The sequence below is a fragment of the Tripterygium wilfordii genome, chromosome 19 (assembly GCF_013401445.1).
Source record: "Tripterygium wilfordii isolate XIE 37 chromosome 19, ASM1340144v1, whole genome shotgun sequence".
NCBI classification, from domain to species: Eukaryota; Viridiplantae; Streptophyta; class Magnoliopsida; order Celastrales; family Celastraceae; genus Tripterygium; species Tripterygium wilfordii.
Genome location: NC_052250.1, coordinates 5,520,878 through 5,592,966, shown reverse-complemented (window position 1 = coordinate 5,592,966; position 72,089 = coordinate 5,520,878). Strand labels below are relative to the sequence as shown.

At 39.0% G+C, this 72,089-nt stretch overlaps 1 protein-coding gene and 1 pseudogene across 1 annotated transcript; one reads left to right on the top strand and one right to left on the bottom strand.

The window, feature by feature from the left end:
- Positions 1 to 18,493: 18,493 nt before the first annotated feature.
- LOC119986268 lies at positions 18,494 to 19,262 on the bottom strand. The gene is made up of 2 exons (XM_038830843.1): positions 18,683 to 19,262; positions 18,494 to 18,593 (listed from the first exon to the last, which is right to left on the bottom strand). Exons 1-2 carry the CDS (start codon positions 19,157 to 19,159, stop codon positions 18,582 to 18,584), a joined length of 489 nt encoding a protein of 162 aa, XP_038686771.1. The 5' UTR covers positions 19,160 to 19,262; the 3' UTR covers positions 18,494 to 18,581.
- Positions 19,263 to 32,623: 13,361 nt separating this feature from the next.
- Positions 32,624 to 37,687, top strand: LOC119985516 (annotated as a pseudogene).
- Positions 37,688 to 72,089: the final 34,402 nt, after the last annotated feature.

The window sequence follows — 72,089 nt, the reverse complement described above, 5'->3', positions numbered from 1 at the left end:
TGTTGCTTCATGATCCTCAAAGATGGAACCACTAACTCTATAGGTAGACTGCATCATGCCCATAAATGAGAGCAAAAGGGCTAGTTGCAGTGTTTCTTCTCTTGGATATACGGTAGGCCCATAATGTCTCTGGTAGTATCTTGTGCCATACTCTGGGATTATCCTCAATAATTTTTTACAAGATAGAGATGATCACCTTATTTGAAGTCTCTGCCTGCCCATTGTCCTGAGCATAATATGGAGTAGATGTGAGCAATTTGACTCCATAATCTTCTAGAAATGCTTTGACCTCCCCTCCGGTGAACATTGTCCCTTGGTCAGTTGTGATGGTTTTCAGAATGCCAAATCTGAAAATAAAGTGTTCTTTGATGAAATCTACCACTTCTGCCTGCTCGACCTTTTTCAGGGGTATTGCCTCTACCCATTTTGTCAAATAGTCAGTAGCCACCAGGATAAAATGATGACCCTTAGATGAGGTAGGAAAGATTTTTCCAATGATATCAAGTGCCCACCCTCTGAATGGCCATAGTTTAATGATAGGTTGTATGTCCGCCGCTGGTGCTTTTTGAATGTTGCCAAATTTCTAGCATTGTTGACGGCCTTTTGCATACTTAATGCAATGTTTTAAGATGGTCGGCCAATAATAGCCGTGTCTCCTGATCAACCATCTCATCTTTGGACAGGCTTGATGTGCGCCACAGAAACCTTTATGTACCTGTTGCATTATTTTCATACTTTCAATAAAACTACGGCAGCGAAATAACAAACCATCAACTCCTTTGCTGAAGAGTTCACCCTCAATCATTACATAGTTCTGTGCCAACACTTTGACCTTTCTGGATGCTGGATCATTGGGATATGTTAGATGGTTAATGACATCTCTCCTCCAATCTTCCATCTGATCGTCAAGAGCTAGGCATTCAACTGTCATGCCTCTTTCTCTGATAGATGGATGAGTTTGTCTTTCCACCGTGATGATTTGTTGCATGAAACTTTCTGAAGTATTAAACCAGAAGCTAGTTGGGCCAATCCATTGGCGTCATGATTTTGTTCTCGTGGAATGTACTTCAACTCCACCTCCTGGAAGTCATCAAGCAATTGCAAGGCTTTACTGTAGTATGGAGCCAATGTAAAACTAGCACATTTGTATTCTCCAGCCAGTTGTTTTAGCACCAATTGAGAATCTCCAGCCACCAGAATGTTTTTGGCTTTTAAATCAAGCAAGATCTCCAAGCCAATGATCAGTGCTTCATATTCTGCTTGGTTGTTAGTACAATCAAAATCCAAATTAAAAGCTAAGGTGGTTTTTGTACCTCTTGGGGATTGACTGACTACCCCAGCTCTAGCAGCCATCTCAGTGCTAGACCCATCAAATTTTAGCACCCATTCACCTTCATCTTCAAAGATTGGTGTCGTGTGCGCATCTATCATGCCTTGTAAGGTCTCAGGAATTTCCAGACATGGGTGGTCAGCAAGGAAATCAGTAAGTGATTGCCCTTTGATTGCCCATTGTGGTCTCTGTTTGAGGTTGAATTTTGTCAAGGCCAATGACCATCGACCTATCCTTCCTGTCAACAATGGCTTGGTCACATGTGCTTGATCAAATCCATTTTTGAGATCACATACACCTTAGTTTGCAGCAAGTAGTGCCTCAACTTGGTACATACAAAATATAATGCAAGGCAGAGTTTTTCCACCACGGAATATCGCCCTTCAGTATCTGTCAACAATCTACTTAGGTAGTAGACTGCTCTTTCTCTTCCAACATCATCATCCTGGGCTAGTAGGCACCCAATGGAATCATCAGTAACAGATATATACAATTTCAATGGTTTGTGCCTGTTGGGTGGCATGAGAACTGGAGGTTTGCTTAGGTAGGCCTTGATGGTTTGAAAGGCCTTTTCGTGTTTTGGCTCCCATCTGAATGCATCCTCCTTCTTTAACTTTAGTAACTCTGAGAATACCTTGGTCTTACCTGTAAGATTAGAAATGAATCTTCTAAGGTAATTTACCTGACCAAGAAAGCTTTGGAGCTATTGTTTGTTCTTCGGTGGTTGGGCTTGACATATGGCTTTAGCTTTGTTTTGGTCAACCTCCATGCCTCTCTGGTGTTTCCAGCTTTAACTCCAAATGTGCATTTCAAAGGATTGAGCTTTAGTTGGTACTGCCTCATCCTTTCAAATGCAAGTTTGAGATCGGCCATATGGCCATTGGTCTTGACTGACTTGACAATGATATCATCAATATAAACTTTCAGTTTCCTGCCTATCATGTCATGAAAAATAGCATTCATTACCCGTTGGTAGGTGGCTGCAGCATTTTTTAAGCCAAAGGGCATCATTACCCATTTGTAGGTACCCAATGCTCCTGGACATCTAAATGTCATTTTTGAAACATCTTCTTCTACAATAAATATCTGGTTGAATCCAGAATAACCATCCATTATAGATAGTAGCTCATGTTGAGACACTATCTATCAACATATCAACAATTAGCATAACATACACATCTTTAGGTGTACCAGTGTTTAAATCACGAAAATCAACACAGATAAGAATTTTGCCATTTTTCTTAACTACCGGTACAATATTGGATAGTCATTCATCATACCTGGTTGGCCGTATGAAGCCAACCTTAACCAACTTCTGTATTTCTTCTTTGACACGCAACTTCACTTCTGAAGACATTCTTCTAGATGGTTGCTGGTATGGTTTGTATCTTGGCTTGATAGGCAGTCTGTGTTCTACCACCTTTCTATTCAATCCTGGCATTTCCTGATAATCCCAAGCAAAACAATCACGAAATTTTTGAAGTAAAGCTATTAGTTTTACCATGATAAATGGATCCAAGGTAGAACTTATGTAAGTAACTCTGGACTCTTCTTGCCCCCCCCCCCCAAGATCACTTCTTCCAAAGGATCTTGAGTTTTGGCCTTCAAATCAACTAATTTGGCCGGTGCTACCTTCAAATTATTCCAGTTCAACTCTTCTTCTTTATTAGTGGCTAAACAACCATCATCTTGTACTATCATTTCTTTTTCACTAATTTCTTTTGTTACAATTCTGTCAATGGCAGCTTGTATTACGATTTTATTTATTGCGGTCGCCACTATCTTCTCTTCTTCCTTCGACCACCTCATGGAACTTCTTCAATAATTGGCTCTGATCCCCTCGGCTTATAAGGAACAATGGCCATTGGTTGCAATAACTGTCTTGCAATTTTCTGCATCTCTTCCTTCTTGTTTGCAAACTGAATTGATCCACATTGGGCATGGTAGTAGCGAGCTTCCACTTGATCTGATGTAGTCTTGAACGGCTGGTTGTTTGCCCAAATGATTTCTACATCATTTCCTCTCTAGCACACCAAGAGTTGATGTAGTGAGCATGGAATGCACCAATTGGAATGAATCCAATCCCTTCCCAATAAAGCTTGGTATTTGGCCTGACTGTCAATGACAAAGAAAGCTGTCATGGAAGATTTTTGTCCGACAGTCAGCTCCACTGGCAGTATACCAACTGCCTTAGTAATTTCACCTGTAAATCCTGCCATAGTTACGTCAGTTGGAATTAAATTATCTTTTTTCTTACCCAGCAGCCTGAGAACTGATCGTGGAATGGTATTGACTACAGAATCGTTGTCCACCAAGACTCTATCTATCGGTTTGCCATTCATCTGTGCTTTGACATAAAATGGCTTGATGTGCTATGACATTTGTATTGAAGGTTTCTCCAAGATCACCCTTTTGGGGATCTCTTCATCCACTATCTGCACCGTCACTGAACTGAAAGGTTGATCATCTTTCCCTTGTCGATCAAGCTATGACATTTGATTTTCTTTTATGTACTTCTTAACCTACCAAGCAACTGGCAAAACTAAAGTAGTAGTAAAACATTCATATGGTACCTGGATTGCTCCCACCATGAACTCCTTTGTAAGTGGTTGATCCTTCTTCACTTGATGGTTATCCTCTTGCTTCTTCTCTTTTCGAACCCATGTCCAGCTCCTGCGTTGGATAATTGGAGGCTTGTAATGACTCCTCATATAGGCAGCATACTGCCTCTGCTTTCTCCTCAATTGAGTTCTAGTTAAAGGTGCTGGGAACTTCTTATGTTTCACCAACTACCATCGGTTGGTAGTGGTGCTAGCTGGTGGTTGCACATAGCGCGGTTTCCTTCTGATCGATACTTTTTATTGCAAGAAATACTTGCAACTCAATACCGACGGGTTTATCCCAATCGCAAGTGTACGTGCCAACTGACAGTATAATAGTGAAAGGGGTCGAATCCACGAGTACTGTATTAATTACCAACTAGAACTACTAACAATAGTGTAAATTAATTTAAGATGCTTCTAATATCAACTAACAATAAAATAGGACTAAATATCAATGAATGAAAACTAGCTTGGGTTTGGCTTTCCAACTACCTCCACCTGTGCACACAGATTAATATGCAATCACACAATTTATAAGTTTAACAATGTCAATTGAAAGGCCTTGGTCCAGCTGCAGTCAATTAGATTTCCCTAAACAACGATCCTGACTTTGGTCCAGTTGCAAGATCTTTTCTTATCAAAAGAGTCTTGGTTGGTCTATCCTAAGAGTTTCCTAAGACAAGCATAAGCACTAGGAAATCGACAGTTGCACAATCTAGGATAATGGTCTATTACCCAATCAATTTTGTCCTATGTTCCCAAAACTTGGATCTTACGCAAGTTCTTGTTACTTCGTCAAACACCGGGTCATGGTCAGCCGAATATGTTTAACTAACAATTCCTAAAATTGTGATGTTGATCAGGCATGCATAACAATAAGAAATAAGCAATCAATCCAGAGAACAAAGAATTAAACTTAGTCTGATTGTCAATTAAATCTGTGCACAAGGTTTATGGTAGAAGAATTACCAAACCCTAGCTAGAAAAGAGTTTAGCTACATATGCTCATAATTAAAATAGTATAAATACTCATGAACAATGTTCAAATCAATGAAAAGTTGAAGTTTTGTTTGCTGGAGAATTGATCTGCCGAACTTGATATTCCTTCTCCTCCTTATTGCCGTCACACTCTCTCAACAAGTACCCTTAATCGTGCAGCCCCCAAAAGTTGTCTTCAACTAGGCATATCACTGCTTATATAGTGCTTAGCAAACCCTAAACTGGCCCAATTGTCCTTGCCACATCAACAACTTAATCACACAAGTCTGATTCCCGCGATCCGCGGCCGCAACAGGTCGCAAATCCAGTCCAATGCCAGCTTTATCTTCCAGTAATACCTGTTCATAAAAGTAACAACATGGGCAGTATTTTTGCACTAAACATCATAGAAAAATAGTAATTTTAAGCCCATAAAAATAGGTGTATTTTACACCCAACAAAATCCCCCAAACTTCAACCTTGCTTGTCCTCAAGCAAGCAATCAAGAAAAAGTTTAAACCATTTAAGCATCAGTTGAAAATCTGCAATCAAGAATTGGCAGCACAAGTACTGTCTCATTATTTCAATGCAATCTTGACATCCGGTAGAAAGTTGCACAGCCTAAACTCTGCTCACAACCACTTCAGTCTACACAATTATTTTCGCACACCCTCACCAAGGTACACACATAATATATAGAAGAGAATTTTCACTCAAGTGTATAAGGGTAGTGTTTACTCTCTTATGAGTTCATAACCTGCAGCCATATGCTCACATGTCCACCAATCTTACTTCACACTAAAATTTTCATTCAATAAAACAGAAGGACTTTATTGGGGCAAGAAATTCGGCTAAGGAAGGCTCAAAAATGAACAAAATAAATATAAACTGGATTCAAACAAAAGTCATCATGATCCAATCACAAGCAAGCTCAATGCAACAAGGATAAGCTTCAATGAATAACATAGGTTAGATACGGGTATGGTTTAACAAAATATGTGATGATCATGCCATATATCACACAGTCTCAAAAATGGGCATCCATCATAAGACTAATCCTAACTCCATCTACCCGAACCAACATAATTAAGTACTAAAAAAAACTCCCTCCACTCCAAATCAATGAGTCAGAGTATCAGCAAACTAGCTAGACATCAGCTCTCAACCACAGAATATCAGGGTAAGCACCCATCACGAATCAGATCAAACATCTCCCTCTGTTGAGCTTCAAATCGCTGTATTGCCTCCTTTATCTCATGCATATGTGTTCCAATACTCATTCGAAGTGACTCAACTGTTGATTCAAGATGCTCCAACCGGGTTATCACCTGTCCCTGCAAACTCCCAACTTGCTCAACATCGACACCCAAATCAGTCACTTTCTCCTCAACAGCTTTCAACCTTTCGTTCAAACTACCACAACCTTCACCATCATTCCATTCTTCAGTATTATGCACTCGAGACTCCTCAGCTATCCCAGAAGTTTTCTGCTGCTGCCTAACAAGCTGCACCTCACTTCTATCAAACCAAAACCTGTTCAGAGGTGCTTTCCTTTTCTCCTGAACATCACCCAACTCCTTTTCCACACTTTTAGCAAGACACAAGGTAGTAATCAACACCCCAAATGGCAGCACTTGACCAGGTTTGTTATCCTCTTTCACTTTAACAATGTGATCATATATAGTACTTGCTATGCAAAAATCCAAATCACAGATAATAGCATACAACAAATAGCAAGATTTTGCATTGTCAGTAGAAAGATGAGTCACAGGTATCACATTCCTGGTCACTATCTGAGCTAGCAGTCTGTAAGGCTGCATCAAATCTACATATAAAATCACATTTTTGTTCGGCTCATCACTGTAGTTCCCAGTCAAAGTTTCCACTACAATTCTCCAATCAGGCCACACAATATCAACATTTGAGGTTCCAAAATCCTTAAATTTAAAGCTAGGTTTCTTCAATGGTTCGGGTAAGCTCAAAACAGATGAAACCCTCCTTGGGTTGAAAAAGAATTGCTTACCTCGGACATATGCCATACAATGGTTATCATTGACTATCAAATTGGCATAAAACTCGTAAACCAGTTGTCGAATAGCCACACCTGGAACACTTGTGATGCCGAGCCATCCCCTCTCCTTCAATTTTTAATACCAATTAACCCGCTAGAAGTGCTCCACCACCACATGGCGTTCCACATGCAAAGCCCTCTTTGACCACACTTCCTCACACTCGATCTGTACCTCAGGAGATATGAATCGGTCAAAACTCTCTTCTTCTTCCACAGGGACCTCCGAACTCGCACCCACCTTTCCCTTCTTCTTGCTTGCTAACTCTTTCTTCCTCTTTGCACTTCTTGTAGCCATTGGTGAACTCGGTATTGTTGCCAAGTCTCTCTTTTTTTTAGAAAGGTACCCCTTTTGGACAGAGGAGGTAAAAGATTAGGGATTGCGGCTGTGGGTAATGGGCACCAACCCTACTCTGTATATATATTTTTCTCTTTTTTTTTTTCACGGACATGGGTCACTGCTTATTTGTATATGCTCCAGGCCACACTTATGTCACAAAAAGGCTACAACGTCCCCAGAACTCTGCTTATACACTTCTCTCCACTATTCAGACTTATCTCCCTTCAACACCACACTTGAACTCCTCATCACCTTCTCAATAACCTTCCAAACACTTCAACCATAGTCTCATGATGGATTCTATTTTTGTGACTTAGGACACACACATAATACATCAAAAAGATGGGAAGGTTTATCACAAGAGAGTAATATTCAATCAAGGGGTTCAAGGTAGGCCAAAAATTAACAAAGAATGCCTTCATCACTTTCAAAGAACAAAAACATAGTACAAAGTCATGAAATTCATAGCACACAAAATTTTTTGAAGGATCCTCACAAGTTAATTGGTGTTGCAAATAATGTGTAAACTAAGCAGACATTCATTGCAAAAGATTATGCAAATAATCACACCATCAGTCTCAAAAGCACTTCATAACAATTGAGCACAAGTATGTCAATTCTCTTCTCAAAACAATTTCAAAATTTTTTTTTCTTTAAACATTTTTTCGGCAAAAACAAATTCCCTCTCCCCCAAACTTGAAGTTGACATTGTCCTCAATGTTTAAAAAGAAAGAACAAAACGACAATTTGTGATGACGAAAATAAATAACAAAATTAAGTGAAGGAAAAGGAAGAGAGACTTAGCTGATTTAATTGTCAAAATGGTGTTCCTCTTCCCCATGGGTTACCTCCCATGAAGTGCTAAATTTATTGTCTTTAGCCAGACATAGTCTTAGATTCAGTTAGACATCAATAGAGTGGAGATATACCACTTCATCCACAAAAACTTGTACATTCTCCCAATAAGGTTTCACTCGATGGCCATTAACCTTAAATGTCTGATCAGAATCCTGATGTTTTAACTCCAATGCACCGTGAGGGAACACTGCTTGGATCACATACGGGCCATGCGACTTGGATTTGAGCTTTCCCGGAAACAATTTCAAACGAGAGTTATACACCAGCACCTTCTGTCCAACAGAAAAAGTTTTCCGTACAAGCTTCTTGTCATGGTACTACTTCGCTCGCTCCTTGTATAATTTGGCATTCTCATAGGCTTCATGCCGTAATTCTTCAAGCTCATTCAGTTGCAAGCGACGCTTGTCTCTAGCTGCCTTGATGTCAAAATTGAGCTTTTTAATAGCCTAATAAGCTAGATGCTCTAATTCAACCGGTAGGTGACACTCTTTCCCGTAAACTAACCGGAACGGAGACATCCCTATTGGTGTTTTATAAGCCGTTCGGTATGCCCACAAATCATCAGTCAAACGAAGAGACCAATATTTTCTATTTGGATTCACCGTTTTCTCAAGAATGGTCTTGATTTCTCTATTGCTTATCTCCACTTGCCCACTCGTCTGAGGATGATATGGGGTGCCCACCCGATGAGTGATCCCATATTTCTTCATTAAGGCGGAACATGCATAATTATTGAAGTGCCTGCCACCATCACTAATGATCGCTCGTGGCATCCCAAAACGAGAGAAAATATTGTCCTGCAAAAACTTCACAACCACTCGATGATCATTAGTTCGTGAGGGGACAGCCTCGACCCATTTGGACACATAATCAACACCAACTAAAATATATTCAAAGCCAAAAGAGTTAGGAAAAGGACCCATGAAGTCAATTCCCCATACATCAAAAAGTTCAATGACTTGAATATTTGTTAATGGCATTTGATCCCTGACAGCTATGTTCCCCGTCCTTTGGCATCTATCACACTTCTTGCAAAAAATCCAAGCATCTTTAAAAATAGTAGGCCAATAAAATCCAGCTTGGAATACCTTAAGTGCAGTCCTTTAAGGCCCAAAGTGGCCTCCACATGCAGAGGCATGACAATGATTCAAGATCACTTGTTGTTCACTTTGTGCTACACATCTACGAATAATTTGATCCGAGAAAATCTTAAAGAGGTAAGGATCCCATATGTAATTTTTAGCCCTTGAAATTATTCGCTTCCTTTCCTGGTAAGACAAATCAGTAGGAAAAGAATTAGTAACAAGATAATTCACAATGTCAACATACCATGGCAGTGTGTTTATGGACAGGAGCTGTTCATCCAGAAAAGAGTCCCCCAAAGGGAATTCTTCATGTTCACTCTCTGGTAGCAGCCGAGAAAGATGATCAGCCACTACATTCTCACTTCCCTTTTTATCTTTAATCTCCAAGTCGAACTCCTGCAAAAGAAGTACCCAGCGTATTAACCTAGGCTTGGCATCCTTTTTGGTCATTAAATACCTCAACGCAGCATGGTCCGTATACACAATAACTCGGGAGCCAGTGAGGTAAGATCTGAACTTTTCCAATGCAAAAATCACTGCCAATAATTCTTTTTCCGTTGTTGAATAATTCAGCTAAGCATCATTCATGGTGCGAGAAGCATAATAGATAGCATATGGTGTCTTATTCTTCCGCTGGCCCAGAACAGCTCGCAGCGAATAATCACTGGCGTCACACATTAACTCAAATGGCAGCTCCCAATCAGGTGCTTGCATAATAGGAGCTGAAGTGAGTGCTTGTTTTAACTTATCAAATGCTGTCTGGCAGTCGTCTGTCCATACAAATTTAGCATCCTTTGTCAGCAATACACACAAAGGTTGCGAGATCTTGGAAAAGTCTTTTATAAATCTTCGGTAAAACCCCGCATGACCAAGAAAACTCCGCACACCCTTTACTGTGGTAGGATGAGGCAGCTTTGATATGACTTCAATTTTTGACTTGTCTACTTCAATGCCACGGCTGGAAATCAGATGACCCAACACAATTCCTTCTTGCACCATGAAGTGACATTTTTCCCAATTCAAAACAAGGTTGGTTGCTTCACACCTCTCTAACACCAACCTCAGATGCTCAAGACGTTCATCAAAATCAGCTCCAAATACACTGAAATCATCCATGAAAACTTCAATAAACTTCTCTACCATGTCAGAGAAGATACTCATCATACATCTCTAGAATGTAGCTGGTGCGTTGCACAGCCCAAACGGCATCCTTCGGTATGCAAAAGTGCCATATGGACATGTGAACATGGTCTTCTCCTGGTCTTCAGGTGCTATGGCAATCTGATTGTACCCACTATAGCCATCAAGAAAGCAATAGTGACTATGCCCAGGTAGTCTCTCCAACATCTGATCAATGAATGGTAGTGGAAAATGGTCTTTTCGTGTTTCATTGTTCAACTTCCTATAGTCAATACACACTCTCCATTCCGTAGTCATTCTTGTAGGTATCAACTCATTATTTTCATTCTTCACTACAGTAATGCCACTTTTCGTCGGGACTACATGAATTGGACTGACCCACTTGCTATCTGAAATCGGATAAATTACCCCGACCTCAAGTAGCTTGAGAATTTCAGCTTTGACAACCTCCTTCATATGTGGGTTCAACCTCCTTTGTACCTCTCGGGTAGGCTTTGCATTATTTTCTAGAAAAATCTGATGCATGCATCTTGAGGGGCTGATCCCTTTTGATGTCTGCAATAGTCCAACCAAGGGCTGTTTTGTGCTGCCTCAGTATCCGGATCAACTTTGCCTCCTCCCCCAAACTCAGATTCGCTACCACTATCACGGGTAAAGTATTATGCTCACCCAAGTAAATGTATTTCAAGTGACTAGGCAGCTGCTTCAGTTCCAAATTAGGGGCTTTAACTGTAGAAGGAACAAGAGATGCATTAGTAGGCGTCAATTGCTCAAAGGGAGGAGTATTCTTACCTCCTCTATACGGTCATCCTCCAACTCTCCTTCCAAAATTGTTTTCTCATTCAACCCATACGCCACTACTACTGCAATTGGCTCCACACTAGTAACCTGAAAAGCCTCACTCACAAGATCATGCGTAGTATCAACATCAAAACAATCACTATGATCATCATGAGATTTAAGAGCATCAAACACATGAAATTCCAACTCTTTGTCATTTACTTGCATAGTTACAGTCCCTTTTCTCACATTAATATTCATGTCAGCAGTAACCATAAAAGGTCGTCCAAGTATGATAGGTAAAGATGAGGATCTAGGACTATCCTCCATATCCAACACAACAAAATCAGCAGGCACGATCAAGTCATTTACAGTCACCAGAACATCCTCTAAAATCCCTTTGGGTCTTTTGACACTACGGTCAGCTAGCTGCAATATTATAGAAGTCTCTTGAAGCTCTCCCAACCCAAGTTTTTCATAGACAGAGTAAGATAACAAATTAATGCTTGCTCCTAAGTCTAATAATGCCTTTTCAAAAAATTGATTTCCCACTTTACATGGTATAGTAAAGCTACCAGGATCTTTGAATTTTGGTGGGAGTTTATTTAACAACACAGCACTGACCTCTTCTTTCAAAGCAATTTTTTCATGAGCAGTAAATTTTCTCTTTTGAGTACAACATTCTTTAAGAAATTTAGCGTAAGATGGAATTTGTTTAATAGCATCAAGCAATGGAATATTAATTTCAACCATACGCAAATTCTCAAAAATATCAACTGCTTTAGAATCAGTTTTCTGTTTGGCAAACCTTTGCGGGAAAGGTGGAGGATCTCTTTCCCATTCTTGTGTCTCCACTGGTGCAGTTTTGCGGCCTGTTTGCAGCTGCTCTGTTTTGTTGATTTGCTCGCCACTTCGGAGAGCTGTTACAGCTTTCAATTGCTCTGGTTGCCCAGCTGGGTTATTCAAGGGTTGTGAAGGTAATTCTCCCTTCTTCCTCTCACTCATCTCCTTAGCCATTTGTCCCACTTGGGCCTCTAACTTTTGAATGGCTTGAGTTGTTTGTTGCATAAATTGCATCATTGTGGTCTCCAAGTCACTCCTCCTTGATGTTTGCTGTGCAGGAGCTGTTGTTTCAGCAGAATTCTGTTCATTCCTCCATGAGAAATTTGGGTGATTTCGCCATGGGTAAGATTGATTTCTCATGTTGAAATTTCCTTGCCCCAAGTAATTGGCTTGTTCTTGGTCCGTCATAGAAGTCAATGGACAGGCTTCAGTCACATGGTCATTATTTGAACAAATAGCACACACAGTAACTGGCTTTGCTGGCACTGAAGTTTTCATATTCATTCCCTTCATGGCTTCCACAATCATGTCAATTTTTCGATTGGTATTTTCCATCTCAGCTTGTACCATAGTGTCAGCACTTACTTCGTACATGCCTTGCTTCCTTGTTAAGCTTCTACCCCGTGTAGAAAATTGTTGAGAATCTTCACTCAATTCTTCGAATAGCTCTATCGCTTCCTCACTACTTTTCCGCATCAACACTCCATTACAAGTTGAATCAACCTTCATCCTATTAATCTCATTCAACCCTTCATAAAAGTGCAGCACAACATCATCCTTATGCAGATTATGAGTTGGGCAACGAGTTAAGCGGCTCTTAAAATCTTTCCAAGCCTCATAGAATAGATCACCATCTTTTTACTGAAAATTTTGAATTTCTCGCACCAGCTGCTTGGTTCTAAGAGCTGGAAAAAATTCCCTTAAGAACTTAGTCGCCATCTGCTCCCATGTGCTAATAGTACCTACTTCAATAGAGTTGTACCACATCTTTGCTCCTCCTCTAAGAGTGAATGGGAAGAGTACCAGTTTCAGATTATCAGTAGACATCCCTGTCATGTGTTGAGTACGACAAAGATCGGTAAAATCCTTTAGATGTTGATGTGGATCTTCATCAAACCGCCCCTCATAATGTGGCACAGAATTTAGCAATTGGGGTGATAAACTGATATTTGCTGCTCCAGTAGGTTGATATGTAATACATGATGGATGGGCAATGTTCTGCGGTATATATCTATTCATCATGGGTATTCGCACATTACCCTCAGCATTCCCAGCACCACCAGCAAGTTGAATCTCTCGATTGTGTGGATTTTCAGCCATGTTTCTTTGTCTTAATGCTCTAGTTGTTCTCTCAATTTCTGGGTCAAATTCTTCTAATGGTTGATGTTGAGAACGAGTGTTGACCACGCAATTTAAGAGACAATTCTGGACCTGCACAAGAATTTTTTTTTTTTGAGGTAAGTTTAAGTAGTAAAAATAAACTAGAGAAATAAATAAATACACACCATTGCCTTAAGAAACAACCGATAATGAACTTAACTGTCCCCGGCAACGGCGCCAAAAACTTGATCGATACTTTTTATTACAAGAAATACTTGCAACTCAATACCGACGTGTTTATCCCAATCGCAAGTGTACGTGCCAACTGACAGTATAATAGTGAAAGGGGTCGAATCCACGAGGACTGTATTAATTACCAACTAGAACTGCTAACTTAGTATAAATTAATTTCAGATGCTTCTAATATCAACTAACAATAAAATAGGACTAAATATCAATGAATGAAAACTAGCTTGGGTTTGGCTTGCCAACTATTTCCACCTGTGCACACAGATTAATATGCAATCACACAATTTAAAAGTTTAACAATGTCAATTGAAAGGTCTTGGTCCAGCTGCAGTCAATTAGATTTCCCTAAACAACAATCCTGACTTTGGTCCAGTTGCAAGATCTTTTCTTATCAAATGAGTCTTGGTTGGTCTATCCTAAGAGTTTCCTAAGACAAGCATAAGCACTAGGAAATCGACAGTTGCACAATCTAGGATAATGGTCTATTACCCAATCAATTATGTCCTATGTTCCCAAAACTTGGATCTTACGCAAGTTCTTGTTACTTCGTCAAACACCGGGTCATGGTCAGCCGAATATGTTTAACTAACAATTCCTAAAATTATGATGTTGATCAGGCATGCATAATAATAAGAAATAAGCAATCAATCCAGAGAACAAAGAATTAAACTTAGTCTGATTGTCAATTAAATCTGTGCACAAGGTTTATGGTAGAAGAATTACCAAACCCTAGCTAGAAAAGAGTTTAGCTACACATGCTCATAATTAAAAAAGTATAAATACTCATGGATAATGTTCAAATCAATGAAAAGTTGAAGTTTTGTTTGCTGGAGAATTGATCTGCCGAACTTGATATTCCTTCTCCTCCTTATTACCGTCACACTCTCTCAACAAGTACCCTTAATCGTGCAGCCCCCAAAAGTTGTCTTCAACTAGGCATATCACTGCTTATATAGTGCTTAGCAAACCCTAAACTGGCCCAATTGTCCTTGCCACATCAGCAACTTAATCACACAAGTCTGATTCCCGCGATCCGCGGCCGCAACAGGTTGCGCAACAGGTCACAAATCCAGTCCAACGCCAGCTTTATCTTCCAATAATACCTGTTCATAAAAGTAACAACATGGGCAGTATTTTTGCACTAAACATCATAGAAAAATAGTAATTTTAAGCCCATAAAAATAGGTGTATTTTACACCCAACATCTTCTCCTTGTGGACCTGAGAATTTTGAGAATTATGAGCTTTTGGTTCCCATACCTGAGATTTCTTCTTTAGTTTCCTTTTAAGCTCCAGGTAGTCACGAAAATCTACATCAATTGCATGCATAATGGTCGCCACTGGAGGAAATGGATCCTCATCTACCAGCATCGACTCCTTATCAAGGAATAGCAAGACAGGTTTATTTTCTCCTGAATCATGTTCTTCAGAGTCCAGCAATTGTTGGTGGTATGGGACCATAGGTCATGGTACTTGCAATACTCTTTCCTTTTTGTATCTTCTTGAGATGGTATTTCCAGCAGGAAATGTAACAAACTTTTCATGCCATAAAAAATCAAAAATCTCCTCCGTTTTGGTCACAGAAAAAGTGTAATTGATGTTACCACCCATGGGTTGTTTCTTTGCTGGCTCAGTTGCTTTCGGTTTGGACAATGCAGGGCAAACCCATACTTTCTTTTCTAAAGTCACCCCCGCAGCAGCCATCTCCATCTCCTGGTAGTAAGTTCCCATAGAAGACTTCTTTCTCCTACTTTCTTCTTTCAACAATTCTTCATACTGCTACTTTTGCTGCCATCTCATAAAAGTCATAAAATTCCATACCTTGGAACTTTTTACGCAATTTAATGTCCAATCCTCGCTGGGCCATTTTGACAAATTCTGACTCAGGTAGATAGATGCAGCATCTATTCCTGAGCCTCTTAAAATGAGCAATATAAGCATCAGTGGTTTCTCCTGCCTTCTGCATCAATCTGGATAGCTCAGCCACAGACACTTCTGGTTCAGCTCTAAAGAACTGAGTATGAAATGACAGTTCCATCTCCCACCATGTGTTGATGGAATTTCTTGGTAATGTGGAATACCAAGTAAAAGCAGCTCCTGTCAAAGAGTTTGGAAATAACCTGAGACGAAGGTTGTCAAAGTTGTCATAGTTCGCCAATTCACCACATTGCACAATGAAACGACCAATATGCTCCACGGTGAACAACCCTTCTTCTCCAGAGAATAAAGTGAAATCAGGTACTACAAATCCTCATGGATAAGGATTCTCCCTATCCACAACAGCTGCATAGGGTTTGTGATACTCTGGCCTACCAACCTGTCTAAGGTCGTGGCCATATAAATCTTGAACTAACTGTCTGAGAGCCTCCAGATCAACAGGTTGTATTTGTGATGGAATAATAGGTTGAACCCTACGAGCAGTACCCACCCTTGCAGCAGGTTCAGTGGTTGTATAAGCAGTTGGATTGTTCATAGGATTAGTATTTCAATATGCAACAGGCCTGAAATTCTGACCATTACCAGATGGAGAGCGCATTGGAGGAGGAGTGTACTTGTTATAACCTCCATCTGCCTGGTAGTTTGTTCCTTTCTGTGATGGGAATTGCCCCCCCTGTGGTCATATCTTCAAACTTCTGCTCCAACTTTTGCTCTACCTGTTTCATGGCATCTTCAATTGTTTGGTTAGAAGGTACCTCCAGATTTTTGATGGTTTTGACCAAATGTTCAAACAAAATGGTGGCTTCATTAGATAAGCCAACTAGTCGTTCAATGAGCTCTTGCTTTTTTTCAGTGCTACAATTATTGGCAACCTCTTCAATCTCAACAAGTGGGTTTTCCTCCTGTGGATTCTCCCCAACAATTGGTTCTTTTCCTGACAAATGAGTGCGTGGTGCCATGGTAGTTTTGAGATTCTTCTTCTCCAATCCCACTGGGTGTGCCAAAAAAGGTTGTTGTCACCAAAAAGTGTCCCAAGGTGATTATGATTTACAGGTGTGCCAAGGATTATAGTTTCCTACACTACTGAAATGAAATGCACCAAATGTAAATAAGACTTCTATCTAGACAATTGAAGGAACTATCTTGGGACCTCAATAGTTCTAGGCTCCCCATCTCGACTGAAGTGCGCTTTGTTGAGATTGAAATGGAGAAGACTAAATAGACACCAAGAACAATTTACAGAACAATGGTTCGCATTGAAACTTAACAAGGAATAAATACAAGAGAACTTGGAATGAACAACATAATATTTGCTCGAAATTGACAAGGATTTGGAAGAGTAATTGAAATGCTAGGAAGCTTGAAAGTGCCTTTGGGCTTGAGTTTTTGTTGTCTGTTTGACTGATTGTTTGTCTGTGTCCATCTCTGTCTATCTACCAACTTTTATACTCTTTGTGTTGCACGAAATTCTCTCCCCATAAACCATGATCTTACTGCAGTTATCCCCTCATTTGTGCAATTTCTTGTCAGTTGGAAGCCATTACCACCTCTTTATACCAGTTTTCCTCACTTCTCTCATAAGCTGCCACCTGGACCACCTTTTGGTAACTGTCACCACTTTTTCCATTTTTCATAGGCCATTTCCAGCACCACTCTTTCTTGGGCAGTTCTACTCATCAATTGGGCTTCTCTTCTTCAATAATATGGGCTCATGGGCTGTAATTGATTCAAAACATAACGGATTGTATGGGTTGCACCTTGGGCCTTGTACATGGACTAGGCTTAGCCCATAATATTTTTAGTGCCAACAATTATTAATTTATTATTTTTCTTGTTTGTACGAGAGAGGGGACTCTAACGTTGCCTAGTTCTATTATAAGTAAGATGCAAGTGAGCTATTGATTGAACGACAATCAAATTACATGTAAAGGATCACCCACCCATTAGGTCGTGGGTTCGAATCCTACCCTGTAACGCCCCGACCCGGAATGCATTACTTTTGATACCGTCTAAATCAAAACATAATAAATTCAATCGGCACACCACCAAAAATTTCAACAACACCTCCCCATAATACGGAGGATGCCAACCTGGAGTAAACATGTAGTAAAATCACAAATATATTCACAACCTGGGCAGCGCCTCAGGTCACCTAACAGTCACACAAAATTTCTCAACACAACAACATATGTAATCAACATCCAACGCAAATAGCAATCCAGCAAACATAAGAAATTGTCAGGACACAAAATCCACAAACCCGGTCCGGGAGTCCCGATCACACGGAGTACCCTCCCAACCGTTCATCCCACCATCGTATAGGAATATCACACAATGTGTCTCAACTAGGAAATATAGGTACGACAAAATAGTAATAACAAAATCAAAGTTTACAACTATCTAGTCCTATCACTCTCCAGATCCATCCATGTCACGCACCCTCCTCCTGATCCGCGACCCTAGTACCAAAACTAGACTCACCTGCGAGGAGGGAATAGGAGAAAGAAAGGGTGAGCAAAAGGCCCAGTAGAGAATAACAAAGAGTAAGTGAATAATAGAAAGCTGAAATATTAAAGAAAGGCACAAATGCAACAATATGATAGCTAACATATGTACACCAAGCACAAGTAAATAAACACACCATACGAGATCCTAACTTGGCCCACCGGCATCCCTATACATATCGTGACCCTGAACAACCCAACGGCATCATCATATGGTGTTTCGAACCCATATGGAATCCTGACCCGGTCCACCGGCATTCCTGTACTTATAGGAACCCTGAACTGCCTAATGGCATTCCACATTTCACATTTAACACAACTAGGAGATATACGGGTCCATACCCGACATCTACTATGCAATTACAATGCATGTCTAACATGGTTATGCAATAGGGTATACATACAACCTACATATATATACTACATGATGCATGTTCAATAATAATTCATGCTCAATGGAAGATTGACAAATTTTGCAGCGTTTTGCTTCATCAGTTCATTAGTTCATCTTCATCATCGTCGCATCAGTGAACACAGGAATAAATATCAAGGGTATTCCTGAAGTGAAGAATGAAATACAATTATCAGCATTACTAGTATAAATAAAAAGGGTGAAATAAAGAAGAAAAAAAAAATTGTGTGTGCACCTCTACTTCATGCTCTTCATTTTCATGTGATTCTTCTTCATCAACTATCATCACCTCCATTTCTGGCTCATCGAGAGACAAACTAGCAACACCAAGCATTCCAACATCATCAGCATAACCAAAAGCATCACCACCAACATCCCACATTTTACTCTCTCCTTGGTGGTATTGAGGAGTTCTCCTTGTCAAAAGACGAAGATTACTATGAACAAATACTAGGTCTTGGGCACGTTGTGGTGTAATTTTATTCCTAGTCATGGAATGGATAAAGAAATAAGTGCTCCAGTTTCTTTCACAACATGATGAGGAGCAAGGTTGGCCAAGTAACTTTAATGCCAAATCTTGTAGCATTGGTGCATGGACTCCATGAACTAACCACCAAGATTTAGCATCCATCTTCGCCCTATCACTTATAGAATCATGATCTTGAAAAGCATCCATAACACCAGAAAATCTAGCATATTCAACATTAACCATTCTCCTCTCTTCTGGATTTGAGTAATATCTTTTTAGACACTTGTTTCTTTCCGCCACTATCTCCAAATCCTTGTGGGGAGGAAGACGTTTAGGATCTTCATTAAGCCACAATTCGTGGCAAGTATTGGTGGAACAGCAGTATGGCACTAACATCCATCAAATTCGTGGCAAGTATTGGTAACAACTAACAATAGAATTATAAATTAAAGGAGTAAAGGACACATAGTCCCATATATAGGAGTACCCATACACACACGGCACACTATGATAAACCATACACACACTGGCCACAAAAGAACAAAACAAAATACCTGAATAACTGATAAGGCAAAGTCAGAGAGCCTCAGAATGATCTTGAAGAGCAGCCGAACCTCAGAGTCAGTAGGAACTAGGAAGGAAGGAAGTCGGAGGAGGAGACGCGCCCTGTCACCCACAAGATCTTTAACAGACGGAAGAATTTTTCATCTAGGGCACTGCTGCTCAAGACTTGACAGTCTGGACATTAGACAATAGACAACAAGACATGGGCCAGGTATGTGGTATATAGATATGGGCCAGGTATGCATTATGTTGATTATAAACATGGGCCAGGTCTGTAGAAAAACATAAGTTCTTAATCAATATGAGTAATGGGCCAAATCTGTAGACAAATTAAGGCCCATTTTTTCTTTTTTCAACTTAAACCGTGTCCCAGTAGTGTCCAAGCAGTGTCCACTTTCAAAAAATTCAAAAAAAAATAGGACACAGCACGGACACGTGTCCATGCCGTGTCCGAGCAGTGTCCGACACCAGGACGTCTTCATTTTAGAAATGTCCGTGCTTCCTAGTTGTCGATAGCCTATACACATTCTCAATGAGCCATCTTTCTTCTTTACGAACAATACTGGTGTTCCGCACGGGGACACACTCGGTCTAATAAACCCCAAGTCTTGCAATTCTTCCAATTGAGTCATCAACTCCTTTAATTCTACCGGAGCCATCCGATATGGTGGAATTGAAATTGGCTTAACATTCAGATGAAACTCAATGGTAAATTCAATCTCCCTCTTCGGTGGTAATCCGGGTAACTTATCCAAAAATACATCCATGTACTCTTCTACCACACGTGTCGGAGTAGCTACATCACTCCTAGGTGTCGATGTAATCAAACTCGTGATCCTATAATTTTGATATGAAGGGTTGTCCATGAAGTGAGGACATGGGACACCCTTCGACCCGTGCAACTGTATCACCCCTCCTTCTGGTACATTAAGAGTGACCTTCCTCTCCCAAAAGTCCATCAACGCATGATGCTTTCTTAACCAATCTACTCCAAGGATTACATCAAAATCCCTGAAGTCTAAGATATACAGATCAGCCTCTAGGGCTAACTGCCAAACTGGCACACACAATCAAGAAGTACACCCTCCAATGAGGTGAAATGCCTAAAGGGAGTGTCTACCGTAAACATTCGCCTCATTGGAGAGATTTCAAACTCAATGCATGTGCAAGGGACGTAGAAATGAATGATGTTGTAGCTTCTGAATCAAATAACACCTTTGCCCAACAATTTGAAATGAGAAAGGTACCTCCAATGAAGTTAGGGTGCTCAGATGCCTCATGGTGTCCTAATGCAAATGCCCTCCCACGAGTCAATGCTGTCTACTGCTTAGCCCCACCTCGCCCCCTTCCTCCTGACGGAACAGTAGAAGGAAGAGCTGGAGTAGGAGCTTGTGGTGGTAAACCCGGTGCCTATGACTGCTCTGAAGCTCTGTCATCTCGTCGACACTCATGCTTCCTATGACCAACCATACCACACCCATAACACTTGACTCCCATGATGGTGCACTGATTCTTCTTATGGCCCTCCTGGCCGCACTTGAAAACACACAATCTTGCAATCTCTTGGCCCTGAACCTTTGCCTTGATCAACTTTCTGGCCCCTCAAGCCCTGAAACTCAGTCTTTGGTTTCTTCTGACTACCTCCTCCACTGCCACTAATTGTTGAAGCTTTACGACCTTTATGCACATCCCAATACCGGAGGGAGTTGCGCTCTCCTCACTCTAACTCTAGTGCCATATCCTCCATCTCATCATAAGTCCTCACCCTAGAAGCAATCACCATCCTGCCAATGCTCGGAAGTAGACCATCTCGGTATTTCGCAACTTTGCTTTCGTCATCTGGAGCATACTTCTTCCCATACTTATACAACTCCTTATACTTCTTGGTATACTGTGACACTGTCATCTCAGGTGTCTGAACCAAATCAAGATACTGTTTAGCCTTATCCTCCTGGAAAGACCGTGGCACGAATCTCTATATGAATAGTAACTCAAAGGACACCTAAGTCAAATCATTCTTCCTTTGATCCAAGGAATCCCACCACTCAAAAGCTGTCCCCCTCAAATAATATGAGATCAGCATCATCCTCCTATAGTCTGGTATAGCCAAGGTCTCCAATCGCTTGCTCATCTAGTGCAACCACTCCCCAGCCTCAAAACCCTCCCCCTCTCCAGAAAACTCCAGGGGTTTATCGTACGCTACTGCTCCATCTCATATAACTCTCGTCCAGGTTTCGGCACAACTCTATCCTCAATATCAGCTCCTGAAATCTGCCCCTCATTGCGGTCCCCTGGTGCCCTAACGATCTGAGTCTGTACCACCTGAGCTAGTGACCTCACTATTTCTACAATGTCCCTCATAGATGCTGGTGACTCCTCAATAGTAAGAAGGGTCACCTGCACACCTGGGGTCTCCCGCACCTGCCTTGGTGGAACAATCATGGTCCTCGCATGTTGGCCACTCCCTATATGTGGCTCATCCTGTATGATCCCCTCCTCCCGTGTCCCTGTATCAGAATTAGGTACCGACTCCTATGTACTAAAATTACACCTAGTAGTACGCGTCGTCTTACCACCTCGGCCCTCAACTCGGCCTCTCGGTCTCCCTCGACACTAGGGGCCTCTGCAGTACGAGAAGATCAAGTCATCCTACGAGTATCTATCTGCATCACCACAGATAGTGCAATTCAACAAAAAACTCAAACAAGACTTTATGGAGAAAGAATACATACCGAATCAGTGGAGGTCGTGACATGGCCTGGAGACTCACTAGCATACTATACACACTTCCCTGGACCCATACACAGATCCTATATTTCGTAACCTGGCTCCGATACCAAAATGTAACGCCCCGACCCGGAATGCGTTACTTTTGATACCGTCTAAATCAAACCATAATAAATTTAATCATCACACCATCGAAAATTTCGACAGCACTTGCCCATAATACAGAGGATGCCAACATGGAGTAAACACGCTGCAAAATCACAAATATATTCACAACCTAGGTAGGGCCTCCGCCCATCTAATAATTCATAACACCGTTAAATTCTCAAATCTTAGTAGGGCCTCAAGCCACCTAACAGTCACACAAAATTTCTCCACACAACAACATATATAATCAACATCCAACGCAAATAGCAATCCAGCAAACATAAGAAATCGTCAGGACACAAAGTCCACAAACCCGGTTCGGGAGTCCCGATAACATGGAGTACCCTCCCAACCGTCCATCCCACCATCGTATAAGGATATCACACAATGTGTCTCAACTAGGAAATATAGGTACGACAAAATAGTAATAACATAATCAAAGTTTAGAACTATCTAGTCCTATCACTCTACAGAGGTCCATCCATGTCACGCACCCTCTTCCTGATCCGCGACCCTAGTACCGGAACTAGACTCACCTGCGAGGAGGGAATAGGAGAAAGAAAGGGTGAGCGAAAGGCCCAGTAGGGAATAACAAAGAGTAAGTGAATAACATAAAGCTGAAATATTAAAGAAAGGCACAAATGCAACAATATGACAGCTAACATCATGTACACCAAGCACAAGTAAATAATCACACCATACGAGATTCTAACTTGGCCCATCGGCATCCCTATACATATCGGGACCCTGAACAGCCCAACGACATCATCATATGGTGTTTTGAACCCATATGGAATCCTGACTCGGCCCACCAGAATTCTTGTACTCATAGGAACCTTGAACGGCCCAATGACATTCCACATTTCACATTTAACACAACTAGGAGATATACGGGTCCATACCCGACATCTACTATGCAATTACAATGCATGTCTAACATGGTTATGCAATAGGGTATACATACAATCTACATATATATACTACATGATGCATGTTCAAGAATAATTCATGCCCAATGGAAGATTGAACAATTAGGGTATGCAATATAACTCAAATCATACAACGAAGAAAACACAAAGTGGGGTTGTTCTCCCTTAGGCACAATTAAGGCGAGAACGCATCATAATGAACAATGGGGAAGGATAAATGTTCTCAATAGGAAGACATATTCAAAGAGAATAGCAAAGGGTGGAATTTCCCTACCTCGCACTTCAAAAACTAGTTATGTAAACCAATACTCAACCTTGAATTCTCCGGCCTCAATCAACCTATTATTCGATAAGCCCATCCTCCAATCAATATACAAACAACTTCAATTTCACATATCTAACACAAATTAACCCAATAAATCAAGAAAACCATTACCTTCTCTTACCCAAAACTTTTAAAGTTCTTGAACTTCACCTACTCAAGCTTGTTACTTCAATCAACAATAGAACCTAGCAATACAATCATAAACAAGTCTAAATCAACCTATTAAATCACTAATTCCATCTAATTTAGAGATTTTCCCCCAAATCTACAAAACCCATAAAACCCTAGAATCCTAAATCACCCGACCTTTAAATACCATCTTTTAGGTTTAAGAAAACTTACAAAGGTTGTAGAAACAAGTAGAAGGAAGAGATTCAAGCTTCCTTTAGACCTCACATGATGTAGGAACTCATGGATTTGAGTTTGGGTTCAAACCTTGAAAGATTAGAACAAAGAGGGGAATTTAAGAATATGTAAGCTAGAGAGAGAAGTCATGAATCCAACTTGAAAGAGGATAATCTTACCTTGGTTGACGATCTTAGACTGATGGGAGTGAGGAAATTTGAGAGAAAATGAGGTTTAGGGTTTGTTTTGATCGGGTGTTTTTAAAACAATTCACGCGTGCTGATTTTAGGGAGGTGTCCGGACACCCTAGATCGCCGTCCGGACATTTCTGCCTAAAAACCACCTCTATCTTAGTTTCTTCTATGGCTGTCCGGACGGCTCTTAAAAGCTGTCCAGACAGTTACCTCTGTAGTAAAAAATTTCAATTTTAAAACCAATCGTACACCCCCAAATCACTCGGTATTAATTTCTAATGATTTTATATATATATATATATATGTATACTCAACACATGTTGGTCATACCTAATTTTTAAAAGAAAAAGAAGTTCGGGGTATTACATACCCCCTCCTCAAATCCTTGTTTCAAAAAAAAAAATCAGACCCAATCCGCTCTAGGCTTATTGGAATTGAGCCTTCATGGATTTCTCTCCCTGAATTAAGACATGGAGCCCTGACCGACACCAAAGTGTGTGTGTACTTACCCCAAGTGTAGGGTATCGTCAAGTAATAAACCGGTGAGTCCGGTATCGATCCATGAGGAAGCAATGCAAATTTGAAGTGAATGATATGCAAATGACTAGCTAACACTAATAAACACAATGAATATCAAATAAAAGCAAGTGAAAGAAATGGGCCGAATGACTCGGTAGCATGAGCGATTTTGGAATCAAAGTAAGCACAAAGTGGATTTAAAACAATTAATTAAAAAACCTAGTCTCTAGTCCGTCCCGGTGGCTACTCGGTTCTCATACTCAAGGTATCATTGCAAACACACACAACCATACACAATGCATTGTGTGATACTATCAATCATGCATATGCAAAGAGAATTGGGATATAAGACTTCAATTCATACATGTAGGCCATCGGGTCTCTTAATCTACGATGAACGCAAAGGGATAAGCACCTAATATTATGGATTAATGTTCCCCCTTGGGGCTCGGCTTGGCTAACACCCTAGTTTCACACTCAAAGATCAATTAACCATAACTCTCCCATGCACATTCCTAAATTAACCCAAAACCCCATTATCAATACACATAATTAATAGCTATGCAATGAAAAACTCAATTAATTAAGGAAATCATGCAATGGGTTTAACAATTCTCAATCGAACACATTAGATGCAATCCCTAGACTAGACAATCCAAGAATACAATCAAATATGTCATTCCCATAGATCCAATCACACAACTATCACGAAATTAAAAGAGAGAAATCGAAGCTACGATTCTTTGAGCATACCTTGAGTAATCGAAACCTTGCACCCACCGTTCGGGACTAGAAACTAGAAAGGGAATTTAGTCACTCATTATAATGAGAATAAACATCAATTTTATAGATGAAAACCAATGTTTACAATCAAGATCACAAGAACTAAGTAAAACCCTAGAGAGAGAAAGAGAGAAAAACTATGGAGGCTAGATGTTGTAGGAGATGAATTATGAGAAGGAAGACCCAATATTAGGGTTTTCTCCTCTATTTACAATAGAAATTACCTATCTACCCTTATAAAGTCGTTCCCCATTGGTTACAAGCATGAGTTACCCCAAATGCCCTTAAAATTCTAGTGCAGAAAAATTGCAGTTCCGCGGTAGGTGTCCGGACAGGTGTCCAGACGGGTGTCCGGACACTTCATGCGTCCATCAACTTTGAAGCCTCTGCCTCAATTTGTGAAGAAAGCGTCCGGACGGCACTTGAGGTGTCCGGACGATCACTGTCCGGACGATCACTGTCCGGACAGGTGTCCGGACACTTGCTGAATCCCAGCTTCTTCTTTCAGCTCCAAAGGTGATCAATTCAGTCATTTACGCCCGATTTCCTGCAAAACCAACGGGAAACATGCGTAAGTGTAAAACTAAGCTAAAATGCAATCAAATACATTAGCTAAGTGCTAGAACATCCTAATTAAAAGACATTGGAACCTCAAAATAGAGGTCCAATCAAGCCCCGGCCCAATCGGCATCCAAAATTCACTTGAAAAACTAGTTATTGTAAGTTAAGGGAGTGGGCCACCCTTATATATCGGACTATTAGCTCATACACTACCGATGTGGTAGTTTCTAACAAGTTCAAGTCATATTTTTGTTTATAATATTGAGATATATTTCCAGTAGGAAGATCAAATTAGGCTTAGTGAGTAATTAATTCAACATGTTGTAGGTAAAAGTGGCTACATTGCTGAGGACAAACCACTTCACTTCGGTATTCACTAGAGAAGAAATGCTGTAAGCAACCCTCACAGTCCAGGTATATATATATATATATATATATATATATATATAATTTCTGTGAAGAATAGAATTACCCAAATTATCATCAACCTCTTCACGCCCTTTATTACTTTTCTGAGATTCCAATTGTAAAAGAGAAAGAAAGCTATTCATCACTAGATCACAATAGCTTATTGACAACTTCTTTTACTTATTAAGGCTGAAATTGTACTTTACACAAATATCATGAAAATGTTAAGCTATTTAATTAGCTAATTATGCTTTAGCTTTTTTTTTCTACTAGTGTTGGCACTAAAAATATTATAGGCTAGGCCTAGTCCATGTACAAGGCCCAAGGTGCAGCCCACATGGTCCATTATGTTTTGAATCAATTATAGCCCATGGGCCCATTATATTGAGAATGAGGTAAAGCCCAGTTGATGAGTAACTGCCCAGGTGGAGTTGTGTTGGAAATGGCCCATGACAAGCTCAATCCTTTGAAATGCGTATTTGGAGTTAAAACTGGAAACTTCCTGGGGTTTTTGGTTCATCAGAGAGGCATGGAGGTTGACCAAAACAAAGCTAAAGTCATATGCCAGCTCAACCACTGAAGAACAAACAATAGCTCCAAAACTTTCTTGGTTAGGTAAATTACCTAAGAAGATTTATTTCTAATCTTGCAGGTAAGACCAAGGTATTCTCAGAGTTATTGAAGTTAAAGAAGGAAGATGCATTCAGATGAGAGCCAAAACACGAAGAGGCCTTTCAAACCATCAAGGCCTACCTAAGCAAACCTCCAGTTCTTATGCCACCCAACAGGCACAAACCATTGAAATTGTATATATCAGCTATTGATGATTCCATTGGGTGCTTAATGGCCCAGGATGGTGATGGTTGAAGAGAAAGGGCAGTTTACTACCTAAGCAGATTGCTGACAGATATTGAAAGGCAATATTCCGTGGTGGAAAAACTCTGCCTTGCATTATATTTTGCATGTACCAAGTTGAGGCACTACTTGCTTCAGACTAAGGTGTACGTGATCTCAAAAATGGATTTGATCAAGCATATGATGATCAGGCCATTGCTGACAGGAAGGATAGGTCGATGGTTATTGGCCTTGACAGAATTCAACCTCAAATGGAGACCACAACAGGCAGTTAAAGGGCAAGCACTTACTGATTTCCTTGCTGACCATCCATGCCTAGAAATTCCTGAGACCTTACAAGGCATGATAGATGCGCATACTACACCAATCTTTGAAGATGAAGGTGAATGGGTGCTAAAATTTGATGGATCTAGCACTAAGATGGCTGCTGGAGCTGGGGTAGTCATTCAATCCCCAAGAGGTACGAAAACCACCATAGCTTTTAATTTGGATTTTGATTGTACTAACAACCAAGCAGAATATGAAGCACTGATCATTGGCTTGGAGATCTTGCTTGAATTAAAAGCCAAAAATATTTTGGTGGTTGGAGATTCTCAATTGGTGCTAAAACAATTTGCTAGAGAATACAAATGTGCTAGTTTTACATTAGCTCCATACTACAGTACAACCTTACAATTGCTTCATGACTTCCAGGAGGTGGAATTGAAGTACATTCGACGAGAACAAAATCATAAGGCCAACGGATTGGCCCAACTAGCTTCTGGTTTAATATTTCCAAAAAGTTTGAAACAACAAATCATCACGGAGGAAAGACGATCTCATCCATCAATCAGAGAAAGAGGTATTGCAGTTGAATGCCTAGCTCTTGGCGATCAGATGGAAGATTGGAGGAGAGATATCATTAACCATCTAACATATCGCAATGATCCAGCATCCAGAAAGGTCAAAGTGTTGGCACAGAGCTATGTAATGATCAAGGGTGAACTCTTCAGAAAAGGAGCTGATGGTTTGTTACTTCACTACCCTAGTTTTATTGAAAGTATGAAAATAATGCAACAGGTACATGAAGGTATCTGTGGCGCATATCAAGCCGGTCCAAATATGAGATGGTTGATCAGGAGACACGGTTATTATTGGCCGACCATCTTGAAAGATTGCATTAAATATGCAAAAGGCTGTCAACAATGCCAGAAAGTTGACAACATTCAAAAAGCACCAACGACGGACACGCAGCCTATCATTAAACCATGGCCATTCAGAGGGTGGGCACTTGATATCATTGCAAAAATCTTTCATGCCTCATCTAAGGGTCATCATTTTATCTTGGTGGTTACTGACTATTTTACAAAATGGGTTGAGACAATACCCCTGAAAAAGGTCGAACAGGTAGAAGTGGTAGATTTCATCAAAGAACACCTTGTTTTTAGATTTGACATCCCAAAAACCATTACAACTTACCAAGGGACAATGTTCACTAGAGGGGAGGTCAAAGCATTTCTAGAAGATTATGGGTCAAATTGCTCATATCTACTCCATGCTATGCTCAGGCCAACGGACAGGCAGAGGCTTCAAATAAGGTGATTATCTCTATCTTATAGAAAACTATCGAGGATAATCCCAGAGCATGGCACAAGATACTACCAGAGATATTATGGGCCTACCGCATATCCAAGAGAACAAATGCTGCAACTAGCCCCTTTGCTCTCACTTATGGGCATGATGCAGTACTACCTATGCAGTTGGTGGTTCCATCTTTGAGTATCATGAAGCAACATGATCTATCTGCTGAAGAATATTCAGAAGCTATTAACATGGAGCTGGAACAGTTGGATGAAAGCAGGATGGAGGCTTTGAACAGGATGATAGTCCAAAAGAATAAGATAGCAAAGGCCTACAACAAGAAAGTGAAGAAGAAAGTGTTCCATAAAGGCCAAATAGTGTGGAAGGTGATCCTACCACCAGGAATCAAGGACAGAAGCTAGGCAAATGGTCTCCAAACTGGGAAGGACCCTTCAAGGTCCACAGAAATTCTCAAAGGCAACGTATATTGGCTGACAGACCTAGATGGTCAGCCACATAGGAGACTTATCAATGGCAAATACTTAAAGCCATATTTCCCAAGCATTTGGGAATCTACATCTGTAAGGATATAAAGAATGTAAAAGCAAGCTTTTTAGCCGCAGCTATAAGCTGGCTTTAGCAGCCGCATATTATGAATAAAAGTATTAGATAGCCACAGGCCACACACAAAAAATAAATTACAAATAATGGTTAGCAATTATAAAAAGAAAATATCCGAAATTAAGGCCAAATAATGGCCAAAGTCAAGTACTAAAAAAAACAATACAGATGGCAGTAAAATTATTTCTAAGAATCCAACCAAGCCAAATAATGGCCAAAATCCAAAAATCAAGTCAACATATGCTTCAGAGCTGACCAGGTATTCTGATGTGCTTGAAGGCGTGCTTGAGTTAGCTGCAAATCTGAAGACCAAGCTTGAGCATCTGATAGTTGTGACTTGATGGAAGCACCCAGAGTATTGAGATTTTACTGAGTATCTTGAAATTTCTCATGCACCTGGTTTCTTGCATCATATTACTATAAAATCTTATCTTTCAAACCTTGGATCTTGAGTTCTAAAGCCTCAATTTCTTCTTGAGTAGCAATGATATCCTTTTGAATCCCAAGGTCTTCAGTAGCCAGATTTTCAGAGTTGGCAAGTAAAATTTCATAAGCAGCTCGATCGTTAGATAAACCTTCCAACTTGCTAGATAAAGCTTGCTCCAGAGAATAATCTTGATGAAAGGCAGTTGGTAGATGATACAAATCATGCTCTAGACGAATGAGCCTACTTTTACTCTCCGGAGCTATCTGAGGATCTGCCAGCAGAGTCTTCACATGCTTTAAAGCTTCCTTACCATCTGCTTCTTGAACATCTAGAAGATTTTTCTCAAAGAGCAGGACCAACCTATTGGTGGCATGCTGCAGTTCTTCCTCAGTTGACACTTTGCTAGCAAGAGTAGGTGGAATTAGGAAGGTGGAGTCCAGACCTATCAATGGATTTATCACGCTGGTTGGAATAATAGAGGTAAGTACTTTGAATGATGTTGCTGCCTGCGTACATAAAGTATTGTCATAAGTATCAAAGAATTATTTGTGGTAGCAAAATAAGTAAAATGAAAGATATCAACCTGAGAAGAGAGAGGAGCAACTGAGCCAGAAGGTTGGCTAGAAATTTTGGGAGTGAAAATTGGCTCATCTAATATAGGAACTCTTGTATAGCTGGTGAAAATCTTTTCACTCTCATCTTCAGAAGCTTCACTATCATCATCTCCTGAAATTGTAACAGGCTCTGAACTAGATTGGGTGGTATTTTTAATTCTAGTAGAAGGTCGTTGAGATCTTCTCTACAGCCACCACCTTCCTATTGATTTTTGGCTTCTTCTTCGGGGAGATTGGCTCACTTTTAATGTTCAATTTTCTAGAGGAAATTGGAATAGCAAGAATAGCTCCACAGTATATTACCAGATCAGAACCTCATAAGACAGACAAGCAAAGAAAAAAGAGGTGAAGAAAGCATACCAGGTGTAACATCTGCAATGTCTGCCTCAAATTCAGTATTGAGAGGAGGAAGCAGATCAAGTGGAGGCAGACCTGTGTAATACCTTTCCCTCCAAGATACATAGTCAGAAGTACAACCAGGACTGAAAGGTGGTAGCAGTTGAAACACAAATCTTCTCAAAACATTATTATTTGCAGCCACCTGGTTCTCAATCCTTTCTCTGGACTGAATAATGGTCCTATTTTCTTCAGCAGGGTTGTAATGGGAGAGGCGGTTAAGAGGTACATTTTGGGTATAACCAAACTGCCTAGCACAGAGTTGAGGATTGTAGGCCTCAAAGCCACAAGTAGGGTTCATGGGATTATCAATATTGGCACCTTCATGGAGGTATGGGGTGTAACAAGACTGGCCCAGAAATCACGAAGAATATGGTCCATTACCATAGACATGGTAACTTTGGAAGATAACAATGGCATCAAAGGAGCACCAAGCAAAGTATCAGTAAACAAGAAATATTCAGAATCAGATCAATCTGAAGGTAAAGACAAGAAGAAATTAAAGATTTCTACAAAAGACCTATCACTGGTGCAAGCTAAAACAGACTGCCCATAAGAAGTGAATTTGGCAGGTAGTCGATAGCCAGGATCACGTAAAGCAAGAAAATAAGTAAACAACCAAGGCTAAAGAATCCAAAGGCTACCAGAAAAACGATGATAGTAGGGTTTCTCAAAGGTGAGCAAAGAGAGACAGTGATAAATACGGCCTAACTAAATACTACCTAAAGCTACATTCTGACCTTCAGCTAGTGCGCATGCAAGGGGAAGATAATCTTTGGCAGGTTGATTAGCAAAGGTGCCGAAAACATACCTGCAGAGTAGACACCACAAAAACAGAGCATGCTCAAAACCTGGTAGGAAAAGGTTCTCTTTTCTTCCATTACTCCTACCTCGGTGATTCTGACAGAAGCAAAGAAGCTGGGAACATCTGGACCTGTAATGGACTACCCAGTTAGGGCATACATATCCCTCAATGTGATGGTCATATGGCGACCGGGGAAGACAAAAGAATTTGTTGAACGGGACCAGAAATAGTAGGCCGCTGAAATCAAAGCTGGGTCAAAGGGAATTGGCTCAAGAGTCATGTCAACAAACCAATCGAGTCCCTGCTTCATCCATTGTACACCGAAGGTAGTTCGAAGTCGATTGACTCAGTCTCTCCATCCCAGAGGTGGTTTGGGACCAGGAACGATGTGTTCCAATAGCGATAACTCATTTGCGTGGTTAGCAAGAAGTTCCTCATGAGAGAGTGGTGAAAAGCTTGACATTTTCTCGATGGAAAGATGGGAGTCCATGGCAACAGTATTTGGAAGGAAGGAAGCCATTGATTGAAAAAGAAGAGAGGGAAAGATCAGGGCTTTCTCAAATAAATGAAGAAGTAAAGAGGCGTGAGAGATTAAGAAGCAGCAACTCAAATTAAATGAGGTAAGTGAAGAGTTTGAATTTTAAATGGATTTTATTTGATAGTAACTGATATTTGAGAAGGATTTTTAAGAAGACCAAAAATCAGCTTGGAATCCAACTTTGAACAGTTGAATTCAAGCTGGGGGGGCAATTGTTGGCACTAAAAATATTATGGGCTAGGCCTAGTCCATGTACAAGGCCCAAGGTGCAGCCCATACAGTCCATTATGTTTTGAATCAATTACAGCCCATGAGCCCATCATATTGAGAATGAGGTCAAGCCCAGTTGATGAGTAACTGCCTAGGTGGAGTTGTGCTGGAAATGGCCCATGAAAAGTGGAAGAAGTGGTGATAGTTACCACAAGGTGGTACAGGTGGCAGCTTATGAGAGAAGTAAGGAAAACTGGTATGAAGAGGTGGTAATGACTTCCAACTGACAAAAAATGGCCAAATGAGGGGATAACTATAGTAGGATCATAGTTTATGGGGGGAGAATTGTGTGCAAGACAAAGAGTATAAAAGCTGGTAGACAGACAGAGATCTGGACACACAAACAATCAGTCAAACAGACAACAACTACTCAAGCCCAAAGGCATTTTCAAGCTTCCTAGCATTTCAATTACTTTCAAAATCCTTGTCAATTTCGAGCAAATACTATGTTGTTCATTCAAAATTGTATTATATTTATTCCTTGTCAAGTTTCAATGCCAACCATCATTGTATAAATTGTTCTTGGTGTCTATTTATTCTTCTTCATTTTAATCTTAATGAAGCGCACTTCAGTGGAGTTGGGGTACCTAGAACTATTGAGGTCCCAAGATAGTTCGTTCAATTATCTAGATAGAAATTTTATTTACATTTGGTGCATTTCATTCAAATTAGTGTAGAAAACTATAAGTCTTGGCACACCTACAAATCATCACCACCTTGGGCCACTTTTTGGTGACAACAACTAGTAATAAATCCGTATAATGTTTTGAAAATCTTGGCACAATTTGTTAGACTGATGTATTAAAAATATATAAAAACAACTTGAATAACATAGATCAATGTAGATTGAAACTTAATTCATGTATATCCTATTAGAATTAACGAATTAATACATTTTTATTTTATTTTATCCTTTTCTTTACTTATACTTATTCATATAAAAATACCCTTAGGCTTTGCTTGGATTGTAAAATGAAGAGTAGAGTAGAGTTAATGGAGCAAGAGTTAAGTGAGGGGGGGTCATGGGAGGGAGATTACCTTGACACACCCTTACTTGGATATGAGGTAGAGTTAAGGAGAGTTGAGTTGAAATGAATGATCCAAATGACAACAAACTGAGTTACTTAATAGGCTGTGGTTGTTGATGACACTATGATCAAACTGACAGAGAAACAGAGTTAGTAACGCGTTTAAAGTGTTATTAGGCATTTTATATATGGATATGGATGTAAATGAAAAACAAATTCAAAAATGGTGCAAATTTAAAAGTTTTTGTGGCGCAAATAAAATTTCTTATTAGGATATCGTCAAATGAGATCGTAATAATAATTATGTATTTCTTTTGAGTAAAAGCTTCAGTTCCTACTTATTATTAAGCATTATAAGCCTTTGTTTTTATTGTGCTTTTTAATCTCAAATGTTGCAGGTTTAGGTGCCTATAGCGTTAAGGTTAAACGACTTCATTTTGGTATTCGCCCGAGAATAAATGTCATAAGCAACCGTCCCATTGCAGGTATATATATACACATATATAATAATGATGCTTCAGCTTATACTTTTATAGGATGAGATAATAATATTGATTGACATTTCTTGATAAGAATATGGTGACCCGGTACCCGGATCCTTTCCTAGGTTGATGCAGGTTTCTTAATGATATGAGAATTGGTAATCACTATTTTTTGGGTGTGCACCGAGATAACACAAGTTCAACTGTTCAAGGAACTTTTTATACAATTGTTTTTGTTCTAAACAAATATCAAATTCATTGCGACCTAGCATGCCAATTCTAGACCGTCATATATAAACTCAAAACACTCGATGGTTCGATTTGGATGAAGTTGATTTTTTTTAAAAAATATTTATCATTGGGTTCGTTAGCCCCACATGAGTACAATCTGGCAGAGATTGTGGAGGGTGACAGAGAAGAGGAAGTGGTCAAGGTGATTAAAGAGCATGTTGACATCATTAAGTCCATGTTGAGTTCAATAGAGGATGGAGAGATTAGCATTTCAGCTTATGACACTGCATGAGTTGCATTCGTACAACACATGCACAACAATGCTGCTCCTCAATTCCCATTCAGCCTATGCTGGATTACTGAGAATCAGCTTTTGGACGGCTCGTGGGGTGACAATCGCATATTTTTAGCATACGATCAAATAATCAACACTTTAGCTTGTGTTGTTGCTCTTAGGTCATGGAATTCACCCCGATAAATGCGAAGGAGGTATTACATTTTAGCTCAAAAAAAGCACGGATAAGTCATTGAAAGATAGGATAGTAGCTGTCATTCACTACCCTTGAAGATGTTCAATTGCAATTTGTAATTAATTTAAATTCCCTACAATATACTCAACTTGAGTGAATTAATTAGTCTGAAAGATTCATTTACTCATTCAAAATGAGTATACATACATTAAGGAATTTATACTGCTGGTGACCAAATTGCTACCTAACATCTTTGGTTGCGTGAATGAGCGATACACCTATCGTTTTAGCTAGCTAGACAGTGATGGTTTGGACTGAATAGTTGTATGTTGATTTCTTTATTTTTGTATGGATAATAGGAATCTCCTTTTTGAAAGCAAATATAAGTAAGCTAGAAAAGAAAGATTCAGAGCACATGCTTGTTGGCTTTGAATTTGGTTTCCCTATGGGACTTGACATGGCTAGAAGATTAGGCCTTGAAGTTCCTGATGATTTGCCATTCTTGCATGATATCTACATCAAGAGAGAATAAAAACTCACAAGGTAAATTCCTAGTTTCCTACCTAATGCTAATCAAACACACACACACACACAGATATAATTGATTGCTATGCATCTTTAAATGATTTTGTTGTGAGATAGGATACCAAAAGACATATTGCATAGTGTGCTCCACAGCTTGGAAGCAATTCCAGACCTAGATCGGAAAAGGCTTCTAAAACTACAATCTCAAGATGGTTCGCTCTTGTTCTCCCCATCCTCCACTGCCATGGCATTCACCAACACTAAAGACGACAATTGCTTAAGATATCTAAATCATGTGGTCCAAAGATTCAATGGTGGAGGTAATTAAATTTGATGTATATATTTGTCATTTTCTACTTACTTACCTAATTTTTTGTGTTTGGTGTCTAAATTCCCTACATAACCACTATTTAGTCCCAACGGTTTACTCCTTCGACTTGTTTGAGCACAATTGGGCAGTTGATCGCCTGCAACAGCTAGGAATCTCAAGATTTTTTCAGCCAGAGATTAGAGAATGCATGAGTTATGTTTACAGGTAAGGACAAATTTTGTGTTTCGATGGAATAATGTGTTCTATTTACATATACACATAATTAAGTTAAGGAGACTCTCCTTTCAAGTATTGGACTAAAGATGGGATCTTCTGCATAACAAATTCATGGGTTCATGATGTTGACGATACATCCATGGGATTCAGGTTGCTCAGATTGCACGGCTATAAAGTTCACTCTGGTATGATTGTTCCTGCGGCCTGTTCGTATGTATCTCCACATAACATTAGGTGATCTAAAACATATGGCTGTTATGTATTATATATGCAGATGCATTTGAGTAATTTAAGAAAGTATGTCAGTTTACGTGCTACGAAGGCCAATCAAATCCGACTGTCACTGTAATGTATAACCTGTACAGAGCTTCTCAGCTGATGTTTCCTGAAGAAAAGATTCTTGACGAGGCCAAGCAGTTCACAGAAAAATTCCTGAGAGAAAAACGATCAGCTAATAAGCTACTAGATAAGTGGATTATAACTAAGGACTTGTCAGGGGAGGTATGTATTGTGATATCTTGATGTAGAGCCAAGCTAGTCATTTTATCAAACACCTGGTATGTCTCTTAGAACAAACAGAGGTGCAACACTTTCACTATTCAAAAACATATATTTATTCCTGTATTTGCCTGATTAAAGGTGGGGTTCGCATTGGATGTTTCGTGGTATGCATGCTTGCCTAGAGTGAAGACAAGATTCTACATTGAACACTACGGCGGCGAAGATGAAGTATGGATTGACAAAGCCCTCTACAGGTGATTAAAAGTATATTTTTTCTGTTGTAATTTAAACAAATTTTGATGTTAATTTTTAAGCATTAACTATGAATTTTTTTTATCAATTCAGGATGCCATATATTAACAACGTGTATCTAGAACTGGCAAAGCTTGATTATAACTATTGCCCAGCATTGCATCGGATCGAATAGGACAGTATACAAAAGTAAGAGACTTTCAATTGCTTTCAAGTATATTTTTGTTCACTTATATGTGGTTGCACAGGTGGTATGAAGAATGTAGACCAAGAGAGTTTGGGATAAGCAGAGAATGCCTTGTTCGTGCATATTTTGTGCCTTGCCTGGGCTAAGACTGTAATCTTGGTAGAAACTATATCATCCTATTTCAGTGAGATCATGAGTTCTACAGAGCAGAGGATATCCTTCATAGCAGAATTTTCAAGATGTGCAAGTAGTATGGGAGGCTACTACAGAAATGGAGGGTATTAATACAATTTTCATACCATTTTGAATTCGAATTCTCTGTTTTTTTCTTTTTACTTCTCTAATGTTTTTATTACAGAAAGTTGCATACGAATGTTACTACCCAAGAACTTATTCAGACGCTACTTGCGACCCTAAATCAGTTTTAACAGGATGCATTTGTGGCGTATGGTCAAGACATTACTGGCGATTTACATAACTCCGTGAGTTATAGTTTTGAGAATAAGAGAATTAGCGAATGTGTAAATACATAGTGAAAAAGACAGTATTACTAATGTGGAATTATATATACAGTGGAAAAAGTGGTTGCTAAAGTGGCAAGAATAAGGAGATAGATGGCAGGAAGAAGTAGAGTTATTGGTTCAAACAATAAATCTAGTGACGGATCATAAGATGGCTGAAAAACTCTTGGTGGGACATACTCAGTACGAACAACTCTTCAGCCTCATCAACCCAATTTGTTGTCATCTTGGCCATCGCCAACACCAAAAGAGCAACAAACTAGAACATGACATGCAAAGACTAGTGCAGTTGGTGTTGATTAACCCCTCAGATGGCATCGACTCTAATATCAAGCAAATGTTTCTCACAGTTGCAAAGAGATTCTAATACACTACCTTTGTCGACCCTGAGATTGTGAATTTCCACATTGCCAAAGTACTCTTTGAGAGGGTATATTAACATTTGATTTGTTTATTGCAAAACATTTGATGCAGAACGTCTTGCGAAAGTGTTCAAGGTTGATGGACGAAAGATGAAGAAAATTTGTGATAGATATATGAAAGCTTGTTCTTGTTCAAGAACTGTTAGTCAAGTATAAGGAAACTTGCAGAATAAATAAATAACAACCAAACACACTAGAATAACGAGAAAAAACCAACAGGGAAAAACCTCGAGTCTATCAAGCAATCAACCTCGAAAACAATCCACTATATGAATAAAGATTACAAAAGATCTAATGTAAGATACCTTAGTACATCGACAATCCAGTATATGTTTACTTAGACATAGCAATTACGTTAACTACAGAAACCCTGGCCCCAACCAAAGTACACATGTTGAGAAGAAGTTGGCTAATCCTCCGTCAATAAGTGATCCACTCTACCAAGAGTTGTCTCACACCATAATTATTCTTCAACTGTAAAACCATATTAAACGAATAACTTCGAAGCTCGAAAGGAACTGCTTTGTCTTTGTGCACTGTCTTCGGTGCTCTTAACAGTCTTGGACGACAAATTTATATATTACTTCTGAGGAACCCTAGTTGCCTTAGGCTTCAAATCTTTTCCAATCCAAGTTTCCTAAGTTGACTTCAATCACACAACCTAATTTTAAGGACTTTCCTTAAAACCGAAACTAGGAAACTTACAATACAAGTATTCCCTTAATAAAAATCTAGACAAAGTGTTTCTAACTAAAGATGACTCTACTATAGTATTTTACAAAAGTCGCAATAGCTCATAAGTCTTCTGATCCATAGCTCAGTTACTAAAGCCTACATCAAGTCACTTGAAACTATCCAATAAGATAAGCTATTTCAGGATACATCACTGCACAAAAATAAGGAGAAAAACAAGCAAGGCATACATATAACAATTAATAATGACATGATGCTTGAACACTCAAACTGTCATTACTACTAGGGGTAAAAACACCAACAATCTCTCCCTTGACAGTTGAGTGGTTAAAAACCAAAAACCTGCAAAGAGACGTAAGTTGTTTCAAATACAAGCAGATGATCCAAACAATAAGCCAACAAAACAACAGCAAACCAAACCATCATCATCAGCTATCAAGGACGGAAACATCATCAGTACCAACATTAGAAGTTAAAAAGTACCAAGAGGAACAGATCATTGTGTCATAGGTACAGATCAAAAAAAATCATGAACACCCATCATAACCAGCCACTAGAACAAGAGAAAACTAAAGCATCATTATCACATCATCATCAAAAAGAAAAAATATCATCAGCATCAGAGAGCCTCACCCCTCAAACCAGCCTTCTCTCCCCCTTTTTTGATAACTCAATGTCCTTTTAAAACAATCCTATAAGATCTCCTTTATCTGATCCTGTGACTTCTTCAAATTAGTCAGTTGAGTCTTGAGATCTTTTATTGAATGTGGTGAAGATTAAAAGCACAATCAACTTGACTAGATATGTAATCTAGCACAGAAGCCAACTTCACATTGTTCTGGTCCAATTTGTTAAATTTGGGACTTACATGCTGGAGAGTGGACAAGGTATGAGAAAAGGTAGAGACAATTGTGGACATGTCTGAGACTTGAGCAGTTAAAGCTCAGACTTAGGAGGTTAACACAGAGACTTGATCAATCCACATGGTGACCTGAACAAGTACTGCAGCAACAGGGAGGTGAAGTAAGCCATGACTGGGGAGGTATGCTAGAGGTTCCAATAGAAGGAGTTTCTACTCCAAAAGACTCGCCAAGAGTACCGTAAACCTACTATTGGCTACTCTACCCAGTTTGTTTAGTGATACGAGGACGAAGAGGTACAAAATAGTCAATAAGAGTCACTTTCTTAGAAGTAATGACTTTGGTGAGCATTGCACCAAAAGGGAGTTTTATGGGTTTGGCTTGATTTTCCTTAATTCTCACCATGTGAGTAAACAACAAAAAAGGTAGACAAATAGTCTTCCTAGAAAGAATTGTATGCAAGAAATGATAATGTCTTTCATTCAAATTTTCATGATGTTCAGTGGGTAGAATAGTAGAGCATATGAAAATGTGAAGCAAACGGTGAGGAACCTTAAGTAATCTATGTGGCAGAAGAGTACCCTTAAAGGAATCACCATATTCTCTTAGGTAAGAATGAATTGCAGCCAATGGAGGTTCAGTACACACAGCAAATGGATTAAATTCAAGGTTACTAACCTTAGTGATGTCTAGAACAATGGCCAGCATATCCACAGTAGAAAGCAAAGATTTTTTCCGAATGTAACAACATGAATATTTTTCTCTATTTTATTGCTCGTATCCATTTACACTATGTGTCTCATAATATATATTACACAAGTAACTAATACGGTAACTAAAAGATTACACTCCTAATATTAGGATATAATAATATAATCAAATCCCTAACTAATATGCTACAAATCAGGTAATATAATTACACATAAAGTCAAGGATTTCCATACTCCCCTCGTGTTGGATCATAAATACTAATCATTTCCAACTTGCCAATGAAATCATTAAAACTTTGTTTAGGAAGCCCTTTAGTGTAAATATCGACAGTTTGATCTCCAATAGGCATATAAGTAATGCAAATGATACCCTTCTAAACTTTTTTTTTTAATAAAATGTCTTTCTATTTTGACATGCTTGGTAGTGTCATATTGCGCTGGATTAAAGAAAATATTAATCGATGCTTTGTTATCACAATAGAGTTTAATAGGGAACTTTACTCTGATTTACAACTTTTGCAAAAGCTTCTTCAACCATAAGACTTAACATATTCCTTGTGCAACAGCTTTGAACTTCGCTTCTGCACTACTTCTAGCTACTACGTTTTGTTTCTTACTTCTCCAAGTCACCAAATTTTCCCATACAAAAGTGCAATAACTAGTAGTAGATTTTTTGTCTTCAATTGCAACTGCCCAATCTACATTTGTGAATACTTCTATATCTCTACATTCACTCTTCTTGAAGAACAATCCTTTTAATACTCACTGTGAAGGCAATGTCTGGTATGGTGTGAGATAGATAAATCAAATTTTCTACTAGCCTCTAAAATTTGTCTCTACCAACCGGTTCTGCATCAGGTTCTACCCTTTTTCTAGCTTCAATTGGAGTGTCACTTGGCTTACATCAAAGCATACATGTTTCCTCCAGTAAATCTAGGATATACTTTCTATAAGAAACACTAATCTCTCCCTTTGATCTGGCAACCTCCATACCGAAGAAGTATTTCATTTGACCAAGATCTTTACTTCAAATTCATTGGCTAAAATTTTCTTCAGTGTTTCCATTTCAACCTCATTATCTCTAGTTAAGATTATATCATCAACATATACAATCAGAATAGTGTTCTTTTTATTTGCAGCTTCCTTAAAAAACATTGTATGATCTAAATGCCCTTGTCGATATCCCATATTTTTTAGCACCTTTGCAAATCTGTCGAACCATGCTCCAAGGGACTGTTTAAGACCATACAAAGACTTTTTTAGTTTGCACACATTCATGCTATCATAACCTTTACCAAAACCTGGTGGGATCTCCATATAAACCTCTTATCTCTTTTTCAAGTTCTCCATTTAAGAAGGCATTCTTAATGTCGAGTTGTTGAAGAGGCCAATGTAAATTTGCTGCCAGAGATAGAAGAACTCGAACTGTATTCATCTTTGCTACTACTAGGGCAAATGTCTTTGTGTAGTCAATTCCATATGTCTGCGTGAAACCTTTGGCCACTAGACGTGCCTTGTACCTTTCTATAGTTCCATATGCTTTGTACTTCACCATGAATACGCACTTACACCCTACCAGTTTCTTCCCCTTAGGCAGCTTCATTATGTCCCAAGTGTTGTTTCTTTCCATTGCACTTATGTCTTCCATAACTGCATTCCTCCATTTGGGAACATATAGAGCATCCTGTATATTCTTTAGAATTTCTACACTATTGAGATTAGATGTGAAAGCACTAAAGATAGTAGAAAGATTTTTGTATGACACAAAATTAGATATTGGATGAAGTGTACAAGTTTAAGGCTTCTTCCTAAGAGCAATGGGTAAATCAATATCAGATATACCTGTCTCAGTAGGTGACTCATTGATACTTGGAGCTATCACAACTTCAGATTCTTTCCATGCTTGAGATATGGGGTTCTCTTTGTCCTTTGACTATGATTTCCTTGAGTAAAAAAGCATCTTCTTGTTATTTGGTTCTTCCATATTTCCCTCTAATTTTAAATTTCCTTATGTATATGGCATAGAAGAATGAGAGGGAATAGTAGGAGCAATGAAATTTAAAGTGTGAGAAGTATCATGAAGGTCTAAACAACAATCAAGGTTCAAAAAACAATCTTCATTTATGGTCTCCCCTTGAAATGAAGTTTTTTGGAAGAAAGGTGTATTTTCAAAGAAAGTAACATCACGACTAACAAAGACCTTCTTGAAAAAAGGGTCATAACATTTGTACCCTTTTTGAGTGGGAGAATAACAGATGAAGATACATTTGATGGCTCTAGGATCTAATTTGCTTCGATCATGTGAATAGACATGAAAAAAGGCTGTATAGCCGAACACTCTAAGAGGAAGATTACATTGTATGTGAGAGGTAGGTAGTAGGGTTTGTAGAGTATGACGTGGACTTTGAAAAGAGAGTACTCGGCTGGGCATCCTATTGATGAGAAAGGTTGCTGTTAGAATGGCATTACCCCAAAACATTTTTGGCACTCTGGTCGTAAACATTAACGTATAGGCTACTTCAAGTACATGTCTATTTTTGTGTTCGGCAATCCCATTTTGTTAGGGAGTGTCGACACAAGAACTCGGATGAATAATGTCATTTTGTTGAAGGTAATATCCCAAAATAGAGTTAAAATACTCCTTTCCATTATTAGTTCTCAACACTTGAATCTTGGTTTGAAACTGTATTTGGATCATGGAGTAGAAATTTTGCAATACAGCACGAACATCAGTTTTGACTTCAAAAGGTAAACCTAGTAGACTTGAGTGTGCTCATCAATGAACGTGACAAACCATTTTGAGTTTGTAAGATTAGGAATACGAGATGGTCCCCGATCCCCAAACATCGCTAGGGATCATAGTAAATGGTTTGGAAGGTTGATATTTAGACCTAGAAAATGAAGCACCTTGGTGTTTGTCAAATTGAAAATCACCTTGGTGTTTGTCAAATTGAAAATCAGAAACTCATTTATTGAGGCACATGGAAGGGTACAACTTGTGTAGATATTGAAAACTAGGATGACCCATTCTAAAATGCCGTAACATTAGTTTAGTATCTTTAGACACAAATGCAGAATCACAAATTGTAGTTTGAGGTTGTTTACTCGCATTCACCTCATCAAAATAGTAGAGTCCTCCATATTCTTTAGCATTGCCAATCATCTTCCCCCATGATAGATCCTGAAAGACACAATGAGAAGGAAGGAAATTAGCAAAGCAATTTTGATCGTTTGTCAAATGGCTAATAGAAAGCAAATTACATGACAACTTTGGAACATAAAGGACAGACTTAAGAGTTATAGAATAAGATAGTTGAGTATTTCCTTTTCCTGTGACAGGAGCAAGTCAACCATCTGCAATTTTAACTTTGAAATTACCAGCATATGGTATATAAGTGGAAAAAATATGATAAGTACTAGTCATATGATCAGATGCTCCAGAGTCAATGACCCATGGGATTTTTGGTCTGGAAGTAACAAACGGTCAAAAAATTACCTTTATGGGCTAATGAACCGGAGGACACATGATTGGAAGATGGACCTATAGGTTGAAAGTTAGAGAAAAGTTTGTACAGATGCTCCATTTGTTCCGGGTTGAATGGAGATTGTTGAGTACTACATGTCTCTGCCCTCTTTCCAGTATGATCATCAAGTGAGACCTGATATGCACTAGTCTTTCTAGGAATTCTAGGTTTCTAGCCGGGTGGCTTACCATGCAAATCCCAACAAGTTTCTTTGGTGTGTCAAGGTTTAAGGCAATGTTCACACCATAATTTTTCTCTCCTCTCTTTCTGATGTTGCTGGCCCGGTCCAGTCTTAACACTTAGGGATGAAGATTCATTGGATCCAGAAGACCCATTAGGCCCACTAAGTTCAGCTTCTGTCAGCATCGCTTTCCTTTGGTTCTCTTCACGTCTAACTTTAGAAAACACTTCATGGATGGAAGGCAGGATTTTTTACCCAATATGCAACCTCGTTAAGATCATAGTTTAGCCTCGCAAGAAACTCAAATACTCGATCATTATCCACTCTCTTTTGGTATTTCACCAGATCTTCTGGACACTTTCATTCCTCATCTTAGCTGAGATCAAGCTCCTGTTATAGTGATTTCCTCTCTCTGTAGTATTCTGTCACGTCTCTCTCTCTCTCCTTGTTTTCGTTGCCAAAGTTTAGTTCTAATCTCATAAATCTATGAGGAGTTCTCTATGTCCGAGTATGTCTCCCGAATGGCATTCTAGATTTCCTTCGCTATTGGGAGAAACAGGTATATTTTCCCATTGCAAAGCTTCATCGAGTTGACTAGCCACACTGTCACCAATGAGTTCTCTGACTGTCATTTTTTTAGAGAATGGTCTATTGAGGAGTATGACTTCTTGGCTTCATCAGTAAGATACCCTAACTTTCCCTTTCCATCAATTATAAGCTTGATCGATTGTGCCCGTTCTAGGTAGTTTTCCCATTCAATTTTTCTACCGTGAATTGGAAAGAAGAATTATCATCTCCATTCGAACTAATGGTAGACATGTCTTCTGTCTGGTTTTTAGTAGTCTTCGAAGAGGTGGACGAATCAGTAGACATCGCCATCCAGCCACCTAAGATACCCGATGCCCCGATACCATGTAAATAGGAATACGTTTCTATGTTTTGTTGCTTGTAACCATTTACACTGTGTGTCCTCTAATATACATCACACAAGTAACTAATAAGGTAACTAAAAGATTACACTCCTAATATTAGGTGATTATAATACAATCAAATCCCTAACTAATATGCTACAAGTCTGGTAATATAATTACACATAAAGTCAAAGATTTCCATAAAAGACTCCTGCAGCATTATCTAATTCCACCATATTAGAGTAGAATTCTTTTACCAGGTCACCACACACGGATCTAGTCAAACAGGTGATGGGTTTCCAAGCCCTTGATTCAATAATGTGGGTAAGCTCAAGTTCTCCCACTGTCTTGTTGTGAAAAGGTCTCTCGGTATTCAAAGGTCGGTGCTTGAAGAAGGTTTCAAAGATTGAAGTAGTTGCAATATCTATGAACCTTGATGGAGACGATGAAGAAGATGCTAGATCACCAGGCGTCTTTTGCCTCTTTGTGTCAAGAGTGGCATCAAATGTCAATGAGGACTCATTTGATTTCCTTGTCTTGGCCATTCTTCAAGAAAGTTGCACACTTTTTTGAACAGAAGAGTAATAGAGTAGCACGGTTGAGAGAGATTCAAGAAACTTACCAAAAAAACCCTAAGGTAGATCAAAGGTCTTTGAGGAGCACTTCGGATTTTGGGAAGGAAAGATAGTTGAGAGATCTTTAGGGAGTAGGAAACCATGAAGGAGTTACACTTGAAAAGAATTTTCAGTTTCCCAAAATCAGAGAATTAGCGCCACAAGATGTTCCTAATTAATTCCAAAACTACACAAGTGTCACCTTTTTCCAGAAAAGTCAAAACCGGTCTTCAGCTCATATTTGGAAGATAATCAAAAGAATATTTCCTACTGGCTATCAAAAAGGCCAACACAAAATTTCTTTGCACACGATGGACTCAAGGAAAGAAACGAGAGAATTAAAACACTGTAAGAAGAGATCCCAATTACTCGACAGTCAGTATTAAACTTAATCAGAGACTGAAATTTCTAGCTGTCATGCATCAATTCATTGTTGATTAAACACAAATAAGATGGAATCATAGTTCCAAGTATTCAAAGAGATTGAACAACACTCTCATTTAATATGATACAAGTTATTTGACCCGTGATAGTTTATGCACTTCAAGAGCTTGCTATTTTAATAAGCAAAAACAATACTCATAAATAACATTTTAATTGATTTTCAAATCAAGTCTTATTTGAGTAATTTTTGAATTTCATAGCCTTTTTTTACAAATATAAATGGTGGCTTTCACAGCTATTTAACAATTTGAAGCCCTTTTTATTTCAAAAGGAGATTCGCTTCAGAGTATATCCCACTTTATTTCAAGAGGATATTAGCTTTCTTTGACGTATCCCTTTGCATTTTTGAATAAAATAAATCTTCTTTTAGAAGGACTGTTTAGTAGATCTATAAAATAAATTTTAAAGCAATAAAAAAACTCAGTTTTCACAAAAAGAAATATGTGCAAAACAATTCGTCAGATAACTCGATCTTTTTATAAACCATGCACCAAGACAAGAGTGAGTATTCAATGCAATTAAACACAAGCTAGAATGATACCACAAATCATAGCAAATCATAGACTGATACACTTTAGCATATACTCCACACTCATGTCTTACGATAAAATACTTAAGGTCTAAGTAATGTTCACTACCCCTAGCACTTTTCTCAAAAACTCAAACTTTTTTTCCTATCAAGGGGTTCTGTAAAAATGTCCACCAATTGATTTTCAATAGAGATGTATTCAAGAGATGCAATTTTATCTTCAACAAGTTCACAAATGAACTATGCTTAGTCCTAGAGTGTTGAACAAGATTTTTAGAGATATTAATTGAGCTCACATTGTCACAAAAGACAGTCATACTTTGCCGTGTTAACCCTTAATCCTGAAGCATTCATTTCATCCACAACACCTATATACAACAGCCATGTACTCTCCCTCAGCTGTAGAGAGTGAGACTAAATTCTGTTACTTGTTGTGCCATAAATTGCTCAAGTCTTTTCATGAATAAACCTTTCACGTTTTTCTCCAATATTGAACAAACTTGGTCTTTGTGCATCCTTTTGGCACAAAACATTATACGAAAGATAAACTAGCACGTTAGAGATGTACGAACAATAAATACAGTAAAACAGGCCACTTCGATGGTTTGGAATTCCTCAGCTCTCTCCATGGATAAACTTCTCATATTTTTGTGCAATTTAGAACAAAACTTGGGTTACTGGCATCTTTTGGTTATGAAACATTCTACGAAATGTAAACTAGAAAGCTAAAGATGTAAGAACAATAAATAGAGTAAATCAGACCACTTTGATGGTTTGGAATTGCTCAACTCTCTCCATTGATGAACTTTTCACATTTTTGTTCAATTTCTAACAAAACTTGGTCTTTGGGTATCCTTTTGGTACGAAATGTTTTACAGAAGCTAAACTACCAAGTTAGACATGTAAGAACAATAAATAGAGTAAATAGGCTACTTTGATGGTTTGGAATTGCTCAATCCTCTCCATGGACAAACTTTTCATATTTTTGTACAACTTAGAACAAAACTTGGACTATTGGGATCTTTTGGTTACAAAATGTTCTACGAAACGTAAACTAGAAAGTTAGAGATGTAAGAACATTAAATAGAGTAAAACAAACCACTTTGATGGTTTGAAACTGCTCAACTCTCTCCATGGACAAACTTTTTGTTGATGTAAATTATCGACAATCGAATTGTGGAGAATGAATAGGCAAATATAAGACTAAACAGAGAGATTTTACGTGGTTCGGCTTTTAGCCTAGGTCCACGGTGCAGAATGTTATGGTATTTTATTTATCACTTGTGAATACAGTGCGAGTAAGAAATCCCAATCCCCCCCTCCACCCTCCTAATGAACCCCTTTGATGCCTTTCTTGAGCAGTTACCAATAGTTGTGGCAGTTAGAGAAGTTCATAACAGTTTGGAGGAGTTTACGGTAGTTTGGAGGAGTTTGTAGTAGTTTGCAGCAGTTTGCAGTAGTTTACAGTAGTTTCGACTGTTACCATTTAACGAGGAACTGCCTTATCTTCGGCTTCGTCCCTTAGTTATTGGTTCGGCCTTATTTGTATCGGCTTCGTACTGCCTTGATAAGACCAAGTCCTTTTTGGACTGTAAGTTCTGGTCTATTTTATATTGTTAGGCTTCGAGGCAGTAGCCTTTGTTGGGCTTCGAGGCCCTAACCTCTGTTGGGCTTTTATTATTGTTGGGCTTTGGGGCCCTAGCCTCTGTTGGGCTTTTATTATTGTTGGGCTTCAGGGCCCTAACCTCTGTTGGGCTTTTATGTTGTTGTTGGGTTGAACATGACCCATATAATTTGTTGAGGTTGACTTTGACCCCTACACTTTGCCTCCTATTTTTTAAGTTTGATTTAAACTTAAAAATATTTTGCTTGGGGTTGCGTCTTCTTCAGAGCTCTTTATCTCATCATCTCTTTTTGCAGTTTTTGCATTTTTTGACCGTTGAAGTATTTCTGCAATTGCAATTTCAAAGCAATGAGATTAACAATGAGAATATCTTTGTCAAAATAAAACATAAATACTTCATACATGGGAATAAATATGCAATGGTATAACTCTTAACGAGCCCAGGTACGAATAACATCATTTATGATATTCATTGCATTCCCAACATGGGCTGTAAAATCTAAAAGAGATTCTTGTAATTGATAAACATTTTGATTTCGAGAATGACCCCAAGCGTTATCGCGAACTCTGTTCAGCGCATCTCTGGCCGCTTGAAGCACATCCGTATAAGATTGGTTCGTTCGTACTCGTTTTGTAGATTTCTTTCGGCTTCTTCAAGAAGTCCTTTTAATCCTTCGATGGAGTTTTGTGGATTTTCTTCGTACAGTTCTTCAGATACTACAAATATTTCAATGATTGAATCGTCTGGTTCATCGTTGTTTCGAGATGTGGAACCTTCTCCTTTGGCCTCTGCCTTTTTTGAAGATGAAGGGTCTTCATTTCTTGCCCGTTTTGAAGGAATGAGATTCTCTTTCTCATCCAATGCTCTTTTTGCAGGAGTGGAGTCAGAAGAACTCATCTTGCTGAGTGTTTGAGAGATTTTTTGGAAGGAAACAGGAATGTCTTCTCCTTCTTATCGTTGTGTATTTAAGAATGAAAGGTTCACGCTCAAAGAAGCAGTTATTCCTAAAAAACGTGGGGAAGCTAAACGGTTGCATCGTTTTTTAGAGACCATGGTGTCTTTTCGTATTTCAAAATAAACAATTCAAATATCCCGCCTTTTATATTTGTTGGAAATGAAATGGAATTTCGTAGAAATTTTCTTGAAATAAAATTTGGAAAAAAGGAAAATGGACAGGAATTTTATTCTAGGGTGTAAAGAACACTGTCTATTCCATCTACAACAGATCCAAGTTGTACTGTGATCTCAGTGACTGCTTCGTGCAATTTATCTGGATCATGACTACTTGCTTGTCGGCCCCATGACATATATCGAACGCCTTGTATGGCATATTTTGAGACCATAAGTTGTCTTCTGTAGTCTTGAACTTTGTCGGTTGCTTTCTTAAGTCTCCTTTTGGTTTCCAACAGAGCTTTTTGTAGAGATTCGATGGTTTTCTGGTGATCGTCCTCGTATACATCTTCTCTTATAGGGGAGAGGTTGAATCTTGGATCATTTCCATCTTCATCTTCTTTAGAAGTAGAACCTTCATCGGTTCTAGATCTTTTCGCAGGTGGAGAGTTAGGAGTATCCATCCTTGAAGATTTCTTGAGGAAAATATTGGTTTCTGCTGATTCTTTCTTTTGAATATTTATTCGAATGGAATATGAAGGAAGTTACCTTTTCCTTGGAAGTTGTGATAGATAATGGGGAGATGGACGGTTGCGACATTACTCCACGTCTTTTCTCGAGGAGTTGGAATGCCTTTTGGTTTGCTAGAGGATTAATTGATCAGAATTGATATTTATTGGAGTAGAATTATTTTTGGAATTTTTGGGAAGCTTCGTCTTCCTCTAATAAAGCTTCGTCTTTTACCGGTGAGATTTTTGCTTCACCTAAAGGTTTCATCTTTGACAGAAATTGAATATTTGGAATGTAAAGAGGAGATTCTTGGTTTGTCTAAGAACTTTATCTTTGACAGAGATAAACATGGAATAGTATTTATAAATAGTTAAAATTGCTCAAGCTTTTAAGGTCTTGGCCATAAGGCATGATGCATTCTAACTAAATTATTCTTCATAAAAAGATTGATGTTTTGTAAAACTTGTCGTAGCTTTTCAGGACCATCTTCCATAGCAGCATTTTCTGACATGTCTCAAAGCCGATAAAGTGACCTCCCAGCCAATTTGTAGGCTCAGGTAAGCTCTATTATCCTTCTTTCTGCTTCATGGAGATCTTTATCCAAACGTATCAGCAGATCTTGCAGATCGGAGACGTGTTGATAAGGATCATACCCGTCGAGGTATAGCTTCAACTGTTGAAATTCTTCTGCCACTTCAGATGGTCCTTCATCTGACTTGGTTGGTTTGGACATTACTTTTCGGTACTCAGGCTTGATAGGAAGCTTGGAGGAACTCATGACTGTAGAGGTTTTTTATTTTGGAAGTGGTGTTTCTTTGGGTTTTCTCCAGTATATTTATAGGAAAAAGGAGCGCAAATTTAGAAGTTGAATCGTATTTCGATTCTAACTAGCCTTTTAGTGATATGATGTAGCGCCGCCATTTTTGCCACTTATCGAAAAGTTACTTTTGATCGAACTGCTTTGATTAATTCGTGGAAGAATGATTTCTGAGAAGTTTTAACTTTTGAATTTTGAATTTACTATTTAGTCCTTGGGGGTTTTTTAATGGGTTTACTGTAACCACCCACTATCTTAAAACTTCCAAGACACGGTTCGACTTTCGGTACGTTTCTTGACTTTTTCTTTTTCGAGTTTTCAATTATGGCTTGGCTTGGTTCCTCTGAAGAATTCATCGATAGGTTTGAGCGAGAGAATGAAAGGGACGAATCTAATTTCGGTCCCTCAATCATTCCGAATGAAAGTCCGGCTGTTATAGATACTCAGGATGAGTTTCCTGAAGGTGATATACCAGAAAAAGAACTAGGAGATCAATCCACTAATCTTAGGGTTTCGTCTTACTCTGAATCTGAAGGAGTATCGGGTCAAAGGATGATTAGTTCATCTAAGGTTAGCTTTTTACCAACTACTCGTTCAAAAAGTAAGACTCAAAAAATTTTGGAGGATGAGGTTATAGTAGACAAGGATCCTGCTTCTGTATTAACGGAAGAGGATTTAGATAATATTAGGGTTGAATTCAGAATTCCACAGGAAATAGAAATGCGAATTCCTGGTTCTAGCGAATCAACTTCTTATGAATTTCCTGGATGGACTGTAGTATATGCTATAACATTAAGGTGTGGATTAAGGTTTCCTTTAGGACCTTTGGTTAAGTCTGTGTTAAAATTTTTTGGAGTTGCCCCCTATCAACTTATACCTAATTCTTGGCGTATTTTGCTATCTCTAGAAGCTTTAAGTGCAAAATACACTCTTACTTTTGGTCTTCACGAATTTCTTGCTGCTTACTCTTGGCAAGAAAACAAAAATGATGTAGGTAGATATATGTTGTCGAAGAAGGATAAGGAAAATTTGATTGTTGGGACGACGTCCAGTGATCATAACTGACAAAAGAGATATTTATTGGTGAAAAAGGAAACTCTTTTGGAAGATGATGATGCTATTCCTAGTTCTTGGACAATTCAAGGTATAATTAATTAAGTTTTCCTTTACTTTTATTTAATTCCTTTATGGACATTTATCTTTTAATGGCAGGCAAATCTCCTAAGACAACTATTACTAAGGAGGCCCAGAGGAATTGTCAGTTATTTTTAAAGTTAGTTCCTCGTTCTGAAAGAGATTGGAAATTTGTTTCCTCAAAATATCTTTTTGAAAGAAAGTTGATGAAATATTTACGATTTTGATTTTGTTTCTTATTTCTACTAATTTCTTTTCAATTTTTCACAGGACCCCAGATGGCTCCAAGAGTAATCGTTCCTCTGAGTCTTAAGGAGATTGCTGAAAAGAAGAAAGTCCAAAAAATTTCTAAGGAGAAGAGGATGAAGCGAAAACATGAATCTATCTTGGGACTTCACAGTGAGTTAGGAACAATTACTGAAGTAACTGAGACTTCTGAAGTTCCTGAGGGTGACATAGATGATGATTCCACACTTATAAGGAAAAAGAAAATTAGGGTATAGTCTCCTTCTCCAGTAGGTGAAAGTGCGGGATTGTGCAAGGAGGCCGATGACATCATTCAGGTTCCTGATGATGAAGTGAGAGAGGAAACCAGGAGAAGAGAAGGAAAAGATCCAGTTCATCCAGTTTCACCTCTGAGAGCTTTGCTTGAAAAAGAGTTTAGACTATCAGGTGTTGATCTTCCGTCTAGTCTTCCAGCAAGGAGTTTTGAGATGTCGATCCCTAACATCCCTCTTTATTCGAGGCTTGCTGAGTTAATTGTTGATTTGCATAAATTGGCTTATCCCCTCGGTTTCACCCCTCCTAAATTGACTCTTGAAGACGCTTCTATTTACAGCATTTCTCATGCTTTTCAGGTATTTTCAAAACTTAATTTATTTATATTTCTATGTTAAATTAAAAGTAACCTTCATCTTCTTCTTTCAGGCTTTGTCAGTTCAGCTTTACATTGATAAAGAAGTCAAAAAGTTGAGTGAGGAAGTAAAGAGTCTTCGTCTTTCCAGCGGACTACTGCAGGCCGATATTCAAAAATTTTTGGAGGCCGAAGAATATGAGAAAAGCTAAGGATGGAGGCCGAAGCTCAATTGGAAAAAACGAAGAATGCTGCTGCTGAAGCTTTAAAGAAGGCTAAAGATAAGTTCGATGAATTGGACAGAAGGCATATTGCTTTGAAGACTGATTTCATAGATCAGGGCAGACAATTGTCCAACATAATACAGCAATAGAAAGCTACGGAAGAGCAACTTTCAACTTTTAGAGTAAAATTAGAAGAAAGTGAAAACAAATTGAAAGATCTACAGGAAATGGACTCTAAACTGAAAGATTACGAAATTGAATTAAGTGCCTCCAATGAGAAAGCAAATCGGATATCAGACGAATTGACAGAATCAAAAGAAAATGCTGATTTTTATAAGGGAGAATGTGCTCTCGCTGCTGGAAAGGAAAGAATCAAGGCCTTGGGGGAGGTGATGTTGCAATATAAGGCCGGTACTTTAAATGAAGAAGAAGTTGATCGAATGATCAAAGAATATGAAGAGTTCAGGGTCATCGATGCAATGCAAACTTCTGCCTCTGAAGCCGAAGACGACGTTTAAGCTTATATTTTAACTTTTGTAATCCTATATCTTCCCTGTTAGTCTTAAATACGATCTTAACTCTTTTATATTTCTTATTAATTGAGATTTACGATTTTAACTGTCTGCTTAAAATTTTAAATATGATGCAAACAAAATGCAAATAAAATTGTGCTGAAATAAAAAGTTAAATGTACATGACCTTTTGGGAGATTAGAGGGCATCAATCTTCTTCTCTTTGACCTTCGTCCAAACTCTGACATTTTATCCAATATGCTAATAGATCCCGCAATAATTAAGTATGGAACGATGGGGGTGATGTAATGCGGTCTGTCAAGCACTTATATATGCTGAGCATGTATATGTATATATTCAACTCGATTGAGAAAATATATACATTTCCGTGGTTCATCATCCAGACCCCTATATATATATACATATTATATCTTCTTTTTTTTAGGAAAGATATAACCTGAGATGTTTTGCATTCCAGCTGTTATTAAGTATCTTTCCTTCTCTGGTTTGCAATTTGTAAGCACCATTGCCAACGACCTCTATGACTCTGTACGGTCCTTCCCATGTGGCCCTCAGTTTTCCAGAATTCAATTGTTGTGTGTTCTGGAAAACTTTGCGTAAAACCTAGTCACCAATATCGAAAGCTCTTGAGTTGACTGTTTTGTTGTAATATTTTGCGATCCGATGCTTGTAAGCTGCTGTTCTAACAGATGAAAGATTCCATCATTCCTCCAGCATATCTAATTCTTCGGTGAGAACGGTGTTATTTTCCTCATCTTTCTTCCATTCAAATCGTGCTGTTGGAAGGCCAACTTCAACTAGTAGCACTGCTTCAGTTCCATAAGTTAAAGAAAATGGAGTTTCACCTGTTGAAGTTCTCACTGTCGTTCGATATGACCATAGAACTCCTGGGAGTTCGTCTGCCCATGCTCCCTTTGCGTTTTCTAGTCTCTTCTTCAAAGTGTTGACTATGGTTTTGTTTGTAGCTTCCGCTTTCACCCATTTTGTGAAGTAGTCCGTTAAGATTAATAAGAACACTCTTTGTCCCGATGCTGGAGGAAGCTTTCCAACGATATCCATTCCCCATCTCATGAATGGCCATGCTGACGAAATTGGGACCAGCTCCGTTGGTGGTTGATACGAAATTTGTGAAAATCTCTGACATTTATCTCATTTAGCCACATATTCGACTGCATCACCACGGAGCATAGGCCAATAATAACCTGTTTGCATGACTTTACTGGCTAAGCTTCAGCCACCTGAATGGTTTCCGCAAACACCTTCATGTAATTCTGTTGAGGCATATTGTGCTTCTTCCTGAGATAAACATCGTAGCAATACTCCTTGGTATGATCTTTTGTAAAGAATGCCATTAACTATCGTGTAACGTGATGCTTTTCGTTATAGGGCTCTGGCCTCATTCTTGTCTTGTGGTAACACATCATCCTGTAGATATTGTATGAATGGTGTCCTCCAGTCATCATTGTCTTCAGTAATAGCAAATGATTGTTCCACCATGGAAGTTTTGCTTATTGCCGATGATTCCAAATAAATCAATGGGACATTCTGAGTTATTTGCGCTTGACTTGCTGATCCCAGATTTGCCAATGCATCTGCTTGTTGGTTTTCTTCTCTAGGAATTTGATGAATCTAGAATTGTTTGAATTCAAGTTGCAACTTCCGCACTAATTCCAGATAATCGTTCATTCTTTCATCTTTTGCTTGATATTCTCCATTTAATTGATTGACGATCAACTGGAATCTGAAGTCACGTGAACACGTTGAACTTTTAATTCTTTTGCTAGTTTCAGTCCCTTAGTCAGAGCTTCATATTCTGCTTCGTTGTTTGTAGCATGAAATCCGCAATGTACAGCTTGAGGGAATTGATCTCCTTGTGGTGAGATTATGATGATACCTAGGCCGCTTCCCTTTGCATTACTTGAACCATTAACAAATAATTGCCAAATAGCGTCATCGTCTTCTTTGTTTTGATGCAATTCTTTGTGAACACCATCCATCATTCCCGGACTAAATTCAGCAATGAAGTCTGTGAGAATTTGGGCTTTGATTGCTGTTCGAGGTTGATATTCAATATCATGCTCGGTCAATTCAATTGCCCACTTCGTTAAACGTCCGGATAATTCCGGTTTATGGAGTATCGTTTTGATCGGGAAGCTCGTCACCACCGTGATAGAATGACTTTGAAAATAAGGACAAAGCTTTCTTGCTGCAGTGATAAGTGCTAAAACAAGCTTTTCCATTAAGGATACCTTGTTTCAGCATCTAGCAAACTTCGACTAACATAATATACTGGATGCTGCCGATTGTTCTCTTGTCTTAGCAGTACTGCACTAATTGCAAATTTAGAAACTGCTAAATAAAGATAGAGTATCTCACCGGTTTTTGGCTTCGCAAGAATTGGAGGATTGGTCAGATATTCCTTCAATTTATTTAATGCCGTCTCACATTCACTTGTCCACTCGAAGCTAGCTGATTTATTCAAAGCGTGAACAGATGATGACATCTTTCAGATGATTTGGAGATGAATCTATTTAACGCTGTGATCTTTCCCGCCAGCCGTTGTACATCTCGTATTTTTGTGGGAGAAGGAATATCAAGTATCGCCTGGATTTGATCAGGATTTGATTCAATACCTCTTTGTGTAACAATGAATCCCAGAAATTTTCCTGCTTTGACCCCGAAAACGCACTTGAGAAGATTTAACTTCATCACGTTCGGTTATGAATATAGTTTTCTCTTGATCTCCTGGATGCATCAAGATTTGATTATATCCGGAGAATGCATCCATAAAGCTGAGTAGTTCATACCTTGCTGTCACATCCACAAGTACATCGATATAAGGAAGTGGGAAAGAATCTTTTGGACAAGCTTTATGCAGATCTGTGAAGTCGATACAGACTCTCCACTTTCCATTCTTCTTTTTTACCACAACCACATTTGCTAGCCAGTCTGGGTATTGAACTTCGCGGATGAATCCAATATTTAGCAGCTTTTGAATTTCCTCATTGATGACTTTATTTCTTTCTGGAGCGAATCTTCGTCTTTTTTGCCTTACTGGAAGGAAACTATCATCGACCTATAACTGATGAGAGATGATATTCGGATCGATTCCAATCATATCTGCATGCGTCCAAGTGAAAGTATGTTTATGATTTTATAGGAATCGGATCAAATTTTCTCAAAGTTGATGATCCAGGTTGGCTCCAATCTGAATCTTCTTATCTGGATAATCCAGATGAATGATGACTTCTTCTATCTCCTTATTAGCCGGTTCTTCTTGATTACTTAGAATCGGCCCTTGCTGTAATTGCTATAAAGCTTTGGTTTTTCCTTTCAATGCTTGTTCATAGCAACTTCTTGCTTGACGTTGATCCCCATATATTTCTTGTATTCCATCTCCTGTTGGGAATCGTATCACTTGATGATAAGTTGATGGCACAGCCCTCATTGCATGAATCCAAGGTCGTCCAAGTATCGCATTATATAGAGATTGACAATCTAATATATTAAATCGAACCTGGAGATTTATTCCTTTGGCATATACTTGCAATGGAATAGAGCCGATGGTGTATTGTTGTTCCCCGCTGAAGCCGATGAGTGGTATAGGACCTCTGATTACATCTGCTTCTGAAAGTCCCATTGCTTGGAGTGTGGACATGAATAATAAATTTGCTGAACTGCCATCATCAATCATGATTATTTTAACTTCGCAATTGGCAATTTGCAAAGTTACTACCAGGGCATCATCATGTGGATTGAGTAGCTTCGTCATCTCATCGTTTGTGAAGCTGATAACTTGTCTCGTGAATTGTACCATCGGCTTATCATTCCATACCTCAGAATTTTCTGTCTGCTTGACATGTTTCTTTGCCAATGAATGTGTAATTCCGCTAATCTCCGATCCACCAAATATTACGTTAATCGTCTTCTCTGGAGGTGGTGGCTTCTGTTCCTCTTCTCGTCTTTCAGATTGGGACATATCTGCTTTTCCTCTTTCGGATAGTAAATCCCAAAGATAACCTTTCTTTAGCAATTGAATTACTTCTTTTTTTAGGGTGAAACAGTCGTCTGTTGTATGCCCGTAATCGTTATGAAATTCACACCATTTGGAAGTATCCCGTTGATCTAGCGGTTTACGTAATTTGTCGGGCCATCTAACAGCATCTCCCATTTTCTTCAACACTGATAAGATTTCATTTGGTGGAATTACGAAATTGTATTCAGGAGATCGAGGTTTCTTCTTGAAATCGATCGGTTTAGGATCTTTGCGAGGATATCGCGGAGCTTCCGAACTTGTTTGCTTTTGCTCAGCTTTCTTTGGCTGCTCTGCTAGTCGCTCTGGAAGCCTTCCTTCATCTTCCTCCCATTTAATTTGAACGATTGCTCTTGCCTGAACTTCTTGAAAAGACTTACATGGATAACGGGTAAGCTTTCCGTATAATTTGCTTCTAGGAAGAAGAGCCATGCGAAATGCATTGATCGCAATTTCATCTAAGCATCCTGGAATTTCCAGTTTTTCTTTATTGAATCTCATCAAGAATGACCATAGAGATTCTCCTTGCTTTTGTCGTAGTCGATATAGATCATCCGATGTTGGAATTATTTTCCTACTGCTTGCAAATTGTTCAACAAATGCATCAGCCAATTGTGCGAATGAAGCGATTTGCCCTTCGGGAAGATTAAGATACCACTTCAAAGGAGGTCCCACAAAGGTTGAACTAAATCCTCGGCACATGCATGCTTCATGCTTTTTGAATGGGTATGATACCAGAGTCAATCGTTGACTATACTGATCCACATGATCTTCTGGATCAATGGTACCATCATAAGGTTTAATATGTGGTATGATGAATTTCTTTGGGAGCTCTTCCATGGCAATGGCATGAACAAATGGAGATTTGAGGAAAGTGCGATTTTTCTTTATAGGTGGTGGCATGCCTGGTATCTTGAAGAAGGCTGATTCCATTTCTTCCAGTCTTTTATCGACACTTCGCTACATTGCAATTTCTAGCAATGTTGTAGTTATGTTTGACCAAGCACCATTTGTTGGGATAGCCGAAGATGACGTTGGTATAGGAAACAGTGGTGCCATGGATTGTGTCGTTGGCCTCAGAAACTGAGTTGATGTTGATGCCAATGATGATTCTGTCTGATGCACAAATCCTGGCAAGGGAACACTTGCGTTGGGAATTTGCGTTGTTTGTCCATCATTGAGTCGAACAGAAGTACTTGGGACAGTACTTGCAGGGACGGTTCTGGTTACATGTGGACTTGAAGGTTGATTCATAAGATCAAGTAGCTTTCGATTTTCTCTTCGAACAGTCAAGTTTTCTTGCTCCAACTGTTGGACCCTTCTTTCATGTTCGTCGAAGCGTTGAATCACCTTCTCGCTTACAGCATCATCTCGTGAACTCCTTTTATGCTTTTCTTGAGCAGTTACCAACAGTTGTAGCAGTTAGAGAAGTTCATAGCAGTTTGGAGGAGTTTACGGTAGTTTGGAGGAGTTTGTAGTAGTTTGCAGTAGTTTACAGTAGTTTCGGCTGTTACCATTTAACGAGGAACTGCCTTATCTTCGGCTTCGTCCTTTAGTTATTGGTTCGGCCTTATTTGCATCGGCTTCGTACTGCCTTGATAAGATCAAGTCCTTTTTGGACTGTAAGTTCTGGCCTGTTTTATGTTGTTGGGCTTCGGGCCCTAGCCTCTGTTGGGCTTTTATTATTGTTAGGCTTCGGGGCCTTAGCCTCTGTTGGGCTTTTATTATTGTTGGGCTTCGGGGCCCTAGCCTCTGTTGGGCTTTTATGTTGTTGTTGGGTTGAACATGACCCATATAATTTGTTGAGGTTGACTTTGACCCCTACACTTTTCACATTTTTGTACAATTTAGTACAAAACTTGGACTATTGGCATCTTTCGCTTATGAAGCATTCTACGAAATGTAAGCTAGCATTTTATAGATGTAAGAACAATAAATAGAGTAAAACATGCCACTTTGATGGTTTGGAATTGGAATTGTTCAACTCTCTCCATGAAAGAACCTTTCACGTTTTTTGTACAATTTTGAACAAAACTTGGATTATTGACATAATTTTGTTACGAAACGTTCTATGAAAACTAAACTAGAAACTTAGACATGTAACCAAAATAATAGAGTAAAATGAACAACTTTGATGGTTTAGAATTGCTCAACTTTCTCCATGGATTAACTTTTCACATTTTTGTCCAAGTCTGAACAAGGCATGGTCTTCCTGCATCTTTTTGGTATGAAACGTTCTACGAAAGTTAAACTAAAATGGTAAACATGTAAGAACAATAAATACAGTAAAATGGACCACTTTGATGTTTGAAATTGCTCAACTCTACTTATGGATGAACTTTTCACGTATTTGTATAATTTTAAACAAAATTTGGATTATTGACATCTCTTACCAAACATTCAATGGAAGCTAAACTAGCAAGTTAGACATGTGAGAACAATAATAGCCTTAAACTGACTACCTTGATGCTTTGGAATTACTCAACTGTTTCTATGTTTTTGTACATTTTGGAACCAAACTTTGATTATTGACATCTATTTGTTCTAAAACGTTCTATGAAAGCTATACTAGCAAGTTACACATGTAAGAAACATAAATAGAATAAAATGGACAACTCTCATGGTTTGGAATTACTCAACTGTCTGCATGGATGAACTTTTCACGATTTTGTCCAAGTTAGAACAAAAACGTTCTACAAAAGGTAAACTAGAAAGTTAGACTTGTAAGAAAAATAAATAGGGTAAAATATGCCATTTATCAACATAGGTTTCTGATGTGCCAAATATATACATACATTTGCACATCCTTTACACATAAGTTCATCCCATTTTGAGTTGATTAAGAGTTGATATTGCCTAAGAAAGTTATATTTGCATATTGTAGGTATCAAGGCAAGAAAGGAAGGAAAAGAGTGCAAAATGAAGATTTTTACTCCAGAACCGATTTCAGATCGATCGGAGCCATTCCCGATCGATCGGACCTGCCAAAACAGCATTGAATTCATCGAGACAGATTGTATTTCCGATCGATCGGAGGTACTATTCACAGCACGCGCAGTTTCGCGAAAAAGTTCCGAATTCACTTGTTTTTAAGCCAAAACGACCCCAACTTGTTTTGAAAACGACATAAGAGTTTGGGGAAGTATAAAAGGGCAAAAAAATAGGGTTTTGGGGGGTTCTTGGATGGTTTTTCATTCTACCACCATTGGAGAGCTTGGAGCCACCATTGAAGCTTGGAGAAGAAGAGGGTCTACAAGGGGGTTTTCTCTCTCCTTTTCTATCCTAGTTTCTATGGTTGATTTCCTTTGTTTAATGATGTATTTTGCTTCCATGAGTGGCTAGATTTATTACTAGGGTCTTAATGTAACCAAAACTTGAAGATTCAATAAACTTGGTTTCCTTATTTCTTGATTTCTCTCTCTCTCTTGATTGTCTATGGGCGTGATTAATGCTTTTGAATGTTTGGCCATCATTCAATTGATTTGCTGCCTAGATTGAGACCGGAAGGAGATATCTAGGGTTGCCTCAAGCCATAGATGACATAGGGTGCATGAACCATAGGAATATAGGTTTGTGGCTTATGCAATCGCTAAATGATTTCCATAGTTCTTAATGGGTTTTTGATATATTAATCCGATTGTTAGGAATAACAGGGATTTATGTTGAAAATACGTTTGATGTATCTAGGAATAGAACATTGAATAGGTTGGGAAATCGATTGTCATTATAGAGAGAGGAATTAGGGATTAAGGGATCAAGGGAATTGAATTGGATAGGTGAGGTGACGTTAAGTACCCTAGCGCTTTCCATCCTTGATTTCATACTTGTGTTTGATTTGTCTTTGTTCTTTTGCTTTAGTTTAGTTTAAAAACAAAATCAATCTCGAATCCGTTTCCCCAATTTGCATAGTTGTTACTAGTTTGACATTGATTTCTATTGCCAACACATCCCTAGTGGAAACGATAATTTACTCATCTCTTTATTACTTGTGCGATTTGTGCGCTTGCAATTAAATCCATATCAGTTTCAACGTACACCTTGACATCATCGTCGGAACCATCCTCAAGAGGAGCATGTTTTACTTCCTTTTCCACTTTGAAATTTTCGTAAGTAGCAATCTTATCCAACTCTTCATCATCCTTCCCTAAGAGAGCTGGGCATACAAGAGTCAAAATTTCAAGGTCAAGGCCCTTCTCAATCAAAACACCCCTCGCCATCTTGAAGGCTACTCGAACACCAAAGAATCCTTCCTGCCAAAGAAGACTCATCCTCCATCAGCTTCTTATGCCTATCCAGCTCATCCTCCAAACTGGCCACCTTGACCTTCTAGTTCTCCTCCTACTCGATCAAATGACTAACCTCGAAGTGAGCATTCTTTAGGTTCTCCTCTGCTAACACCCTGGCGTCCTCGGATAACTTAAACCTCTCCTCAACAGTATGCTCTGATGCTACCAAATTGGCAACATCAAAAGATAGGTTGCTAAGATAAGAAACCAACTAATTAAGAAAGTAAAATGTCAGTCTTCACAAAAGTAGAAGTAAAAATTCAAAACCAGGATAAGAGATCCTTACGTCTATATCTCATTGAAATGTGAGACAACTTAGCCTCAGTAGGATATTGTGCAACTCGATTAATGTCATCAGGAGTGAAAAGATTATTCAACATGTTAGAGGCTAACAAAGAATTGGAAGAGCTGTTCGAGATAACGACCCCAACTTTGGCACATGTCTATTTGCCATATGAGCGGGAGTAACTATTGTTGGGGTTTTTAACGCTACTAATGATGTCAGAATGAGTGGTTAGGCACTATATGCTGAATGTTCTTCTATTATTGGATGTTTTAGTTGCATGTGTGCAAGTTGATCTATTGATATGCATCCTGGAATAGCCTACGCCACTAAGCAGTTTTGTGTAACTTGGAACAGGTTACTCCAGTCGTGCTTGTGAATAAGATCCAAATAAGTTCTAATATTCCAACTCAGTAATGACATGTATCAGAGTATTTTATATATTGCATTAATGAGTTTCTATATCAGTATACTACTTTATACTTGTCTTTAATTAGAAACTCTTTGTATAGGGTTTTATGATTGAGTGAATACTTGTAAATTAAGTTTGCTAGTTCATGTAAAAGGAAGTTCCTTGAATTTAGGTTTTGTGATTATAATCAAAATAGAAAACTTGTATCTCAGAAGATTTGCATCCTACAACTTCTAGGGTTACTGCATTACAGATTGAAGACTATATATGAGCTGTCCAAGACATGTAACGTATTGAAGCTTGTGCACAAATACAGGGCAGTTTCTTTTTGCTTGAAAGTTTCATTTCATACGTTTTCTTGTTGGAGAAGAACCTCGACGTGAGACAGCTCTTGGGGGAGTGGATCACTTGTTGGTGGAGTACCACACAACTTCTTCTTAACAAGAGTCCTTGGTTATGGCCAAAGCAAGCAACTAACGGACTTGCTGTGTCTTAGGAAATATACGCTGAATAAGTGATGTATTAAGGTATCTTAGGGTTAGTTCCTTTGTAATCTCTATTCCCATAGTGGATTGTTTACGAGGTTGGTTTCCTGATAGACTCGAGGGTTTTCCTCGATATTTATGTATGTTGATTATTGTTTACTTATTCTACACGTTTCATATTATTTGACTAATAATTCTTGAAGAAGAACATGCTCTCAACCTTCTTTGGAGCTGGAATTAGAGAAGAAATATTGGCCAATGCCTAAACCTTGGAGACACCAGACATTGAAACCTACAGAGTCAAGGAAGAGGTCTCAGAATAGGAAGAAGTGATGTTCTTACCTCTACCTCGGCCCCTTTTGCTCCATCCAATGCCAGCAGCATTGGACTTCCTCTTTGGTCCCCAAGGATGCGGAATCTACATGTCCATATATTCATGGAAACCAGCCATGTCTACAAATATAAAATAATGACAGAAATTCCAGATGAAAGATACCATAATCAAATTAAAACTCTATGGTAGTCACCTTTTTTGGCCTTCTAAGACTGAGAAGCCTGAGTAAAATCCTCAAAAGAACAAACTGAGGCAATGTTAGAAGGTTTGAAATGAACTCTCAATTCAGTATAGTGATCTACATCATCAGGAGTCATCTCGAGCACCGAGCAAACTTTGACATATTAGACAGACTCTAGTGTGTTCGAAAGGGAAGTTGCTCATGGCCTCAATGGAATTTGAACAAAGATAAAACATATTTTTCAATCATGATTGGAAGACGCATACTTTGGGAACACATGTCTCTACTTCAATTTAAAGTAACACAATCCTCGGAATTGAGGAAGATGACATAGAGAAAGGACACGAGGAATGATAATAGAAGAGAAAGGAGTGTTATAACGAACACAAACGAATGAAATTGTGCAAAGAAAAATCCAAGAGTTGTGAGCAAGAATAGGAGGATTTATGTCATAATGACGGAAAAAGTTAGTTAGAGCCAAAGGGAAAGGAAATTCGAGCGCCATACTGAAGAACCGGGACCGAGAGGGCAAACTCCCCATGGAGAGGATTAAAAATGGGACTCTCCTTGAGGAATTGGCCTACAAGGGTAGGGATCCTATATTCCCTCTTAAAAGCCTAAACTTCTTCATTAGAATCTCTACAACCTAAACCCCTATGCTGTGTGTAACCTACTTTGGTATACCCTCTTCGAGTATTGGGATCACGAGTAGATACCCTCGACCCATTTAGGTTCTGAGATAGGGCGCTCTTTATCAGACGAAGTAGTCTCTAAGGACACATCAGATTCAAAAGTATGAGCATCCTTTAGAGCATTATTTGAAATATCAAAATCAAAACTAGAAGATATCTTTTAAGACGTACCTCAGAAAAAGAAAGTGTTGCTTAGTAAAAAAAGAAAAGACAGCTCTGAAAAAATGTTGCTAAGTGCACAAAACACTACTTGGTCTTAAACGCTTAAAATGTAAAGGTGCTAAAAATGGTAGCCCCACCACTATTTATAGTGGGGCATATATCGGCCCAATGACTGAGATTATAAGACTATTTGTATCCTCTGATCCGAGCCATAAATCTCAAAATCTAAAAAGTTACATTGTAATAAAGGCTACTCCATACTGCTCAGACAAGTCCAGTTTTGCATGTCACATCTAGACCTCCAAACCTACCAAACAGGTTCAGCTCAATGGAGGTTGGGGGGGCATATGATGATACCAATTTCACCGACAAATAAAAAAACTTATGCGTGGCAAACCCAAAACTAATATTAAAAGGTATATCTCAAAAGGCCTCACCTTGGCCCAATTCAGATATCAAGAGGAAAGCAAAAGCAAGTAAACCTCACATTTACCTCAGTGTCGAGAAACGTAACTTGGCTCATAATTGTAGTAAGCCTGGTGCGTTTACAAGTCAAGCGAGATTTATTCGTCATCAAACACAAAGATTAATCAACATAGGTAGAGAAATAGAAAACTATCAAAACCATACATAAGCTTGAAACAGGGAGAGAAGAACACATAACAACAAAACATACAAATAATGAAAGCGTTACAAATCCAAAGCTAATCAAAATCCATGCCAATAACTTATAGGAGCTGAAAATGATAGAGCGATGAAATACCATAATCAACGCCCTAAAATCCACGTTGGTAAGGCAAGGTGAGCGGAAGATATTGAAATGAGTCCTAGATCCCAAAATTAGTCAATTGACGAAAACCTAACCTAATTGATGAAGGAGTACTCGACAGTAACACAAACCTTACTATCGACATAAAGCATAAATCAGTAATCATGGTCCAAAGATAGCTTTAGTGCATATACTTGCAAATTTCTATTTGTTTTTCTATAATGTATACCTCTGTTGACTAATGATAAATGAAATCGAAGATGAATGCACTGAGTTTTGTTGTTGTGAGCAATTTTGTTTTTTCTGTTGACAATCAAGGCTCACCTAGAATACGAAAAACAACATGAAACGATGTCATTTCACTTGGCCAGACACTATAAGATAAGGCCCGAGGGTGTGCTCGAGGGGACCTCTACGATGCTCAAGTCAGTACTAAACTAAACTTGGGAGGACGGCTCGTTCCTTGGACCGTTGCCTCTTGCTCAGTACGTGATTTAGAGGGCAAGAGTTAAAAACTTTGTCAAGCATTTAAGGTACCCTTTTTATATGAGATGAAGTGTGCTTGTTATAGTAAGAGTTGTACTCTCTCTCATTACTTCGTTAGAGAATTTCTTAGAAGGTAAATCCTATCCATGACTCTCTCCAAAGGGGAGTTGGACTCTACTGAGAGTCGGATGGGGTTAAACCCACATTGGTCTGGTGATTAGAACATACCTCGACTAGGTGGCTAACTATGCAACTCGGGTAATTTTGAGGAGGGTACCTCGATCGGTATTGAAGTGTTTGTGTCATGTTGGCGTTAGGAGCTTAGCTAGCTTAGAAATCCTAAGTGTCCTCATATGATTGAGAGGGTTATTTTGGTAATATCACATGCCCCACATTCGTATCGAGACACCTTTATGGTCCATATCAAGGGATGCATAAAGTCACCTCATTTTGAGCCGTTAATCTAGCCCAATATCCCTAGTATAAATAGGGGTTAGAATTCGTCGACTTCTTTACCTGTTGTTTTCATTCTCAATTTTTTGAGCAATCTACTCTTTCTCCGAGCAAGCTTTAGTTCCTTCTGAGTGAACTACTATATCCTCTTCATTCTAAGCTGCACATCTCTACTTCCAGGTCAGTCCTTTTTGTCCTTTCAATTATGCCTTCATCTTCAAGTTCTACCACTTTGGGCTCTTCTTGAGGTGGTTATTCAGCTTCTTCGGGCTGCTCATCCTGAGGTAGCTTCATCTAGTGGTATTCCTCTTAATGAGTAGCTCCAAGGTTTGCCTGGAATAGTGGCAAAGATGTTGAAATGGACTGTATCTTGGGAGTAGGGCTAGATGACCGTGGGCTCAAAAATATCAAGATGTATTATGACATTCGATGGCCTTGTCGTCGCATCCAACTTGAGGTACACCCTCTCTGGCCGAAGTAGGGAGAATTTGTTGTTGCCCTCCATTCCCTAAAGCTCGGAGCTCGGATCCCTTACTCTTCGACTCTTACTAGTTTCTTTCATATTTTTGGCATCTCTCTGGCCTGCTTAATCCCTAACTCTTGGTCATTCTTAAATACTATTCTGAACCTTTATACCCATCACAAGAGTCCTTTTAATTATTTTGTTGTTCAGCACCTCCTAAAACTTAACCACAACAAAAAGGCCAACATGTACTACTTCTAGTACCAGGACTCGATTATGGCTCCTCCTTATTAATCTTCGATAAAAGGCTGGAAGTTTGGCTACGTTTTTGTTAAGGCACGATCCAGTCTGAGGAACATCTTCTCTTTCAAACTAACTATGGGGTACCCTTTCTTTCTTTTTTCAATTCTCCACCCCCGTTAACTCATGCTCCTTATAGAGCGATCTTAGATCAGTTAATGACATTTCTTCCCCCCAATTTGACTATAGATCTTTGGTTTAGTGAAGAGGATTGTTCTTATACCTACTCCTCAGTCATGCTCCAAAAGGTCCAATGTAGTTCTACCATACTTAGGAATAGCTTTTGGCATGTTCGATAAATGCTGACCTGGTTATGGCTTTCTTTTTGCATATATGGCCAACATGATACTTATGTTGATATGTTCAATTTCGGTCTAGCTGGTGCCAAGAGGTCTGGCGTCGAAAAGGGAAGGACGAAGGCCATTGTGAAGCATTTAAGGAAGAATATTTTGGGGGAGACAATTGCTGTCAACATAGCTTTGAACGCTTTGATCGAGGTAAGGACCTCAGTTCGGATGCTAGATTGTCCTCCACCTCTAATTTTGTGAACCCTCCCCTTCCAGTTACTCAGCCAACTCAGAGGATTACTACTGATGACCTCATAACTCATTAGCCGAACTAGGATGTTTTGGTAAGTGATTCGATCACTAACCCCGATGTCCCTGGAAATATGGTGGAAAAAATCCTTAATCTAGCCGATGTTCAGTTTGAAAAATTTATCGGACAAATTGTCAGAGCTTAACGTCGCATTTAGGACTCTAAGGCAGAGTTTGAAGGTTACCTCGATGAAAAAACTTCTCATGGTGATCAGATTGTTTCTACGGTGTCTCTGACCTGTATAACCGGCCAATCTGAAGTCCCTTCTAGTAGCATCCCTGAGCCGAGTGATGTCAAAATTACCAAGCAGAATCCTCCGGTCGAAGATGGTTGACTCCTCTTCTTGTTGTAATTTTTTAGATAATTTGCTTTTGTTTTGTAATGACAATATCAATTTCTTTTAATGTTAGTATCTTATTGCAACTATATTATTTCCTCTAAGTTTTATTGCTAAACAAATTTGTATGTCGAGCAGGTTTAATATGTGTCGGTTTGTCTGCCAAGCTAGCCTAGTTGGTTGAGCTGGGCTATAGGACTTATATAATCCTTATTTTGGGCTTGTAATTTTTACAAGTCTTTTGGCTAAGGTGACCTAGTTGTCAGAACTGGCTTGCTAGACATATACGGTCTTCATATTTAGACTTGTAATTTTTACAAGTTTTTGGGCCAATTTGGGAGGTGTTGGAATGTCTTAGGCCTTTGTCACATTTCTGAACTAGCTCTTTGGTATCTGCTATCATGGTTGGCCAGTAATATCCACTCCTTAAACTTTATGGTTCAATGTTCTTCATCCTATATGACTTTCACATATTTTATCATGTACTTCCCTTAGGGCATAATTAGCCTCATGAGGGGCTAAGCACATCATATTTGAGAGTGTAAAGGACCTTCTATATAGTTCACACTAGATGATTGTGTACCTTGCTGCTCTTTTCTGAAGGCTTTTGGCTTCATTTCTGTTTCCTGGAAGTTTGTCTTCGGCTATGTATTCTATGATTGGGTCCATCAAACTGAGTTCCATTTCTATCACTACAACCTGTAAGTCGATTATTATGCATGGTTGAGGTAGAACCTCTACTCTAATCGAGGTGAGTCCTTATGCCAAATAGGCTGAAGTAAGCTGAACAAGCAGATCGAATTTTCTTTTTTCTTCCTTAGGTATCTGGTTGATTCTACCTTCAGGATTTTTGCCATAAATTTTTGAAAGTGGCCATAAGTATTTGATCATATTAGGGCCTTTGGCCTAATACTCTCCTTTGATCCATTCGATCATAAGCTGGGAGTAACTGTTGATAGACAAATTTTTGACCTCCAACTCAATGGCCAACCTTAGTCCCACTAGTACTGCCTCATATTTTGCTTCATTATTTGATGCTTGAATTTGAAAATGTAAGGCATTGTCCACACCTATGCCCCCCGGGCGTAAGAGGAGTATTCGAACTTCACTACCTTCTTGGTTAGATGAACCATTAACAAAGAGGTTCCACCTCGGATGCTCCTTTTCGGTCGGGACCATTTCGGTTGGTCAGAGACAATCAACTAAAAAATTAGCTAAGGTTGAGGCCTTGATCGCTTGCCTTCGTTGGCACTTGATGTTAAATTTACTCAACTCTATAGACCACTTCATTAATCTTCCTGAAGTGTTTGACTTTTGGAGGATATTCTTCAGTGGTTGGTCAATAAGGATTATAACAGTGTGAGCTTCGAGGTAACTTCTCAATTTTTGAGTAGTTGTGACCAGAGCAAGTGTGAGTTTCTTAACCTCGGTATATTGAGTCTCTATATCTACTATGACTTTGCTGATGTAGTACACAGGTTGTTGAACCTTGTCCTCTTCTTGAATAAGGACTACACTAACTGCATGCTCCGATGTTGCCAAGTATAGATACAGTACCTCCCCTTCTCGAGGACATATCAGCAGTGGGGGTTGACCGAGGTACACTTTCAAATGTTCAAAGGCTTTCTGGCACTACTTAGTCCAATAGAACTCCTTAGCTTTTTTTAACGCTTCGAAGAAAGGCCTACCTCACGTGACTGAGCTAGGAACCTTCCTAGTGCTGCTGCTCGACCGGTTAGTCTCTAAACTTCTTTAGCATTTCTTGGATGCTGCATTTGGAGTATGGCCTCAACCTTTTCTAGATTGGCCTCAATTTTCCAACTTGTAACGAGGAATCCTAGGAACTTTAAATAGCTTACTCCAAATGTACACTTGTCTGGATTCAGCTTCATTAGAATTTTTGCTAAAGTGTTAAAAACCTTCTATAAATTAGTGGGGTGATCTTCTGCTTTTTTGCTCTTCACTACCATGTTCAAAATTAGCTTCTACTATCTGTCTTACTGATCTGGTCAGTGAAGATATGATTGACTAACCTCTAATAAGTGGCCCCATCATTCTTCAATCCGAAGGGCATAACCTTGTAGCAGTAGGTGCCCTCTGGCATGATGAACGAGGTACTCTCCTTATCCTTGGTGTTCATTTTATTCTAATGGTACGCTGAGTACGCATCGAGGAAACTAAGGAGCTTATACACAAGGTAGAATCCACAAACTGATCAATCTTTGGCAAGGGATAACTATCTTTCGAGTAGGCTTTAATCAGGTCAGTAATATCAACACACATGTGTGTCACTTCCCATTAGTTTTTCTAACCATAATGACATTGGCCAGCCCGTCTAAGTACTGAAATTCGCGAATGAATCCAGCGTCAAGTAGTTTCTTCACCTCCTATTTGATGGCATTTTGCCTATCTCAGGCAAAGTTTTTTTTTTTTTTTTTCTATTTCACATACTTGGCATCTGATTTGATGCGAAGGTTACGTGTGATTACTTACTGATTCCAAGCATCTCATCTGTGCTCCAAGAACAATTATCAATATTGGATATTGGATATTGGATAGGAGGAGTTGAGTTACTTCATCCTTGTGCTCTTTCTTAAACTTAGAAACTATTGCCTGAGCCTTGTAGAGAGGAAAGGTCTTCTAACGATCGCATTGTAGTCTTCATATCTACTATAAGCATGTCAATCATACTCATAATTGTTTTGGGATAAGTTCTCAATGTCACTGGAAGGGAAATTATTCTCTTTGAAATTATTGATTCTCCTACAAATCCATATTGGAGAAGATATGGACTTTAGCTGGTCCACATAAATCTTCATCTCTTAAAGGCATGATAATAGGATGTCAGCCGTACTATAATTATCTACTAGTACTTTCTTCACCATGAAGTTGGAGAAGACTACCTCTACTACCAGTGCATCATCATGTGGATCCTGTACATCCTAAACATCTTTTTCTGAGAAGGTGATCCCCTCGTCATCTATCTTTGGCTTTTTAGTTTTGGAAGTAACTTCATTAATTTGGGCATATGCTTTTCCTGTAGAGGAGCTCTCTCCCCAACTGCCAATCCTTGTATTATTACTCCAATAGTACTAGTAATTCCCCTTTTATGGCAGGGGGAATCTTCCCTTCTCATCTGATGTCTACGATCATCATCTCTATCATCATCCTCCTCCTTTTTTGAGGTGAACTGTTTGAGATATCCCCTCCTTATAAGGCTTTCAATCTCAGTTTTTAGGTGTCTATAGTCTTTGATATATTTTCCATGATCTTTGTGGAATCTGCAATATTTATCCAATATACGTTTATCGAATGACGCCATCAATATCATAGGCCTCTTTATAATGTCCCTCTTACTAACCTCCAAGAAAATGTAGTGTAAGGAATTATTAAAAGGGGTGTTGGAATTATACTGAGGTGGGGGACCTTGGTCGATCACCTTTGGCTGAGGATATTCTTTTCTATTTTCACTCTTGGATTTAGGTCTTCTTGACTTTTTATTTGAGGGAGCCTGGTCCTTCTCTTGTTTGTCTGTTGAAGTTTTTCTTTGTGGTATGAGAGGAAGAAGCAAATGGGAGGTCTTCATCATATCCTCGGATTGAATAAATTTGTCTCCTCTTGCAAAGAGTTTTCTCATGCTCTACCGATGCTTATTGGTCAGAGAACGGAAGTATTCTTTATTTTGAGCCTAAGGCTGAGATGGCCACTTGCACTTGTATGTTCGGAATTTCCAAGGACGCCCCATTAAACTGACCGAGGAAAGATGAAAATGACTCACCTTGCTCATGCTCAACATTCATTAAGTCGAAACTAGTCATCACCATCCTCCTTGAAACAGAAAAATACAATGTGAGCTTCTTAGATAAATCTACAAAATTGATAATACTATGCCTTGGCAATTAGTTGAACCATGTCCTTGCTGGCCCGAAGAGGGTAGATAGGAAGACATTGCACATTACCAGGTCATTTACCCCTCGATATGCCATCATAGATTTCAAGCCCTGAATGTGATCGTAGGGGGTTTGTCAATCCTTCATATGTTCTCAGCATGGGAACTTGAGGTACCATGTCATCTTCGTCTTAAGGACATCAAGTGCTAAGGGTGTTAATGTACTATCCTAGACTCTCTTTCCATTGGTTATATCCCTTGTACGACTGTATTCATCTCTTCCAAACCCACATCCTCATTGTAGGTCATTAAGGTCTCCCTCATTGTACTTTCTCCAACAATGCCATCCTGGTCGTCCCTCTTGGTCAGCTGCTTGGATATACCAGAATGGAAACTTCTTGGTCGGCTGCTTGGATAGACCATAATGGAAACTTCTTACCTCCTCGGGGATTTCGAACTTGAGGGTTCGGTAGTGGTATGTGATGTTGACTTACAACTCAATTTCCTTACGACTACTGGTTCATCATCATATCGATCAACAATTGTACTTACTGGGAGAGCTGTTGAAATTGTTCTTGAGTGTATGGTGTGTTGGGCAGACCAATCTGAGGGTTGGATAATTCGGTTCGGTCGGTATCATCCCCTGGTGGCCTCCTTCCTTAATATAGGGGATATCCATTGCACTTGGTGGAGATTTTTAGGATCAACAATACGATTGCTTGTTTCTGAAGTTGACATGGTATTCCTTCTTCGTCGTACCATTGTGAATTTCTTTGGGGAAGTTCACTTTTCTTTCCACAGACGGCGCCAAACAGATGATGTCATAAATAGGTCTGTCATATCCAAACTGGTTGTTTCCTTGCAAGCTGGTGAGTATCTTCCTTCTACTGTCCTGAATAGGGAATAAGCATAAGCTATGATAGGGTCCCGAGGGTGTGCTAGTGGGGACCTCTTTGACGCTCAAGTCAATACTAAACTAAACTTG

What these genes read in the sequence shown, in the direction of transcription:
- LOC119986268 (XM_038830843.1), bottom strand. Translation starts at nt 19,159, where the DNA reads ATGGTTAATGTTGAATATGCTAGATTTTCTGGTGTTATGGATGCTTTT.